At 37.9% G+C, this 72,089-nt stretch overlaps 3 protein-coding genes and 1 non-coding gene across 8 annotated transcripts; 3 read left to right on the top strand and 1 right to left on the bottom strand.

The window, feature by feature from the left end:
- The first annotated feature begins 21,344 nt into the window (after positions 1–21,344).
- nalf2 (NALCN channel auxiliary factor 2) lies at positions 21,345–24,558 on the top strand. The gene is made up of 3 exons (XM_052592664.1): positions 21,345–22,618; positions 22,755–22,926; positions 23,850–24,558. Exons 1-3 carry the CDS (start codon positions 21,893–21,895, stop codon positions 24,155–24,157), a joined length of 1,206 nt encoding a protein of 401 aa, XP_052448624.1. The 5' UTR covers positions 21,345–21,892; the 3' UTR covers positions 24,158–24,558.
- A 5,325-nt stretch (positions 24,559–29,883) lies between these two features.
- On the top strand, positions 29,884–62,645 carry eda (ectodysplasin A). Of its 4 annotated transcripts, none has more exons than XM_052592660.1 (8): positions 29,884–30,428; positions 54,147–54,210; positions 57,998–58,033; positions 58,171–58,329; positions 58,855–58,889; positions 59,081–59,132; positions 59,784–59,914; positions 60,069–62,645. In XM_052592660.1, the coding sequence occupies exons 1-8, from the start codon at positions 30,108–30,110 to the stop codon at positions 60,327–60,329; spliced, it is 1,059 nt and encodes a 352-aa protein (XP_052448620.1). In that variant the 5' UTR covers positions 29,884–30,107; the 3' UTR covers positions 60,330–62,645. The 4 variants fall into 4 exon arrangements, with proteins under 4 accessions (XP_052448620.1, XP_052448623.1, XP_052448621.1 ...); XM_052592663.1 differs by having other exon boundaries at positions 29,992–30,428; positions 59,793–59,908; XM_052592661.1 differs by having other exon boundaries at positions 29,992–30,428; positions 59,784–59,908.
- A 1,675-nt stretch (positions 62,646–64,320) lies between these two features.
- On the top strand, positions 64,321–68,366 carry wnt11f2 (wnt 11, family member 2). 2 transcript variants are annotated; one of them, XM_052592659.1, is made up of 5 exons: positions 64,321–64,642; positions 66,020–66,255; positions 66,557–66,834; positions 67,032–67,324; positions 67,591–68,366. In XM_052592659.1, exons 2-5 carry the CDS (start codon positions 66,132–66,134, stop codon positions 67,763–67,765), a joined length of 870 nt encoding a protein of 289 aa, XP_052448619.1. In that variant the 5' UTR covers positions 64,321–64,642; positions 66,020–66,131; the 3' UTR covers positions 67,766–68,366. The 2 variants fall into 2 exon arrangements, with proteins under 2 accessions (XP_052448619.1, XP_052448618.1); XM_052592658.1 differs by lacking the exon at positions 64,321–64,642 and adding an exon at positions 65,469–65,710 and having other exon boundaries at positions 67,591–68,364.
- On the bottom strand, positions 64,551–64,622 carry trnap-agg (transfer RNA proline (anticodon AGG)). The gene has a single exon. It is a non-coding gene; the product is annotated as a tRNA-Pro (tRNA).
- Positions 68,367–72,089: the final 3,723 nt, after the last annotated feature.

Genomic DNA, 72,089 nt, shown 5'->3' with positions numbered 1-72,089 from the left:
AGATGAAGAGAAATAGGAATATATGAGGGACAGAGGAATGTCCATCCTCCACAGACAGGATGTTTGTTTTTGCAGTGCTCAGCGTGCACTATTATTTGCAGCCTCCTCTCTTGTTGTCTGTGGTTGATTAACAGAAGAGATTTCACGGCAGAAGGCATTCGCCTGTGCAGGGAGAGGCTTCATTTCGCAAAACCGCAGAGAGACCACTGCAGTTCACTTCTATAAACATGCCTAAAACCAGCCGAGGATTAAGATCATTGTTTGTCCTGGACCGCAAATACACACCGCCGGCTTTGAGAAAGAGGGAGTGCGAGTTTGCTTTTAATCTGAATTTGCTTTCTATAAGTATGGGTTATGTTCTGTGGCGATTTAGTAAGAAAACACCCTCTGCATGTGTCAACAACTTAAAAATGTGTGGAAATATAATGAATATGAAAGTATAATCCATCAATCACTGCAGTTGCTTTGCACTGTATCATTTAGATGTTTAAACAAGTTCATTCTGGAGCTTTTTACAGCCCAATTAACAGGTCAGAGAGCTTTTTTATGTAATGTATTTTCTTTATGTAGTCATGATGTGACACCATTGCTCTGAGCAGCCTGGTTTAGTCACATCACATCACGCCGCTCGCTTGCGTTGCTGTTATTAGAGATCTGCTGCGGGCCTGACTGTGTTATTCCAGCCATGAAACCTCAGCCTTCACTGTTGAAGTCGAAGCACAACACTGTCATCTTCCTCTCTCGACTTGTCACAGCCATCAGCGGCAACGGCAGCCTAAATACTTTGATGAATAAATTGGATGTTTTGCCCAGAACGGGGGGGGGCGTTTGTGCATCCCAAGCAAGCGGCTGCTTCCTGAAGTCTCCTCTAATTCTGTCTTTGACTTTTCTGCGGGTCAACTGGAGCTGCAGATTCTTCGCTCTATGTGTGTGTGAATGTGAGAGAAAAAGAGAAGTTTAACAAAGCAAGACAGACAAAGAAAGAAACACAAAAAGGGACTCTGTCTCACACATTCATTCACAGAAGGGCCGAGTGAGGCAGACAGAAAGAGAGAGAGAGAGACTGAGACACGCAAAGGAATGCGTGTCAGACAGAGAAGACTGAAAAGAGTGAAAGAGAAAGAGAAATGGACAGAGAGATTTCCTGAGCTTACACTTCAAGTTCAGTCTATTTATATTACAGTGTGTTTATTTTACATAGCCTGTAAAGTTGGAAATGAAAATTCACCCATTTTCCTTTTTTCTTTTTTACTCTGATATATGTTACGATACAGAAGAAAATATCTGTTGCTACTTCTGGTTTATTGTGGCGTTAATGTTTTTGATATTTCAAAATAAAGTACTTATTCAAATATAAATATTACAATTCTAATAATATTTGTGAATTTCTTTTTCTTGGAACCAGTTATATAAACCAAAATGTTACTACAAAAAAAAAACTACATTAAACATTTTCCTATTTGAGGATTGCTTTTTTTTCCCTTTTTTTTTCTTTCTAATACCTTCATCTGTAGGAGTTATTTTCTATGTTGGACCAGTTCATCATCATCTCTTCTTTGTTATTTCAGTGGGGCACCATGGGATTTGAAGTTCCTCAGATTTCACAGTGTAGAGGCTGATCCTTTCTGAAAATTTCTGGGGAGCAGACGGTGGTGATACAGACATACTCATACACTCTTGCACAAACCACTGTTGTGGGTCTTTTATCAACATGTTTCACATAACAATGTCTTTTTATACTCCCACTTTTCTCTTTTTCTTTTTCTCTCCAGTCTCATGAGTTGTTGCGAAAGAATATGGTCAGAACTGCAACCCCAGATTACAAAAACAGCCTGATTTCCCATCGAAATAACACACACACTTGATCGCTTTTGGATATGTAAAGCAGAGCTTAAATCTGGGTGCTGTCCAAATCATGATTCAGTATTAAATATCTTAAATATTTAGCAGTGGTTGATTTAAGTATCTAGGGTAACGTACATCTCTGTGCTGTGACAGCCAAGGCACAACTACAGAAGACGAATAGTAAGATGATTGCTGTGTGTGAGAATGAGCATTGCATGCCTACATCTGTACAAATATAAGGTGTTAAAAGTTTTCTTAGCAGGAAGGCAACCGCTTACGATGAATCCATCAGCACATTCATCGGGGTCAAAGGAAAAGACACGTGGTCAAGGATACAGCGGAGTGTATGTTCTGAGACAACGCTCTGCGTCGCGTCTCTAGAATAACACATACACACACCCATTTATTCACACCACATTTTTTTCATGGTATTTCATGAAAATGTTGCATTTGTTTCTGCATCAACCCCAAGAAACATTAATGAAAATAAGTCGTGTCTGTGCCGTGTATCTTTCTGTAGTTTGTGCTAAAAAAGTAATTTACACAGCCAGCGCAGCTCTCTAACTCTCCTTCTATCATTTTGTGAAAATTGCCAGATCTGTGATATATGTGACTGTTCAGGACTTAGTAAGATGCAATAAAATCAGACACATGGTGTCATTGCATTGCCAAGTGTAAATTCAAGCACCATCCAGTTCAAAATAAAACACACACAAAGTTCATTGAAAGTGTCATTGAATGGCACTTTTTCACATGAGCACATCTTGCTGTTCACCCAGTCTAAATACACCACTTGCCTTTGTCTAAGATTGTGTGTTTGATAGATGATAGACAGTGTATTTATTTCTTAGGATCACAAAGAAAAGAGATGGTTAGTTAGCATAAGCAGTTAGCCTGTGCTGCTAGATGCTGCAACTACTTTTTGCTGGGAGTAAAGGCATCCTTTAAAGGCAAACATATAAATTGCAGATGTGTCATGATAGATACACATATTTTACAGTACTGTTTTGAATTTGTAGTTTTTATTCAATAAATGCAGCCTTGGTGAGTATATATATATACTAAAAGTATGGAATCTACTGTCTTTCAGAGTTTGGGATACTCACTAGTTTTTGGACGGTGCTCTCTCTTGTGGTGCCATCATCCAATCAACTCAATAATGGTTAGTCAAATGGCATTTACAGCTCATGTGATTGACCTAAAAATAATGATGGCAACTTGCCAATTGCTTACTTCGATGGAGTCCTGTGGCAGCCAGCAACTGCTATTGAGATGAATGGGAATTAACAGATTTCTCCAGATATTACAGTCCTCCTTGTATATTGAGAGGCATGATGTGGTGGTAATTTTCCTGATGCTTGTCTTGTGTAAAGTTTTGTCATCTTTCTCCATCACACACCTACACACACAAACACTCACAATGAATCTGTGATTACACATGCTTTACCTCAACTCCTCTTTGCACTGACACTAATGTAACTTGGCAAAGAGGACAATTTTTCTGTCATTGGGGAAGGTGTATGGGGCAATGGACCACACATTCAGATACACGCTCATACACACAGGCTGTAATATAGTTGTGAGTAAGTGTTTATATAGCTGAGCGGATACTGGCCCTACAAACTTCAGGTCAGAACAGTGGTCCTCAAGAAAAGCGCACACACTATTGTCATTCATTCATTCAAATACACGCACACATACAACATGTTGCGGTCTGGGGTCTGACTTAATAATAGCAGGTGTCGCTTCTGTTTGTGCGAGTTTGCACATTTTGAAATTATTTTTCTAGACAAACAATGGTACTACACTATACTGACACACGTCAGACCTAGGAACACTTTTTAGTGCATCTAAGGTTTATGGCCAATTCAAAACTAAAAGACTAATGAAATGGATATGGCTGGTACTGAGAGAGTTTGGGGAAAAACTGTGACAGTCCATCACTCAACTCCATCTGTGAAACACAGTGTTGGGTCTCATGGCTTGGACATCAGGGGTTTCTACTGGCCCTGCTTACTTGTCAAGTCAATTCACCTTTATTTATATGACGCTTTTAACAATACAGATTGTGTCAAAGCAACTTTACAGCATTAAATAGGAAAAATAGCGTGTCATTAATGCAAAATGACAATAGTAGACACTAAATTTTCAGTTAAAGGCAAATCATCATTGAATTCAGTGATGTCATCATCCAGCTCAGTTTAGTTTAAATAGTATCTGTGGAGTATAGTTGACGATATATCGCTGTAAATGTAGTGTCCCCAACTAAGCAAGCCAGAGGCAACAGCAGCAAGTAAGCAGAACTCCATCATTGATAGAATGGAGAAAAAACCTTGGGAGAAACCAGGCTCAGTCTGGGGGCCAGTTCTCGTCTGGCCAGACTAAACAGCAGTTCAACTCCAGGCTGCAGCAATGTCACATTGTGCAGAGTACTCAACTGGTTCCTGTGGTCTTTGTCCAGGTGGCCATCTAGGATACAAGGTCTTCAATGGGGATCTGTCTCTGGGGGTCATCTACTTGTCCTGATCTCCACTGTCTTTCAGGGCTGTAGAGGTGCTGATCCACCATCCGGGCTGCAGTGACCATCTGATCTGGATACACCGGATCTGGTGGCTACTGTAACCTCAGAATAAAAAAGAAACAATAATACTAATAGCGTAGATGACATTATTATAACAAAGTGCCAAGTACATTGGGTGTTATGGGAAGTGTTCCCGGTTGTCCTAATTAATGCAGCCTAAAAATCCATTAACAAATTTGAATATTAGAAATGTGTTAGTGTTGGACGGGTTTTTAGTCTAGATTTAAACTGCAAGAGTGTTTCTGCCTCCCAAACAATGTTAGGTAGGTTATTCCAGAGTTTAGGCGCTCAAAGGATCTGCTGCTCACAGTTGATTTTGATATTCTAGGTATTAGCAAATTGCTAGAGTTTGGAGAACACAGTGGACGTGCAGGACTACAATGCAACAAGAGCTTGTTCAAATACTGAGGTGCTTAGCCATTCAGGGCTTTATAATAGGCAAGATTTTAAAATCTGTACAATGTTTGGTACGGAGCCAGAGCAGTGTCGACAGAACCGGGCTAATATGGTCATACTTCCGGTTCTAGTAAGAACTCTAGCTGCTGCATTTTAGGGCTAGCTGGAGTTTGTTTATTAAGCATGCAGAACAACCACCCAATAAAGAATTAGAATAATCTAACCTTGAGGTCATGAACGCATGAATTAAACTTTCTGCATTTGACATTGAGAACATAGGTCGTAATTTAGATATATTTTTTGAGATGGAAAAATGCAGATTTACAAATGCTAGAAACATGGCTTTCAAGGGAAAGAGTGCTATCAAATAGTACACCTTGGTTCTTAACTGATTACGAAGAACTGACAGAGCAGCCATCAAGTGTTAGACAGTGTTCTAGGTTATTACATGCAGTGGTATAGGTCTGATAATTAACACCTCTATTTTTCTGAATTTAGCAGTAAGAAATTACTTGTCATCCAATTTTTTATATATACTATGCATTCTGTTAGTTTTTCAAATTGGTATGTTTCACCGGGCCACAAAGAAATATAGAGCATAAGAGTGAAAGCTAACATTGTGTTTCCTGATGATATTTCCCAAGGGTAACATGTAAAGCATGATAAGTAACGGCCCTAGAACTGATCCTTGAGGTACTCCATACTGCACTTGTGATCGATATGATACCTCTTCAAGATAAGTACAATTTGAACCATGCCAATACACTTCCACTAATGCCCACAACATATTCTAGTCTATTCAAAAGAATTTTGTGATCTATAGTGTTGAACGCAGCACTAAGATCCAGTAGCACTTATTGAGAGATACAACCACGATAAGATGACTGGAAATCCTCACAGATAAAATTTTTCTCTAAGAAGGAATATAATTGTGAGGATACTACCTTTCCTAGTATCTTGGACAGAAAAGGGAGATTGAAGATCGGTCTTTAATTAATTAGTTATTTGGGGTTAAGTTTTTTAATGAGAGGCTTATTAACAGCCAATTTCAAGGTTTTGGAGACATTTTCTAGTGGCAATGATGAATTAATAATAGACAAAAGAGGATTTATGACTTTTGGAAGCACGTCTTTAAGGAGCTTAGATGGAATAAGATCTAGCATAGGCTATTCACCTTATTCCGCCCCGCCCACTTTTAATACTTCGCATTTCCGCATTTTGTCATCCGACTTCCGCTAAACCTATACGGCACGTCCGGTTACTAGTTTAGTAGTTGTAAGATTGTTTATAGCTAGCTATAACTGTGGCGAAATGACAAAGAACGTTATGTTATAAATTGGGAGCACGATGAAAACGTCTTACGACGATCAAATGGTCTCAAATTGTCCCATCCAACGTCGCTGTTAACGTGGGTAATGTTAGACCATATGAAGAAGTGGCCAGAGTTAACCTATATATTTAACTGCCCTGTCAGGAGGAGTTGATGGAGCAGCAAGGAAAAATGATTTAAAAAAATGTACCGACGCTTACCAGTATTTACAGACAGTGAGACAGTGGGTCGTGTACTGTTACACAGCGAGGGTTTTTTCGTCTTTTTTAAAATTGAACGTGCAACCAGCCAGTCAAGCAGTCTAAACCTCTCAGCATGGTGCTGGTTAGTTTTGTGTGTGTGTGTGATGTTAATATAAACGAAGTTATAAATGTTTAAAAGTATAATAACGTGTTTGATGACCATCATCAGACTAAGTATTTTGTCTAATAACTTAATTGTACAGTGGAGTAAGGTAAGTGAACGTTTATATAATTATAAATTGTATATAATTATACATACTAATTGTATAATTATTAGGCAGATTTTATTTTACAGATAAAACAAACCAAAAAAGATTATATATCACTTATAAAAGATTAAATGAAAAATTAATAGTTAAGATTGGTTTGGTTTGGAATTGGTAAATTTTACCAAAAAATATGATCAGAAAATCAGCTTGCCTCTTAATTCTGCACAGTGTATATGCAAAAGGTGAGGTAAAGGTAAGATTTGGTAGGTGTACATTAAGTCTAATCAATGAATAATGTAGGTAAACGTCAAGTGTAATAATAATGAATGATTCTGAAATAAGACAACTGTGAAATCTTTGAAATGTATTTTAGGTTTGCCATGTTCTGTACAGGGCTGAGGACGTGTAAGCTGCTCATCTGGGTTCATCACAGCAAGTTACATGTGCCACACAATCAGCAATTCTGAGCCAAGACTGTAGCTAGACTACAAACCTTTTATTTTAAGTGTATGCTTCCTCGTGTCAGATGAGTTTTAGACAGGTGACCTGCTGCTTTCAACAAGATAGTTGCAGCTTTGTAAATAAACAGGAATGAGAATAATTAGGTTAAGGATAGGATATTAGGTAATTGGGATGGGATGTAGAGGGTGTGGGTGAAGACTAACTATATGAAATAAGTTGTTTTAAACAAGAGACAGACTGTGATTTGTTTTTTGGAACATGGATAATTTAATATAAGTTGTATAAAATCATTTGTGATGTATTGATCAGTGTTTGTTGTTTTCAAGAAGCAAGAGACCCCTTTCTACTGACCATTCTATAAAATTTCAACATTTAATTTCCATATGTAATAAACCTAGATGGAATTAACTTGCAAACTTGACATGACTTATTCCTTCAAAAAAGAGATTAAAGAAAAAATGAAAATGATTTTTTTAAATGGAAAAAAAAAAAGATCAATTTAAGATAAATAAATAAAAACTATTTACAGCAGGTAATGTCAGGTGACACTGTAAAGGTTCATAATAACTATTACAGCAGGTAACTTCTGGTGACTTTGTAAAGGTTCATAAAAAAATAACTATCACAGCAGGTAACTTCTGGTGACTTTCAGCAAGATCAGGGGCATGTGGATCTGATCACCCTCACAGTTGTCCACTGCATCACTGGCGGTCATCGATACATCTGTGGAAATAATTAAACATTTTTACATTAGTACTTACAATATATCATGAGAATTAATATATTATGTGACCCGAACTGAGAACTGTGTGTGTGTGTGTGTGTGTGAGAGAGAGAGAGAAAGAGCTGCATTAGACACAAAACAGTATACACACTGTTAACTGTAGTGTTCAAACGTAGGTCAGTATCTGAATGAGAAATGTAGCTAGCTGGCCTGCTATCACCTGCAATCTCTGTAGCAGTAATAATGTGAGCTATTGTAATGTACTATAATATCTTGTACTACCGTAAATATTAAATAAATAGGTTGACAATGGTAATCATGGAAAATTCGTTGTACCTTGTTAACTGCCTGTTACTGATCATAAATGTATTCATAGAATGGACTTCATAAATCTAACGTTAGGCGAGCAAACACATAGCTAGTTAAGGTTAGCTTACCCGAATCTGACAACCTTTTCATCCCCGGCGTGACCTCTTTAAGGGGACATCGTAGTCGAGCCATTTCTCGGGGTAAGGGTGTTCGTCAGTCGCCTTCCCGTCCATGAAATGGTACGAACACACATAAGAGCACTTGGGTGGGCGCTTCAAATTTAGCGCCTTCATCCATTTCCTCAGGTGCTTCTCTTCTTTAGGTGGTGGGTGTAAATTGTAAAGTGCACCACAACACTCCGACCGCGTCACAATGTGTTCGCTACATCGTTGGTGCAATTGTTTTTTTTAATACAATTGTTATGCAGCCCCTAACTGAGCATATATCATACTTCTGTTCGTTCTGCGTTCTGTTATCTAGCCAGCCACTAGCTTAGGTACGTTACATCCGGTCCCTCAGCCGGAAGTAAGATGACAAAACGAGCGCAATGGCGGCACCGTTGTTGCCATGGAAAATAAGGTGAATATGTTGTTTGTTTAGATGATTTAACAAGTTTATAGAATTCTTCCTTTCCTATAGTGGAGAATGAGTGGAATTTTTCCTCAGGGGATCTATAGTGCAATATTCGTTAATTAGCCACTGTATTGAAGAAGTATCTGGGTTTATGTTTGTTTTCTTCTAAAAGAGACAAAAAGTAATCAGATTTATAATTTGTAATGCTTTTTTGTAGGATAGGGTACTTTCCCGCCAAGCAATACGAAATACCTCTAGTTTTGTTTTTCTTCAGTTGCACTCCATTTTCTGGGCTGCTCTCTGAGGTATTGGATATGCTGAGGAATTTAGATAAATCAGGAAGATTACTTACAAAACAATCTTTTGTGGTAGAAGTGATGGTCCTACCATAATTGTAACAAGGAGTACAATTTACAGTATTAGCTATATAAAGTTTGCTCAAGACTAGAAAATTATATGATATATCATCACTAGGCTGCATAATTTCAGCACCATCAACATCAACTCCATGTGATGTTATTTAACCTAGTGTAGGGTTGGGCCGAAAGACGATGCCATCATCCATCGCAGATGGCTGACAGACATCACAATGTTAAGCTGACATTATGATTCCTTCCCCCACCCTCTCTCCCGCAATCCGCCACATCCCAGTTCAGTGTTCATTTTACTTTCACTTTCACTTTTGAGAATAACGGTCAGGTGCTCAGGATCTGCAAATTATTTGTCATCATCCTATCAGACATTCCTCCTTTCTCTGTGTATGTGGTAAATTAACTTTCATGTACTGTAATGCAACAGGTTACATAGCAAGCGGCTAAACTTTTAGTGGGTCCATAGAACCATTATTTGTATCATGCTCCAAGCAAGCTTCAGGTGTGCCCTGGTGGCCTGTATACAGTAGCCAGTATAAACATCACAGGAGATTTATCATTAACACTTGTTTCTCTGGATAATGTTATATGAACCGCCATTACTTCAGATGAGTTACTTGAAGCCCACTCTCTGAGAAGTACTGAAAATATTGTTATAAATTGAAGCAACACCTCACCCTTTACTTTTTGGACATGGCTCATATTTATAATAGTAATCTTGGGGGGTAGACTCTTTTAAAATAATGTAATCATCTGGTTTTAGCCAGGTTACTGTCAAACAGAGCACATCTTGTTTATGTTCAGTAATCATATCATTTACAAAAAGTGCTTTCATTAAAAGGGACCTGATATTCAGCAAGCCAAGCTTTATCATTTGTTTATCTGTATTACATCTGTTTTTTATTTGTTTAACATCAATTCAATTGTTACTCTTAAATTGGTTTGGAAGGTTTTTGTATTTTCTAGTTCAGGGAATAGACAGTCTCTATAGTGTGATATCTAGGTGAAAGGGTCTCTATGTGCTGAGAATTAACTCACTGAAAAAAAAGATTTGTTGGATTTACTCAATTGAATTATGGACATTGGTTCCACACATTCAGTTTGAGTACAGAGTATCCTATGCATTTATGCGGTTTCATTATAATACGGTTGTGTTAATCATATGCAATTTCAAAAAGTAATGTGTACATGATCTTTTTAAGTTATACTTACATAATTCAGTTATGTTAGTTTAACATTAATATTTTATTTCAGATATATGCTTATATCATGTTAATCCTGTGCAATTAAATCAAGTTATCTTAACATAATTTTGATAACTTCACTAAAATTAAATTTTAATACATTTCAATGGTTTGTTGTAGCATGTTTAATTTCATGTAACACAAAAAACCTTTTGTAAATCATTTATTTAATAATTTGAACAATGTGTAATTTAAATGGCATGTCTCAATAACATTTTGCTTTCAAAAACGTAGCATAAATAACTTCTCTGATTAAATTTAATAAAAATACATTTTTTAGTTTTAATTACACTAGTATAAAAACAAAGACAATTCATTTTGTATGCACAACATGTAACATGAATATCAACAATATATGTAAACCTTCATAAGTTTTACAAGATATACAACTTTATAAAAGTAACATTACACTGCATGTAACACTGTTTAAAAACGACATTGTAACACTAATTTATTTCATTTCTCCCAGAAACCTTAAAACTGTACCAAAGAACAGCAGTACCTGGAACTGTTATTTCAAGAAAAACACTTTCGTTTCAAAGATAATTATATAAAGACATTACAAAATAATGTGAAAATACAGTATCTGACCCTTATCTAAACTATTAACAGTGTTTTTTTATTTATGCTAGTTTACCCAGATTCAGCTCTCTAATCATTCAAACTTCTGGGCCAGTCCAAAGAAAGGTCAAATTCAGAAAAAAAAGATAAAAAGAAACAAGTGCAGGCAAAGCGGAACGGTCTAAACAACAAGATCACGTTTTACTCTCTGCAGCTCTGAATGCTGCTGAAATTTTCTGAGGTTGCTCATTTGTAGTCTCAGTAGTCACTCAAAAATCGGTCCATCTCACTGGTGGAGTTTAGATTTCAAATTTTGGGCCTTGATAGAGAGTTCACCTGCATCCAACTCCATGATGAGTTTCTGCAAAATTTCAAATGTAAAACGCAACTTTGTGGGGTACTGCAGGTTAAGAGTATAGATTAGACCAAACAACATTGAAGTTGCAAATGCCACGCTGTCGAGGTCCTGAAGCACTGCCACACCCTCTAGCACAATTGCTACATTATGGGCTTCATTGTCTGCAGTGTGCTTCATCACGAAGATGCCCATGGTAGTCTTCTCAAACGCACTCTGTAGAAGATCTTCTTCCATGTCCTAAAGACAGAAAAAAAGATGAATATGTATTTAACACATGAACAAGAAATATGAGGGGTAGCATAATGGAATATTACTTAAAGAAAGGACTATCACATTTCCCCCCATTTTATTTTTTACTTAAGAACTACTAAAATTGTGTTAGTTTTTTAGAACCCTAAACATCTGTGTTGACATCACACATTCCAAATTAGCACATAAAATGTCTGTTAAATTTGACACCATCTGTAAAATATACATCAGGGGGGGGCAATCCTGCTCCTGGAGATCTACTGGAGATTTCTAGTAATCCTAAAGACCTCGATTAGCTGAATTAGGTGTTTCATTCAGTTTGAGCTAAACTGTGCAGAGCTGCGGCCCACCAGGAATTGAGTTCGACACCCCAAAAAGTCATAACATTGTAAGAATAGGAGATAAGAAAAATATAATGAAACTTGTTAGAAATTAGAAATGTAATTTGTTTCCCACATCTGATACTAGCCATGTGCTGGTTTAAAGTAATGTGGCATATCATGGTATTGAATATGCACAGTAGTGTTATAGGGAATAGGTTTGCTGCAATAGACAGTGTTTTTAGTTATACTGGTGTTAAGCCACAACACTGGTTACGTCATTTTGTTTACCGCAGCACCGCCCCCACCGCGTTTTTGATTTTTTAATAGTAACAAAAATAATTTAGCCTAGTTCAGTTAGAGGACAGACATGCTTAAAAACTAAACGCATTTGATCAACATCAGTGCGTCTGAGCGCTCATGAATCTTTCTGCAGTGTTGTGATGCTCTCGACGCCGGCGGTGTGAACACACAGTAAGTATTGTTATTTTATTAGGCATATAAATTGTATTTTTATTTGTTTTGTTAATAAAAGTTCTGAGTTTGATGTATTTGTTGCTTGTAAAAGTTAAAGTAAAATGCCAAGAAATAAGAGTAAAAATTTGCTTGACGCCAAATTGCAGCAATTCAATTGCTGCTAATTTGAAAGTAAAATGTGCATGGCACTTTTACAAACCATTTGCAAGCGAAAGAAATGAGGGAAACTCCAATGAACTAACACCCCCCCCCCCCCCCCCTTAACACCAACGGTAATATCGGTTTTACCAGTGTTGTCCTTGAATAAGTAAATATGTGTGCTCTGTACGAACATTTAGAAGTTAAACAATTATAGCTACGTGTCTAGTGGATGAAATTATTTTTAATTTATGTTGCAATGTGCATATTTGATGAAACCATGGTTTTTAGATGTAGTAATGTGTTTCTTGTTGAACATAGTACAGATTCCATCAGTTAAGCTATAACTACTCACCACATACTCCTGAATGAGATCTTTAGGGTCCTCATTAAGATAGATACACAGTCCTCTGATGGCAAGTTCACGAGCTGCATCAATGTCATCCTTAAAAAAATAAGCCATAGCAGAGAAAGAAAGGTTAGGTTAAGACATTACTCGAAATCAATTATGTTGCAGTCTATGGGTGCGACTCAGAAAGCCTTCTGAAAAGACTTTGTGAAAGGGGCTTATATGAATGTTTTTGATGTGATCACCATATGCAAGTGCAACTTTGCTCACTTACTTCAACTACAGTTGACATCATCTCTTTCAGCTTTCTGCCTTGTTGCCCTGGTCGCCTTTCAAAAACCTTCAGAAAGCCTTCATAGTGAAGGTCAAGCTGTGACAGAAATTTTGACTGTAGAGGAACTGTTGTGATTCGCTTGAACTCTGCATTCACCTGAAAGCAGAATGTTAACAAAAAGAAATAAGAGTAGCAATAAGATATGACTCTCTGTTAGACATATTCAACCAATTTTGGAAATCTATCACAAACCTCAGTGACATCAAAGAGAGCTGGCCATCTCATCATGAAGTCCCCGATCATAGGGGCACAACGAAGCACTTCTTGTCTCCTGAGTGCAAATGTTCTCTGCATTTTAGTTTTAATAGTCTCTCGGTTGTTGTTTTTTTTCACATCTGAAAGAAGCTCAACTCTTGCAATCTCCAGAGTATGGTCGTTCTCTCCAGGGGAATAGGAGGGGCAGTAGTGCACTTCACCTCTCTTGGGCTTCTTTACATTGTAGGCAGGGCTTTTTTTCCCATCTGGCTTATGCTTTAAAGAATTTACAGTAACTTCAGGACATCCAAGTTTTCGGAGATGTGTGCGATAGTTAGATAATTTGTACTTGAGGCTCACTTTCCAACCCCCATACCCAGTGTCTGAGCCCCTTTCTGTTAAACATGGATGCTTCTTGATGAGTGCCTCTCCCACTTGTTCAAACTCTCTGTCCGTCACATAGACCTTGTATTAAACAATTTTTTGGACCAACCCCTCAAGTATATCTGACTTCAGCTTGATATCAGGAATAAGCAGTGTTCCATTTTCTCTGAAGACACTGTTTGCCTGTTCAAGCTTAAATTCTGCATCATATGAAAATGGTGGAATGCAGAATGTTTCAGGCCAAGAAGATCGTCTGGTAGAGGAGAGAGAAGAAATGGATGCAGAGACTTCGGAATGTCCTGGGGCAAAGGTTGAACTGTTCATTGTGCCAGCTGAAGTAGCATTCAGTGGTGAGAGGGAGTCAGTAATGTTTATTATTTTTATTGTGGCTTTGTCCTTAATTTCATTCATTGAAGTCAAATTCATAAACTGGTTATCAAAAAGAGTGTCCATAAACTGCAGACGAAAGGGGTCCTGTAGCTTACATTGACTCCTCACAGCATCTTCTAGTTCATTCACAGACTCAGGCAAGCCAGATGGAAAAACCACTCTCTGTAGTTGCTATTTCTTTCAGGACAGATTTGTCAACTTCAAGATTGTGCTTCTGAAAAGCATCTACTAAAACATCTGTAGTAAGGGGAATTGACAAAGTGCTATTTAGGATGTAAAGCTCTTGTAAAAATTCATCAATGGCTGCACTGGGTACATGGGACAGATGTTCAAGCTTTAACAATGCTGCTGCAAAATTGTGTTTGATTTCATTTGGAAGGTTATTTGAAGAATGGACATCAGATTCAATTTCATAATATGCCTCTACCTCAACATCATCTGCTAAATCTGACTCTTGTGAAGCTACTGTTGTAGTTGTTACTATCCCAGGTTTAAAATCATTTAGTAAAAAAGAATGATGCTTTCTGTTCTTATGAGATTTAAAGGTACCACAGATATTTGTTTTAAAGTTACAACCTGAAAACATACAAGTTATCAATTCATTTTTCTTAAGATGTGCATTAATATGAGCCCAGTAATCTTTCTCCAAGTTAAGTCCTCCACAATTACATATATGGCAACTAAATATTATATTTTGAAACTGTTTCTGCCTAGTGTCAGACACATGACATCTATTTAAATGAATTCTAAGTGCATTCCAAGTTCTAAATGTGCAGGGGCAGTTAGAATAAACACATGGAAAACGACTATTATGTCCAAAATGCCTGTGTTTTAACCTATAATGCTGCAGAAGTTTTAACCTACTTGGTACAACAACTGAACAGGCTTTGCAATTCCACATATACAGCAAATGTCACTGTAAAGAGAGAAACAGCAGAAATTAGTCATAAATAACAACAACAACAACAATTAATGATTTTAAGAATCAATTTACTGTACTATTCCAAATTAAAGACAATGCTATTTATAAGATTACCCCCTTTTAAGATGTACCGTTTTGGAAAAAGGCTTTTAAATTTTTTCCAAAATGTATGGTAAGTACTAGAAAATTAACCAACATTCACTTTAAAAAACACTTTATAGCATACCATAAAATAACCTTTATTGCAGCAGTCATTTATATTAATTATGATATCCATCTTAAAATGACAATCATGTTAGTTAGACTACCAAAATGTAATTAACTTATATGTGAAATCCTAATATTGTAATCTTAAAACCTGTCTGAAAGAGATTTTTGTGAGTTATGGGGCGAGGGCGGGGCTATCGAGTATTCGTTTACTTGATAAAATAGGTAATTGCACTAAAAACGTACTGTATGTTTAACTTAATGATTATTCGTTGGTAAATCAAAGGCATGCACTGACGGAGCATTGAGCGCTTTGCCCATTGCCGTGATATAGTAACGGCTATGAACCCCTCCCCCACACAAATCCTAAAGCCAGTGGAGAGGACCTCATTCTCAGAGATGCAAGTTAGGGAGATTGTAGAAATACCGGTCCTAATAACACATAGCAGTGAACTTGGAAGCAGTGGGTTTTCTCTGGATACAAAGCACAATAACGTTTTCATTTTTAACTGATTTCAATGCTTTAAGGTCCACGTAAAGTGCAAAAACATTTTTTAATCTAGATAATTATTTATTTTAGTCATAAGGAAATATTAAACCTCGATCTTGTGAAGCATTAATTTATGCTTCAGTTAGGTTCCTTCTTTTTTTGTTAATACGTACGCATTATTTCCTATAAACCCTCAGCACAAAAAGTTAAATATTTATGATCACCGATTTAGAAAATCTGAATCAAGTTAGCCAATGTATTGAAAGGCATTATTATTCACCTGATGAAAACTTGGTTTCCATTTTAAATTATTTATTCGCATAGTAGACGTTTGATCAACTACCGTTACCAGTAATATGTATGGTTTACTTAACATTAACTTTAACTTTACCCAACCCCCCCAAAAAAAAAAAAAAAATCTGCGATGACACTCGACCAAATATACCATTGACACGATTTAAAAGCGTGTGGGGTTATCTTAAAACATTATTATTGCATTTAAACTGACAATGACTGCATTTTATAATATATCACATGATTTTCTACTGAAATTCTTACCTTTTAACGAGCTTAAACAAGTCAGTCAGTCCCCTCGTGTCTTTCCAAACCAACGGTCCTGGTGTGGGCTGGATTTCAAAGCGCATGCGCACGCGCACGTTGCTCCCGCGCAAACGACGTATTTCACAAAACGGAATTAGATTAATTATAGCATACACAATGGAATTAAGTTGAGAAGAAAATACAAAGTAATTGTGTGACACGGTCCTATTTCAATTAAGTAAATCAAACAGCAGAAAAAAATCATTTTACGTGAACACCATTTGTTTGAAATCTGAAACAATTTGAACATTTTCTTGCAAAGTGATTATATCATGTTTTGATGATTGTGTTGAATTTCATTTAGAATTTAAACAATAAAATTATGTTTCCATCTTAAACATAAATGTATTAAGTAGACTGTAAGTGTATTGCTTTAGTAAATTCAGTAAAACTGCTTTTCCTTTTTTTCAGTGCTGATTTCTGCGACGTGAGGCAGCTCGGTTTAGCCAGTATGTCTGCTTTCTGACCTGGGCCCAAGTTAGTCAAGTGCAAACTCTAAGACTATGTGTCATATTTCTAGACAAAAGAGCGTCACCACCCCAGGAGGGACTAAGATCATCTCTTTTTTCAACAGGTCAGGTCTGCCCCAAAAACTTGTCCAATTATCTTTATGGATAACATTTATGGCAGTAGATGGATACGTTTTTTTATTAATAAAACATATTGGCCACTCAGATACAGCCAAATACCTTTTTTAAAGACCTGTTTTCTTTTTTAATATATTTAGCAATTTGTCATTTATTCCTGTGATGGCAAAGCTGAATTATCAGCATCATTACACCAGTCACCGTGATCCTTCAGAAATCATTCTAATATGCTGATTTGCTGCTCAGACATTTCCTATTATCAGTTTTGCTGCCTAATGTTTTTGTGTAAACCCTGATGCATTTTTGACTTATGGAAATAATGGCACTTGTTTGAAATATAAATCTTTTGCAACATTATAAATGCCTTTATTGTCATTTTTGAACAGTTTAATGCATCCTTGCTGAATAAATGGGTAACACTTTACAATGAGGTCCCATTTGTTAACATGAACTAACAATGAACAATATGTAATTACAGCATACATCATGTTAATAAAAGTGATCATGTTCATGTTAATTGCATTACACTCTTAAAAATAAAGGTGCTTCAAAAGGTTCTTGACAGCAACAGAAAAAACATTTTTGTTTCCACAAATAACCGTTCAGTCAAAGGTCCTTTAAAGAACCATTTCTTTCTTACCATTCCTTTATAATCTGAAGAACCTTCTTTCGTCACAAATAACCTTTTGTGAAACAGAAGGGTTTTTCAGATGCTAAAGGCTCTTTATGGAACCATTTAGACAAAAGGTTCCTCTATGGCTTCGTGAAGCACCTTTATTTTTAAAAGTGTATCTTATGTTTACTTTTGATCTTAAAAAATGTATGGGTAAATGTTAAGATTAACATTAGCTAAGATTAATAAATACCAATTTCATGTTCATTGTTAGTTCATATTAATGTACTAATAAATTAAACCTTATTGTAATATTACAAAGAAAAGTATACATTTCTTTTAGAATTTTTTTTTTTTTTGACAAAATAATGATTTAAACTTATTATATGACCCCATTCCAATGACCCCAAATCCCCAGACTCATACAGTTTCTTGAATTACAGGTACAGGTATTTAAATTGTCATGACCGGAAACAGACCACACAGTAAGCTGAAAATATGAGCAGCTCTGACATCAAGAAAGCCATTTCTAATTCAGACATCAAGTTTAACAATAGATATTCAAGCAGATGTTTTATCCAAAGATAAACATCACTGCAGTTTAACTAATATTGTTTAACAAGGAGACAAACAAATTGATCTCTGTCTATACGAGGTAAAATCTGAAGAGAAGATTACTAAAGATTACAAGAAAAAAGAGTAAGGCCCAAAAAGTCATGACTCATCTACAAATGTCCTTTTAATATGAGAAACTGAAACAGTAAAATAGAATGCATTTTAAAAAGTAGTTCCTCTGTGTGCTGTAGCTAACTGTTAACAGAGCATACTGAGATCAATTCTGAGTGAAGGGAACCCGAATACTGTTATAAGAAACTGTTTAACTGAAGGGCTTTGACTTATGTGTGTTTTTTGGTGCAGATTTGTGGTTTCTATTGCTCCTTATGAAGCAGTGGGTTGTATTTCTGAGAATTCCGAAGCACAAAATAAATCAGCACATTTCATTACGCGCACACACACACACGTTGCACACAGAGGTTATGTAATGCAGATTCTGCTGCCCTCTTCTGTCACTCTGACAAACTGCAGTCTTGCAACAACTCTCTTTAATGCACAAACCTACATGGATAATGCACCACTTACAGGATCAATTTCACTGCTTTATTCACTGTATACTTTCACTTTCTAAGAATGACACTCATAAAATCAGATTGAGCTGTCTTTTTGATAAGTGGTGTTCTCAGCAAACCTCAGCACATTCCCAACTTGACCTTTATCTGTCAGAGGTCAGATGTCAAGGATCATGATGAGAAACTCAGTAATGTGGATGAGGAAGGCACTTCTACACACTTCAACCCCTAATCAAAGGCTCAACAGCAGTGTAAAACCACTTAAGATCCTCCTCCAAAATCAGGGTATTTTTCATTTGTGATTGGTTCAGCAGAACTCTCTCTCATCTCCTAAGACTGTGTATGTGATCATGTGAAAATAAGTGTTTCTACATCCATTTGTAAGTAAATGCCAGCATGTGTGTTCTTAGTTGGTGTGCATTTCATTTGATCTTTAGCTCATCTTTGAAGTTTGACTTATGCCCTCTCAACTGTGACCCCATGTTGGATAAAGCTGCGGAAGGGTCGGGTAATTCATTCACAAAATGAACATACAACAGTTCTCTCAGTCGTCTCAACAGCACAGCACAAAACTAAAGAGTATGCATATGAAGAGAGAGAGAGAGAAACAGATGAAAAGATACAGTGTCCAGAAAACTTATGTGAACCTATTGAAACGGGTTTAAGAGCCAAACTTTTTACACAGGATCATCAGAGTAAATTGTACTTATCTATCTATCTATCTATCTATCTATCTATCTATCTATCTATCTATCTATCTATCTATCTATCTATCTATCTATCTATCCATCCATCCATCCATCCATCCATCCATCCATATATATATATATATATATATATATATATATATATATATATATATATATATATATATATATATATGATATTTACATAAGAACAAATGACACATTATCATCCTGCAATAGTTGTATAATAGCAATAGATGTTATCAGTTGTCCTCAGTGTGAAAAGATGAATTTCAAAGTTATGCAGTCACGGTTGTAAAGAGTTCAAATATGCAGAATATGCATACAAATATTATGATTGTTTTTTTTTTTGTTAGCTTGACATATTTACATCAAGTTTCTCTATACTTCTCTATAATTCTCTAGACTCAGATGGCATTTTATGACCAATTAATGGAGAATTTAATTAAAAAATAAATAAATAAAGACCTACCAAATCAACATCTCATCTGATCTCAGTTCACTGTTGTGTGGGCTTATCTGCCTGTCTGTATATAATACGGATCATCAGAAAGATGTGTACTGAATTTTAAAATCACACAATTATGAACAGACCCACATGAAATATGGGCACACTTAATTCCACAGAAGTTTCAGCAGATTTCAATGGAATTCAGTGCAACCAGATCCCATGTGGGCTTGATTGTGACATTTACAAGGAAGCAGCATTTCACTGTTGAGTCTTGATGTACCATTACAAACATGCTTGAACAAAGTTCAGCTTAAAATTCAGCCGACTGAACCACACTGAAGAAGAAGGGCATCATAGTTGCATACTATTGTATAGATGTGCAGAAAAAAGTCTTGTACTTGCTTGTCTGTGGAACAGACGCATTTTGAGAGCCACAGCAATAAAACATGTGATCTAAAATTACTATAAAAAGTTGATCCATGCAGATTCTCCCTGTAATTAAGTGTTCTGTATTTCACTCTGAATAAAGTCTAGAATTTAGCATCTGTTACTAACTAACATGACCTCAAACATAAACACTGATTTCCGAATAAGTCGTAAGAGGAGCCCCAGTCGTCTCTTTCTTACAAAAGCTCTCAAAACTCGTGCTGTTTGAGTACAATACTAACCCTTTTATAATCCCTGCAGGGCTTGCAAATGCTCTAGAGTTTATTTAAAACCAGCGAAAGATCTGGAAGGAGCTCGGCCCGGAAGCAAACCTAGTCCCTCAAGGCTTATTATAGCACAATATCAAAAGTCCAGATGATAAATCCCACCCTCTCCTCTCAACACTCAACAGAGCACCTCAGTTCACATTGTTTTCTCAGCTACTGCTGCCAAGTTTCGCACTGCAGTTTAATTGGGTTTATAGCGCCATCTAGTGTGAAAAGAAGAGTCTTGTCTTATATGTCAGTATTCATGCCTATCTATCTATCTATCTGTCTATCTATCGATCTATCTATCTCAATCCTCTACAGTAAATTATGATAGAAAATTACTGAAATAAAAATAATAGGTAAAGAACTTTGGGAGAGACCTTTTCCCTGGTTTATTTGAATCCATTTTTCATATTTTACATAATATGAAAAAAAAATTCATTAAGTTAACTTAAGAGCTCCAAATTTAGTTCACAAATACAGTTTCTTTTTGAATGGAGCAGTCAATAACCACTTTAAACACAGGTGTTTGGGAAAGTGCTGTAGTTGTTTTTATTGACATGTAATGTTTCAGAAATACGTTCAAAAGAGTATTTTACCCCATATGGCCTTTTTATTTCCATTTTATCCTTACCGTAGTGTGAGGGGCTATATAGCAGAAATGAAATTATTTCATTTTAATACATATATATATATATATATATATATATATATATATATATATATATATATATATATATATATATATACATATATATATGTGTGTTTTGTCAGTTATTTTGATATTTCAAGGAGACCACCGCTAAAACGACGTGGTAAAACGCATCAAAATTACCGGTAGACAATAAAATGCTTTCTCACGCACATTCCCCCAGTGCTGTGAAGATGCTCTTCGCGCGTAACCGGGATCTGTGCGTCTGCCCTGTTCGAGGAAGGCGCGCGGGGTGATTCCTCGACGGGTGGGGTGGGCAACAATGCGCGATGTTGAATGGTGAGCGCATAGTGAATGAAGTTTCAATGGAGGAGGCACGGATGCGCGCTACAGCGCACGCGTCACACCCCCGCCTTCAATTAAAACATCTCAGGGTTCGTCTGAGTGCGAGCGAAGATGGCGACAGAGTGAAGGAGACCACGGAAAGATGACAAGCCCCCTACAGACAGACAAACACGCACGAGCTCTACACCCTGCCGCCTCAGAGATGCCCGTGAATGAGTAAGACTCGGCTGTTCACGATGTGTTATCAAGGAGATGCGGGGTAGGTGATGGAGTCTCGCGGCAGGTGCTTCATCATGCACTGTCTCGGTTATTCAGACGCAGGTGTTTGCAGTGCAGCTTAATTCTGAGCAGCAGGTGAAAGGGATGCTTCGAGCAATCATGTAAACGTCGCGGTGGAGAATATTGCGGAGGAGACCCGCCCGTGTGAGCTCGCGCTTTGTCTCCCCCTCTAAAATATGATCACGGGCGCCTGGCGGTGTGGAAGGAAACTTGACGCCGAGTTAGAAATCTGCCGCGTGCCCGAACCCATCGACAAACCGTGCGCGGAGCCGGAGAAGGTGCAGAGATGGCGCATGAGCCTGGCGTCGCTGCTCTTTTTCACGGCGCTGTTGTCTGATCACCTCTGGCTCTGCGCGGGAGGCAAGCTCCGCTCGAGAGACCGGACTCACCGGAGGACATGGAGCAATGCGAGTCACGACGCCCAGACGGGCCTTCGCGATGAGGACTGCGGGGTCCTCTTGAGCAACCTGACAGAAAACAGACCAGAGTGCGTGGAGGCTGACGCGCGGCGCCGCGCACCTCTGGAGTCCGCGTGCTCTACGCTTTACCGGCAAAAGAGCGGTTTGGTGAGCTCCTCCTACTCTGTACCGGTGCCCACGGTGTCGCCACACGCGTTTTTGGAGTACTTCCGAAACTTCAGCTTGTCCTTTTGCGACGCGCTCACAATAGCGGACCTACTGGAGAGCATGACCAGTCCTGACGGGATCAACTGCAGTCTGACGCGTGTCATTCGTGACCTGTTCAGCGGCGGACCGGAGGACGGGGACCTGTGCAGCGCTTGTGTCCACGCGTACATCCGACTCGACCAACACGCTCAGGAAAAATACGAGGAGTTTCAGGTCCTCACGCGCAAATACATGGCGGATGACTACTCAGTGCGCGCGCAAACACACCTGTGTCAGGTGAGAGGCTCTTTTAGTTACTACCAAAAACACTTAGGTATGGGATATGAGGATGATGGATGTAGACGCACCATCCACAATCTTTAGTATTCAGCATAAATCTGAATAAGAGTGTAATGGTATTTGTGTGTTTCAGGCAGTGTATAAAGCCTGGCTTTGTGCAGAATATTTTCCGGTTCCCCAGCGACAGTGTGTGAGGTGGCTCCCATGCAGGCACTACTGTGGTGAGGTCACAGCCAGCTGCCCCTTCATCCTACCTGACAATGACCATCTGCTGTATGCCGGTCTGCCAAGCTTTCTCTGTGCAGGTAAATCACAGAATACATACACTATGTGTGCAACTCTTTCTAATCATCAGGTTTGGCCTTTATACTATTCCAGAATTGGGTGCTTCCAGTCTTTGTTGCAGCAGTCTGGCCTGCACTAATCCCACTGAACACCTTTGGGATGAATTGAAACAGAGTGTTCATCCCAATTCAGGTCAGGACTTTGTGCAGGCCAGTCAAGCCCATCCACTCAGGACATTGTTCAGACTGTTGCACTAAAGTTGAAAGTAAAATTCTTAATTATATTCCACCGCAGAGAAATGGCTGGAATTAAACATACGTTTAGCTAAATAGAGTCTTATTATTGTGATTATTATAAGAAATGTAACTGCTAAATTCCATAATATGTGTATTTTGCCTAAAGACCAGTCAGTAACTATGCTAATTTAGGTCACAAAAGCCTTCATTATCATTTGTTAGGCCATGCAGTGTTGTTATTGTTAACTAAAACTATTAAAAATCAATTTTGTAAATTAAAAAAAAAACGTAATAAAAATATTACATGTAAAATATAAAAAAGCTTTAATTCGAATTTGAAGTGTAGGCTTAGCAACTAAATTAAATAGTTTAAGTACTAAAACTGAAATAACGCTAAATAGAAAACAAGATCCGATAAAAAAAATTAATAAATAAATAAAAACTTTAAATCAGTTCAACTCTAGATTAAAATGAAAACTGAAAATAGAAAAATAAAAGCTAATTTAAAATACATATAAATACTATAATAGTGTATATAAATAATACTAAAACAGAGCTGGACATGACTTGCTGTTTAGTGAGTAAGTCGGATTAATTAAGAAACTGCACAAACTGATTTGTAAGTGTTCATTCAGAAATGATGAATCGATGCACTGTGTATAATGTTCTGCCCTGTTCTAAGCCAGTGTTTCTCTCTTTCCCATCAGGGTTTCAAGAGGAGTATTTGAGCAGTCAGGGTCCAGACTGCTGTGATGTCAGATGGAGTGGGTGTGACTCCACTGTAGGCGCAGCATGTGCTCTGACACGCCTCCCAGGCTCCTTGTCTTTGCATAGGAGGTTATCTTCAGGAGCGGTGTCATGTACAAATCGTCTTCATGGCAGTAAATTGAAACTGTGTGTGCTTGTTCTCTTCTTACTGCACACTGTTATCTCCATAACAACATTGCAGCATTGCAACACTGGCTCCTTGGAGGCATTAGTACCTCTAGAAGACATTCCCATGAGGGAGGAATGACAGACTGGAACATCTCCCTCTTTATTGGAAGACGCACATGCTGTGAAAGAGTTTTTGTCTGCTGTGCATGAGACAACCCTTACCAAATGCCTGGAAAACACAGGAAGTCTCACAACCGCTGGAGCGCCTGTGTCTGTCTTTTTGAGGGTTGGAATATCTGGCTTGATATGAGCGTGCATGTCTCTGTGCGTTTGTGTGAGTGAGTGAATGAATGAATGTTTTTAACTGTTTTTCAGTGTTTCGTTTGGTTTATAAGGACTAACTGCACATGTTAAAACACGGTTCATGAATGACAATCTTGTTTTGTTTTAGTCAACGTTCTTGGAAACAAAAATGAATGTATGAAGAATTGATGAATGACATTGTTACATTTCTCCTATAATTAAACGAACACTATTGAAGACATTGGTTATATTTAAAATTCTGTATTTAAAACACTATGTTCTGGCCCATGTGTCTAGATTGGTTACAGGAGAAAAGATGGCTGCATTTGATTTTTGGGGTGCTTTCTGTTGGCATTTTCTCTGAAGTTCTTTTGAAGTCCCTTTAGTATTATTTTATTTTTTATGCTCCCTTCACAACTGTTTCTCTTTTTTCATTCTAAAGGCTTCTGCACACTGCTGTAGCCAAAACCTATTAACGCCTTTCACATTTACTCGTGGATTTTTATGTCGGTCTTGATGTTTGGGGGCTGTTAAGGGGGCTTGTGGTAGTTACCATTTAGCAGATGCTTTTCTTCCAAAACAACTCGCAGTGCACTAATTGAAAAAATACTGTGGGAAAAACTTCGGAAACATAACAAATTTACTCCATGTGGTCTGTCACAGTTCTACAAACTCCCCAATAACAAGATGAAAACAAGCTTAAAATTAATACTTCATTCAGACGGAGGTTTCAGGCACACATCATTTACATAATGGTCAGTCGTATCCACTTTCATTTTAAGTGGATGGATATTTCATTCTCTCTAGTTGTCAAACGGAGAAAAATATGCTGTGTTTAAGTGTTGCTTGCACCGACAGACTGATGGTGCACATTATCTGATGCATTCCAGGTGTACCGATGAAACATGCTACCTATCAGAGTAAGGTAAGGGTAGGTATGGACAGGTAGGTTTAGGGTAGGGGTAAGTATGAATGCATGAATAAGATGCTGGTAGCACAATCTGATAGGTAGCATTATTCGCTATCGATTTGTGCTACTTATCTTTTGATGGGAGACAGCACAAGCTGAGAGGGTAGCACAAATTGTCAGAACACCGGAACGAATCAAGTGAACGATTTAATGCGTGAGCCAACAAATAATTAATTCAAATGATTCATTCAAAAACACTGATTCATTTATTTTAAAAAACAAGGAAATAAACAGGCAAACTCTTTGTCATTTTTTCAAAAACACTGCTTTATTTAGCAACAAAAAACAAGGCTTTGTGCAAAATTGTTTACCGTGTTGTATGAATTTTCACATATTGTTTTTCACTTACTAGTAGATGGTTATGCATAATCGGAAACACCCCCAATGGTCTTTATCGGTAATTTAAATTAAATTATTAAACCAGTTCCTTTAGAGCGACTGTAAGGAATGAATCATTGAATCATTCATCAAACCGATTTGTACAGATTCAGAAATGCCCCTATTGTATTTATAATATAAGGACAGCTGTGATTACCTGAACAACATCACACTGTGTGGCAATGCTTAAATACATCGAAGAGAATACAAACAGAACAGAAACCTGCAAGTTTGTCACAGACGATGTAAGCAGATGTTTCCTTGAGTTGTGATTGACAGGATTTAACACATTTCTACAGAACGTCAGTAAAATTTTGTTTTCGAAGCCTGTCTGTGCCTGTCATCAGACCAAAGACCAGATCGATGAGCTTACTGTGAAATAAATCTAATAAAACTAAAAAGGCAACCAACATATAAAAATGCTTATATGAGAGTTTATTGTTGGATGGCAGAATTTACTCAACAGCAGGTGCTTGTTTATCCATTAGATCAGTGTTTCCAATCTTTTTTTCTGTCACGGCATAGTTTTGCTTAAAAAAAAATTATAATCCCATGGCACACCACTAAACATAATATTTAAAGAAAAAAATATATATTATGAATGTAGTTTTTTATAATTAAATAATGCTGTCAGAGTTGTGGCTCTATATATGATCAGATACTTTCACTTAACATGTCATGACGTTATCATGTTCTAGTAGGTTTGTCCATCATTAGACCGGCTGCATCTGAGGCAGTGAGTGCATCGCATTACGTTTTCATCAACTTCAAGGTTATGAAGTTTATTGTAGCTATATGGGAGTTCAGATTTACTTGTTTAATACACTTAGCCAGAATCTCATGATATACCAGATGAACCGCTATGCACAGGATATATAAAAACATATGCTACAAAACTAGGCCTATATGGCTACAACTACACAGCAAAATACTAACATTTCTGCGCTCTTCAAACACAGAAAAAACATTAGCCTTTACATTAGCCTTTATAGACAGTGTTTCTTGCATAAAGAAAACCCCTGTACTTATTCAAACATCAGTTCTTTATTTACCCTTGTCTTGCAAACAAGCAGAGATCCATATTCAAACTATGGATATCTTCTGAATGCTTTTGATTGGTAAAATATTTGTTAAACCCACAAACAGGCATAAGGATGACCAATGGCACTGATATAGTTATAACGAAATATAATAGAGATGGGAATTTAGATCATTTGTTAATTTTCCACGGCACACCTGACAACCTCCACGTATTAAATGAAGACGTTCATTATTTACCCTTCATCTATGTTGGTGCATATGTTGACCTAGGAACACATCTAATTCCGCAGTATCAGGACGTGCATATCCTTGATAGGCCTGTGTGATACGATTTTTGCCAGTAGGAGGCAGTGTTTTCTCAGTGTGAGGGTGTTGGCTTTGAATGTAGGTATCTTGTATCTTGCAGATTTATGTGCATCAGGGTGTCAAAAACAATTCCTGGAGGGCTGGAGCCCTGCAGAGTTTGGTTCCAACTTTGCTTCAGCACACCTACCATTTAGCTTTCAAATAAGCCTGAAAAACTTGATAATTGGATCAGGTGTGTATAATTATGGTTAAATCTAAACTATGCAGGGCTCCGGCCCTCCAGGAATTGAGTTTGAGACCCCTGATTTATATCCTTCACCCAATTCACTGCCTTCTGACAAGTTTTTTTTCTTCATACTGTAAATACCACTTCCTGTTCGAAGTAAAAGGAATAGCTATTAACAAAAAGACTGAAGAATAATTTCACAAGGATGACTAATAAACCATTTAAAATTTGATTATTAATTAATCTTCTAAGCCATAAATTTTTGTTTAACAGCTCACTAAAATAATAATTTTAGCATTAACCTTAGGATGTTTTCATGGCTATTGTTATTGTTTGATGAATTTTGTATAAGCTGTTGAACTTACAAATAATAATTGTTCTACCAGAAAGACTCGGGAGATAAAATGATGTATGAAGCATACATTTATTGACAACTCAGCCAGCATAATTATAAATTTCTTTGGCGGAAAGCCATGTCCATGGTTCGTAATCTGACCTGCATTTCCTGCCTGAAGACGAAGGCAGGGGTGCAGCCGACCCCCCTGGAAGGTAAGGACAGGACCATCCTGGTGGTGGTGGAGAGGGTGGAGGTTGCTATCACGTTGGCATCTGCGAACTCAAACATGTGTAAGTACGATCTTTTATACCGATGTATAAAGACGTGATTGGATAATGATGAAGGTAATAAGTGACGAAGTAATTGAGTCTTCCTGGCAGAACTTAGGCTAAAGCTTTCATTTCCACAAAAACCTAGAACATTCAGTTTCCAAATCTCTCTCTCGCTCACTCTCTCTCTCTCTCAGTGTGTGTGTGTGTGTGTGTGTGTGTGTGATTATTGTTTTCTTAAACTCTTAGCACTCTGAATCCAGCCCCTCTGGGCTCCGTATGGGCTGGACCCTCTGTTAAGTTAATTTGTATAATTTAATTTCAACTGCCCAAGGGCCTCAGACCCATACATGTATATTCACTTCAGCGTTGCTTTTTTAGTTTGATGCATTTGTGTGTTTGTGTGTGCCTGCGAGTGTTTTTGGCAAATGTTTTTGTTACGTGCCCGTGTGCGCTTGTTTGTTCATGCATGTGCACAAATGCATTTGATTGCGTGTTTTTAGAACTCATTCCAGACATTCTGGGTGGGTCGAGCTATTGTAATGATGCTTTTATTACATTATTTAGTAATGTTTGCATTTAGAGATCCATCATGAAATGTCAGAGGTCACTGTCTGAGTGGGAGACAGCTAGACCGTGTTGTGCATGTTTGTGTGGTGCTGAATTTATTCAGCAGCAGTGAGCTGTGAATATTTAAGTGATTTAAGATTAAAGAGTCTGGATCCGAATAAAAGCGGTACAGATTTAATATAAAACCATATTAAAGAAGCTCAGCTTTATGAGGTCACAGAGGATCTGCAGTACACAGAGCACAGCTGTGAGTGGAGCGAGAACAGAGGAAGAGAAAGAGAGAAAGCCACAAAGAGAGGAGTCAAATAGCATCCATCAAACTTCTTGGGCTAGATTTTTTTCACTGAATTACATACTGAGCTCTATTATAGACTTTACCAACTAGTATGCAGTAATGCTGAATCAGGTTATGATACTGCACCAAGTTTCTATATGGAACAAAATAAATAGCTAAAGCTAGAAGGAAATTCCAGTATTGTTTCCAATTCTGTCCCCCGCCAGATTATTACCTCCCTAGTATTAGTGGTTTAGGAGTAAGTGTAGGGGAGGGGTTGGGGTGAGGCAATCAGGTAGTCAGGTAGTGACTTCAAAGAGGGGGGTAATTATTTTGGCAGAGGGTTGAATTTGGGCACAACACCGGCACTGCTGATGTCTTTGTAAACCATCCATCCTTCCACTTTCATCCTACCTTTTCAGATCTAACAGTTTCACTGTTTTTCACAATTGGATGAGAGTGACGGGTCTAGCTGCTAAAACTAACAGAGAAAAAAAGATGACTACCCAAATATTACCAGTTTGTGGTTTAAACCTTACCTCACACAACATGCAGCAGAAGAGTTTTGCCATAGTAATAAATAACTTTATTTTAGAGTTAAATTAATATGGTGTGTGCGCTTTGGTGCTTGACAGTATGATAAATGTGTGTAAGCTGGAGTGCATGTATGTGTATAATTTTGTTGTTTGAAAAACAGTGTGTGTGCTCATGTGTGTTTTTGTGCATTTGATGTTAATATTTGATTGACAGTCCTGTCCTGCTTTTAACGCTCAGTCTTGCTCTGATTCTCAACATATGCCACAATTACACTACCAGTCCTCTGTTCTAACACTTTAAAGATGTGGAACTTCACACACTTGCACGCTCACACATGCACACACTGAGTAAGCCTAATGTACAATCATGTGACTAGGGAAAGTTCGACAAGAACGTTTTTTATTTTTTTATTTAGGTCCAGGGTTTTCTGTTGTGGGTGTCTTGTGGATATCCAGACAGGAGTTTCGTGATATGTTCATGTATTACGTAACGTCTAACTTTCTATATAATGATTTAGTAAGCATTATAAATGAATGTATGATGACAGTGAAAGTATGTAGCCTACTGGGAGTCCCGACTTCCAAGGTGTTACGAAATGGGAAATCTTGTGTAATCGGCAGTGAACGTGTATCGCGTCTTGATGAATGTCATAGTGCCGTGCTTTTCCGCTGTAGGATTTTCAATGAGATGACGTCATGCCGGCAACCAATCAGCTGCTAGGGGTCGGTCTCTGTAGCTGGCCGTAGTAAGTTATCAGCCTGAATCCTCGTAGTCTGTGGTCAGGAAGCCAGATGAGCGCACAGAGAAGTGTTTGCTCTCCGCGACCAGTCCAATCCAAAAGCAGCTGAGAGGACGAAGAAGTGCGGTATGCAGAAGCAATGCTGACTGACCTGCACGCAGCCATGGTACCGAAGCGCGAGCCGGCGAAGTTGGAGGAGCCCGAGCGCACGCAGGCGACGGCGTGTGAGTGCCAAAGGCAGTGCAACAACTGCAAAATCTTTTTGAGTTTGTTCATCCTCTCGCTCTCTCTCCACCTCGTCACGCTCTTCTGCTACCTGGACCTGCGCTCGGAGCTCAAACGAGAAATAACCCAGAAAAACAAAGACGAGGTGTCATCAGCGGGGCCAGTCCCGCACGATGAAGCCGCAGCGCCAGTGCTCCGGTTACCGGACACCGACCACCCAACAACAGACGTCCAGGTAAACGGAGTTAGCTGTTGTTTTTATATATAAGAGCAGAAACCTCCTTCCTGCTTACTTGGCTTTAGCTTCTGTTATTGAGATGAGCATTTGTTGTCTTGCCTCCCATAATGTGTGTGTGTGTGTGTGTGTGTGTGTGTGTTTGTTTTGTTAGAGACCTATTGTTAGAGTCCACATCCTTTTGATCGGTGGTTCTCAATCATGGCCCTGAAGTACCCCATACTGCTCATTTTGGGGGTCTCCTTTATTTGATACACCCAGATCAGTGCTTGGAGTCTCCACTAATGAGCTGACGGTATAAATCACGTGTGCTCTGCCAGGATAGATCACCATATAATAACTGTGTGAGAGAGAATGATCATTGAGTGAGTAATGCAAAATGATCCTAAAATAAAAATAATTCCACTAAAATAAAACTTTAAAGCAACAATTATTATATAATTATAATATAATAATAACCATCATTATTATTCTTATTATTATATGCACATTCATTCAGGTACAAAAGGCTGATTAGATGTGTTATTGATATATTATTTACTGCCATTTATAGCTTTTATTTGCTTTTCCACATATAACAAGAACATATTCCAACTTTGAATTGTCTTTTGCAAAGGTTTGAATCTGCAACCATCATGTTCCCTATGAGGATCCTTAACCCTTTAACCTCTAGGCATGACAGAAACCTACCTAGTTTGTAACCTCAGTCATTGATTTAGTGTAGCATTGTCTCTCACCCCACTCACATTGTGTGTTAAAAGCGCTTCTCGTAACTGTGAATCGTTCACCTGCAGGGTACATTTGTTCTGTTTAAACAACATCTGTCCTTTTTACAAGCTCTCTTCATCAGAAGCACTTTTACTGTCAGGCGGCACAGGTCGCTGTTTATTTAGCCTTTGCTGCGGTTTGGCCCGGACTCGTGTTTGATTCCTTTGGCAAAAGGCCAGGCTCGTCGCAGCATTTCCTGATGTTCACCCTGCGGGCAGTGCATTAGCGCTGGATCCAGAATGCTTGGCTTATGGATGTGTTTTATTAGACATATCTAGAGGTTAAATCTGGAGGTAGAATTACACACACCAACAATTTCCTGCAGTGAATGAATGAAATTGCTAATTTATGGCTTTGGTCTTTCTGAAGTGAATATGACGGGTGGGAAGACATCTCATCCCTGGTGCACACAAAAAGTACAGTAAAAGTTAGTGGAATAGGCTGAGTAATTGTTCTTTTTGCTTATTGCCAAGTAGTAGATGTTGTTGTTATTATACTGATCCATCACAGTCATCTTTCTTAATTATAAGAGCATACATGTTTGTATTCACAGTTTTCACACGCTTGACTAGGGGTCACCAAACTCCTGGAGATCTGGTGTCCTGCAGAGTTTAACTCCTACCCTAATCAAACACACCTGAACCAGCTAACCAAGGTCTTACTAGGTATACTTGAAACGTGTTGAGGCAAGTTTGAGCTGAACTTTGCAGGACACTAGTCCTCCAGGACCAAGTTTGGTGACACTTGCCCTTGACCTTGTAAACAATTTTTGGGCATCAATGATTGTTGCTATGCATGATGTAATAGAATCACCCATAGATCCCTGAGATAACAAACGCCTTAGATCAAGTGTGTGTGTGTGTGTGTGGAGGTGTTGCTGTGTGCATGTGCATGCATATATTTGTGTTTGTGAGTATTGCACTGATTCATGCTAAAAGAAGGTGTATGACCATGACAACTCTGATTGATGGAGGGAGGCGTGAGTGTTGTTAGTCTGTCAGTGTGTGAAAGTGTGTGTGCAACATGACCACTCTGCTGTCAGATAAAAATGGCTATATATAATATAGTTTTTCTAAGAAAATATAAAAAACCAAAGTTATTGTGTATTTTGTTTTGGTATGTTGAATGGTTGAGGTATTATTTATTTTTTTAAGTATCATGGTACCACCAGTTATGATGTAAGTCTAGGGATGCACAACATAATGCTACCATATTGGCTTGGCTGATATTACCAATATTAACAGTTATATATACGGGATATAAACGAGATATGCATGCATAAATATCTTGTGTAATTGGTAATATCAGCCAAGCCAATATGCTACCATTATTTACATTTATAAAGTTGTTGCCTAAATTTGTTTGTAGAATTTTAAATGATTGTTTTTAGTGTTTGTTATTTAAACTCTTTAGACAAATAGTATAAAATGTACTTTTGAACATTTATTGATAATATTCCCTATTTAACTCCATACATGAAATACTCATCAGCTGTGATCAGCTGTGAAACTGCTATTGATGTCTCACTAAAGCACATCTAGTTTGTGTTTCAGTGAAGGTCATACCTGTTACAGAGGATCAGACCTGCTTTTCTTTTACAGGGTAGTTCAGACCTTTCCTTTGTTTGAGTTTGTGTGTGTGTGTGTGTGTGTGAGGGAGAGAGTATGGGAAAATGAAGGGAATTCTTTCCCCATCAACCTCTCTCTTTCTCTCTCAGGCATTATGGCATGTGGCCAGATCGCAGTGTGAGCCCTCTAATGCACACACACTTTTCCTTATTAAGCTTTGTAAGTATGGGATTCCTCCTCGACAGGATATTACATTAATGGATGGAGCTAGCCACACTCTAATTACTCTCCATTCAACTATTTACCGCTGTAACTAATACACACACAAGTTTCTCACATGCACTCTGTGTATTAGCCCGAGTCCTTTGTCCTTTGAGTTAGCAGTGAGAAGTTAGCAGTAAGGAATGTGCTTGTTGATCAGCATCTTAGATCTGATACAGTGTTAGCCATATATCCCAGAGCACTGCTCTGTCTGACTGATTACAAAAGTGTGTGTGTGTGTGTATGTGCGTCCTAATGAGGGATCTAAGAGCGGGTTCACCTCAGCCAAACAGGTGTTAGAGAGCTGTGCTCTGAAGAAACAGAATGTTTGCATGACTTTAATGGCTTAACTTTAACCAGCTGGATCTATTTAAGGAGTCTCAGACTACAGCCAACACACAGATGTGTCTTAGTTTGGGAACCATAGTTTTAAAATTACACTTTAGAGCGGCATGATGATTGGGTGGATGGATGGATAGATAGATAACTGGATCTACATGTCTACAATAGGCCACACAAATTAAATTTCTTTTTTGGAAGATAAGGCAGACACATTTTTTTTTTTTTAACTAGATGGATAACAAAAAGCAGTGTGACATTTTCTGTGGAGTGAGAGTAGCTTAGTAGTAGTTTTTCCAGCAACCAGTAATTGTTTTAACAAGTTGCAAAGCAGCGATGTGCCCATGTCATCCTACATAGCCTTCTTCTGTGATATTGTACTGTGCACACCTAGCTTTTTTCTCTTTCTCTCATATCATAAATCGGTTTTGAGGGTACATTTGAGAGGATGGAGGGGGCATTTTTTGAACATTTTCAAAAATATATAATTATATAAATGTTGTGTATTTTAGTTCCATTTTAAGGGAACTTCGAACTGCGTCCTCTAGGGGTCGCTATGGGGAAACACCTCGTTGTGACGCGTGTCTGAAGCATACATTGAAAAAAAACCAATGAGTTGGCCGGCGACAGCCTCTGATATCACTACTGACGTGACTATAAGTAGGCACCGGGAGAACATGTCATTCTCTTCTTCGTCTTCACTGACTGTTCTGTTTGAAGTGTGCATCTAAAAGAACTGGTAAGAGCCATCTTTCAGTGTCTATCATGGCGACTACTAGCAAGTTTTTAGACAATGTGTGCATCCGTGTCTGCATTATCTGACACCCGATGACACACACAATCTTTGCGTCATTTGTTTGGGTGAAGAGCACACACACAATGTCTTTGAGGAAGCAATCTGCATGCATTGTGAGCATTTTTTCAATGAAAAAGCTCCGCTCTCATTCGCCTCTATTTCTGATGATAGGTATTTCAGGTGCCCATTTATAGTCACGCCGGTTGTGACGTCAGAGGCTGTCGCCGGCCAACTCATTGGTGTTTTTTCAATGTATGCTTCAGACAAGGGTCATGACAAGGTGTTCCCCCATAGCAACCCCTAGAGGACGCAGTGTCTTGTTCTTGTTCTTGTTCGCAGTGTCTACATTCGTTACCTGAGATGTTTTTACAATGGGACAATTGTTGCACAATAGTATATTGAGATGGTCCCGCTGCATGCCAAACCTCTCACGGCAGGCACATCGTCAGCTTGAGTTTGGTTTATGAGATCGGCCTTTACAATTCTCAAAGCGATTATCGGCCGATAGTGATTGGTAGTTGATCAGTCAGAAAACCCCTAGTATTTATTGTATATAAATCTGTGGTAAAGTTATAAATATGTACTGTTTATTTATGTAAAAATGTCTGTTTTATATATATATATATATATATATATTCACTGTGACTTTAATACCCAGGGCGATCCTAACTGACCAATGACCTCTGACCCTTCACACAAGCCCTGCCACCTCAAAAACAAACAGAAACAGCTCAATGGCCCCTCTTATTTAGATTGACTTTTTAAAATGTTTCATTGTGATTAATGTGAGCTTATATTGGTTGTGACTGGAGTCTGAACACACTGCCCCATTTTTAGCTTGGCTGTCCCCAAGTAACCCAGTGTGTATGTCTGCTGCCAGTGTCTGTGTGTGTCTGTGTGTGCAGTGCATGTCAGTCTGTCTGTAAGAGCCTGTGTGCGTATGTTTGACATTGTACATATAATAACACACATTATTCTGGTCCTGCTTGGCATTTATGTGGAATGATCTGTCTTTCTGTTGTGGTGTGTGTATGTGTGTCTGTATCTGTTAATATTGTATTTTGTCTCTGTTGTGGTGATTTAAACTTTTCGCAGCAGTTTGTGTTTCCTGGTGGTTTATGTCCTTGTTGACATCTGCGTGAGTATGTGTGTGTCTTTACACAGGAATGTAATTCCCTCTGTTCCTAAATGAGTTTGGTTCACCCTGGGGTTCACCGACTGAGAGCGTTCCAGACAAACATCATTGTCTGTGACCAGGCTGTGATCTGTCATTAAGCGCAGGGATCGAAAGGTCATGCATGAGTGTGTGTATATTTTGACAAGGCCTTCTGTTATCACTCCACTGAAGTGACTCCTCTGAATAAAAGTAGTTTAGTTGTTGTATGTTGAATTAATTTGAGCACAGCTGTGTGGGTGTATTTGATCATTTGTTGTCTTTGAAGAAAGCTCTGTCCAGTTGAAGAGGTAGGGAAAAAAGAAGGGAAGATGACTAAAAGCTTGACTAAACAGGACAATCTATCTCAGTGTATGTGATATGTGAACCTCCCTGTGGTTTGAGATGAGAGCAGAGGCTTATGTTGATTTTGGAGTCAGTACCAGCATATTCTTGATGGTCCTTTGAGATTCATATGAAATGTTGTTCTCATTAATGTAATCCATATGTGATAACATGCTCATCATCTAAACTCACTCTAATCTATATGTGTGGACGTACATATCTGTATGGGGTGTGTTTGAAAAGAGACTGATCCAGATGAGGCTGAAGTAAGAGTGATGAAGGTGACATTCACAATCACAGATATATTCTTTTATTTCTATGCTCTTGGGACCTTAATTAAAATTTTCTTGCTCAAAGTTTTGTTTTCTTCTGTAAAGTTTCTGAGTCTCAGACTATGATGTCAGATTTTTAAAATCAAACAACTTTCACGATTCACTTAATATTCCAGATTAAAATTCCTATATACCATATTGTGCCCTTTTTATTAAGTAAAATGTTTTCTAGTGTTAAAATCTTGCATATCTCATTAATAATCAGTGAAAAGTAATGTTGAATGATTCAGTGATGCAAGTTCTAGTTCCAATTCTGACTTCTTTGAAGTGAAATTATATATTATGGTTCACTTTTGTAGCCGTTGACTGATATAAAGGTATTATATTGGCTATCATTCAGCATTTTTTCTGTACGGCCATTGAATAATTTCATTATTGAAAAGTGCCATAATGGGATCACAGAATCAAGTATAAATCGTTTGTTTGTGAAGTATTATTTTAACAAGTTCAAAATATTTTCTTTATTTATTTATCATTTATTTAATTATTGATTTTCAAGTTATTTGTATCCAAATAATTTAGTAACCATTATGTAGACTGAAAATAAATATACATTTCATTTCAGCAGTTGAATTAAATGCTGTGCTCTCACCCAGTTCTCTAAAACATTGGCTTCAGCCATCAAAAGAAAATATGTGATTCAGCTTACTTACAACTTTAGTTGAAAGTAAGGTCTCAGTAAATTTTCCATTCATATATTTGGACTATCTTCTGAGATGGTAATTTTGGCATAGCTGTAAATGTATCGGTTGACCTCTTGCTGTAAAGAACATGTTCATGAATCTGTTCTTTTGAACAATATGCTGTTTTACATATGGTGACATTTGAGTGAGGCTGACAGTAATGATATGAATCTGAATACAGATGGTGTGCCCTTTGAGATTATATCATTGATTTATGATGGCTTAGATGAATGTTCATGTTTTTCTGGTTAGACCGATGCCAAGCGTCATATATCGACCACAACTCTGGTAATTAAGATGAATTTGGGTATATATGGATGTTTCTCTGGTGTATAAATAAGTGGGGCCTAAGAAATGATTATGTTATTGAAAGAGAGGCTTAGAATAGAAGTGTTGTCATCCATCCAAGGAATCATGATGTCGTGATTTATCAATGGTTCAAAAATAGTGATTTTTATAAACACATTCATACATGCACACAAAACATTGTGTCTGCCTCTTTTCATCTCGTTCGTTCTTTCTTTCTTCCTCTCTCTCTTTCTCACCTTCTTTCTTTCTCTCCTTCCCTTCTATCCAAAAGCTGTATATGTTCATTTGAGTGCTCGTCAAGCTGTTGAGCATATGTCTCCCTCTCTTTCTCTTTCTTACTAGCCTCTCTATCTCTTGCTCTCTCTCTGTTTCATGTGGTTTGTGGTTTGTCCCAAATTGGAATTGTTTAAAAGCCACAACACAGAGCCCTTTTACACAAGGCAAAGCAAAGGAGGGGGGAACAAAGCCAGTGAGAGAGAAAATAAATCAAGCGAGCAGGTGGAGAAGAGTATGTGCCAAATTGCAGACAGGTGCGGCCCAGCCTCGACACCAAGCACTCGACTGAATCACCATACACTCGCTGTGCTCGCACATAAAATACTAACCACTTGATCAGCCCTTCTCTTTCTGACCACCTGACAAGCCCGCAATGGCATCATCTACCCATTCAGGTCAGGGGTCAGGACAGCAACTGTATAAATGGAGGACGAACGAGGAAGTACCTGTTTTTGGTTGATTTTGAGTTTTTTCTCTCTCTGCAATTGTTTGGTGAAGTGATGCATTTTAGCAATTTTCTTCAAGGTTTATGTCTTATGTAATATGACATAATAATATATGTAACTTTATCCTGAGGTTTCCCATGTCCCACTATGTCTCAAGAGGAAATAATTATTTTTAGGTGCTTTCTATTAAAGTTTGGCATTAACAACACAAAATCTATTGAAAAGGTGGAGCAGCGGCTCTAGCATTGAACAAGTTGCTGAACACATTCCAGGCACATGTGTGCGTACGTGCATGATTGTATGCACACATTTCTCTTGAAAGGCACTAGATCACATGTTAATTTAATGTTTGTTCTAAAAAGCCAGACTGATGATTGTGTGAATGTATGAGTGATCATTATGGGCAATGCTTATATATACACACACACATATGTATATGTGTGTATATATATATATATGTGTGTGTGTGTGTGTGTGTATGTGTGTGTGTGTGTGTGTGTGTATGTAGCACAGCTTTTTAAATATGTGAAAGTGCACTCTTAACATCATTCAGTCAGTCAAGAAGATAAGCATCATAATATGATAATCAAGTATTATTTAATAATAGAAGTTTAGTGATTAGAATTTAAACTTGGTAACCATGTATGAATGCAAATTTGTGATTTTAAATGAACTTAGGATTTATGATGGTGTTTTTTGGGTCATTCAGGGGGAAAAAACAAATAATTCTTAATTCATGAATATTAATCAGGTTGTGTGCCTTTGCTGGAACTGAATTGACCATATGCATTGAGCGCTATTTAGAACTTCCGGATAAATATAAGCCATCTTCTGGTGAGCTATACAGAGATAGAGACCATAGACTGTATAGGTAGAGACTCTCACATGAACCTCTCCTGTCTCATTCTTATCAGAAACTGAGAAACAAAACAATTGCAACACCGTAAATAATGATAACAGATTAAGCATACAGTTTCATGTTATTAAAGAACATATAATGTATATATGCAGAGTCTGTAATCCCAGGAAAGTACTCCGACACATAACTGTACATTTCAGTGCTGACAAATAAACACTATCGTAACTGGTTAGGCAGTTAGGCTAAACTCTTAAATGACATCGTAATGGTATTCTCGATAATCAACCTCTTACCTTCATGAACACATTTTTAAAATCTTTAAAAAAAAAAATTTAAGCATTTATTATTTCTCAATGTTATGCAGTAAAATTTAGATTTATTAAAGGTCACTGCACATTCTAATTTATGAACCAAAAACGTGTCTCGGCAAAAAATAAATTCTTTTAATTTAGGTTCTTTTAATTGTGCTGATTTTGGCTCACATTTAACAAAAACCCACCAATTCATCTTAACAAATTAGAATATGATGACTTGTCAATCAGCTAACTGACTCAAAACACCTGCAAAGGTTTCCTGAGCCTTCAGAATAGTTTCTCAGTTTGGTTCACTCGGCTACACAATCATGGGGAAGACCGCTGATCTGACAGTTGTCCAGAAGACAATCATTGACACCCTTCCCTAAGGAGAGTAAGCCACAAGAATTAATTGCCAAAGAAGCTGTCTGTTCACAGAGTGCTGTATCCAAGCACATTAACAGAAAGTTGAGTGGAAAGGAAAAGTGTGGAAGAAAAAGATGCACAACCAACCGAGAGAACCGCATCCTTATGACGATTGTCAAGCAAAATCGATTCAAGACTTTGAGTGAACTTCACAAGGAATGGACTGAGGCTGGCGTCAAGGCATCAAGAGCCACCACACACCGATGTGTCAAGGAATTTGCTAAACCACAGACAACATCAGAGGCGTCTTACCTGGGCTAAAGAGAAGAAGAACTGGACTGTTGCCCAGTGGTCCAAAGTCCTCTTTTCAGATGAGAGCAAGTTCCTAGAGTCTGGAGGAAGGGTGGAGAAGCTCATAGCCCAAGTTGCTTGAAGTCCAGTGTTAAGTTTCCACAGTCTGTGATGATTTGGGGTGCAATGTCATCTGCTGGTGTTGGTCCATTGTGTTTTTTGAAAACCAAAGTCACTGCACCCGTTTATCAAGATATTTTGGAGCACTTCATGCTTCTTTCTGCTGATCAGCTTTTTGAAGATGCTGATTTAATTTTCCAGCAGGATTTGTCACCTGCCCACACTGCCAAAAGCACCAAAAGTTGGTTAAATGACCATGGTGTTGGTGTGCTTGTCTGGCCAGCAAACTCACCAGACCTGAACCCCAGAGAGAATCTATGAGGTATTGTCAAGAGGAAAATGAGAAACAAGAGACCAAACAATGCAGATGAGCTGAAGGCCATTGTCAAAGAAACCTGGGCTTCCACACCACCTCAGCAGTGCCAATCACCTCCACGCCACGCCGAATTGAGGCAGTAATTAAAGCAAGGGGAGCCCCTACCATCTATTGAGTACATGTACAATAAATGAACGTACATACTTATGAAGTATTCTAATTTGTTGAGATAGTGATTCCCCATGATTGTAGGTTTTTGTTTAAATGTGAGCCAAAATCATCACAATTAAAAGAACCAAATATTTAAACTTCTTCAGTCTGTGTGCATTTAATTTATTTAATACACAAGTTTCACAATTTGAGTTGAATTACTGAAATAAATGACCTTTTCCACAACATTCTAATTTATTGAGATGCACCTATACATGGACATTTGGTCATCTTAGACCAGTTAAATTTTTCTCCAAATTTTTTATGGATTATGTAGAGAAACTGAGCAAAGGGTGATCCCTTTACAGAACAGTACAGTTGACTGGAAATGACTGAGCTGGCTTATCTAAAACAAGGAAGTGATAGTGCATATGGTCAATTGCTGAAATCAAAACAGGGACGATAATAGGTGAACACCAGCCAATGAGATTGTCATTTGCATTTTATTTTTGCTCACTACCGGAGAAACCGTAATTTCTTAAAAGCTGAAGATTTCCAATGGAACTCCGTTATTTTGACAGGAAAATACGGCAAAGAAAATCGTTTAGAAAGACCTGTATATAGAACGTTAGGGTGTAAATGGCTGTGGATGGATTGTAATAAAATAACATTGTATAGAAATTTGAACTGTTCTATACTCACTGGAGCATAATCAAATATATTTGCTCTGTACAGTACTGTTACCATGTCTGTTAGTACTATTGTATTACGGCCATTACTTATGATTTCATGTATCACTCAAGGATTGAGGAAAAAACTAAAATAGGAGTAAGAAAGAGGGACATTCATTCTTCTGTGTGCTTGATGAGCCAAGCCTTTTGTTTGAAGCTGTCATGGTTTGAATACAACACAGCACAATACACACGCTGAGACGTGTAATCCTTGAGAAATATGTGGAGGCCTCTGTGATCTCTTGCTTGCATGTTTCCCGTCTTAAGTTCGGGATAAATATTTGTGATGTTGTGATGTATGCGTACAAGTCTGTGTGTCTTGTCCAAGCCGCAAGAATTTGTTTCCAATGACCAGGCCCACATGGCATCTGCAGATTTCCACAAAAGCTTGACACATTCCCCACCCATTGCGTGTTGGTTAATTAAATATTTTGGATAATATGATTACGCTTTCAGCTACTAGTATGAGTGTGGCACATTTTTGTTTAAATCCATCCTGCAGATTTCCACAGTTTTAACCCCCCAAAAAATTAAAACGTAAAAGTAGCCTTCAGTTTCAGTCTGGTGATGCTAATGACACTGTCTCATGTCGTTTGTTTGGGGTGAATACAAGAGGTGTTAAGTTAAGAACAAATCTGTTGTAGTAGTTAGTGTACACTGGTGAGTGTGTGTGTGTACATGTGTGACATGTCTGTATTAGCATGTGTGCATGTTTGTACACTGTGGTGTGTGTAATTTTGGGTATGTTTTTGATTTAGCTTGTAAAGAAACAGACTGTGACTGTTTAGATGAGCCTCAGAGGTGAAGACTAACAGATGACAGAACGACTTCTTTGAGTTGTCCTTGATTTTATCTCCTCTCTTTCTCTCTCCTTCTGCAGCTGTTCATTTTTTGCTGTATATTGTTCATCAGCTGGTATTAATCCTTCCAAACACTCAGGTCCCTTCAGACAAACGGGAACGCCTCACTTTACAAACCACTTATGGCACCAGACACACGACCCTTGGAGTGTGTGTTTGTGAGAGAGAGATAGAGAGAAAATTAAGCCCAGGGTCTGGTTTTGGTTAAGAGGGCAAATACTTGTATGCAAGCAGACACTTACACTGGCTCTGGAGCAATTGTTGCTTAGCTACAGAGATGACAGACAGAAATAGCTTGACTACGTATGGATGAGACAGTTTAATAGGGCAAATGGGGTTGTGACTACACACACACACACACACACACACTTTTTTGTGTGTTTGTTTGAGTGTTAATCACTCGCCTTCTAGACATCAAAGTAATTTGCCAAAGCTGAAGAGAAGGACCAATTTGAGCCATTTCATGCCCTTTGTTCAGACAAGCTGTGATGGACATCAGGACAAATTAACGCAATCTGAATATGTTCATGAAGCTGCCTGTTCACATTTCTAGATTCATATTTTTATTCTGTCTTCATTCTGGGAATGATCTGATGTTTTACAGTGTTCACACATAAACCTCACTGGGCTGCTCCTTTGAGAATCCAAAAACTCAGTCTAATGTCATGGCCTGATCTGATTGCAACCCCTGGAGCACATTCTGCTCTCATTTGGCAGTATTCATTCAGGGTGTAACAGTTTTTAGATGTTGCTCAAGTTTAGTGGAGGTCTTGGATTCTATTATGAGTTCTGTATATAACAGCAGGAGCGGGGATGACTGCTTCTTCAGTGCGTTTGTCAAAAAGATTTGGGTTCTCATAATGAACTCTATTTTATATGTACACGTTAACAAGATATACTATACCTATTCGATTTATCAAGATTCACAATGCACCCTCAGATAGGACCACAGCATTTTCTGAAGACTATACTTTCAACCAGCTCATGTTTATAATGTTCTTCAAATTATGTAAACAGAAATTTAACGTAATGTCTAAAAAAGTGAAAAGAAACTGAGTTTCTCATGCTCCAGAAAGATAAAAAAAGTACCCTAAATGTAGTCTGCATGATTCATACGCAAAGTCCTCTGAAGCTATGTGAGTTTTTGAAAAAATTGTCACAAACCAGGCATAGTGATAACAGAGTTTATTGCAGGAATTGGAAATGGATAGGAAAGCTGGTGAGAATCACGGTAAGTATTATGTGGCTTCTCAACCTTTTGGCTAAGATCAAGTGTAGTATCTTTTTTGGGGGGAGGGTTGGGAGTCATGTGGCCTAGTGGTTAGAGAGTTTGACTCCTAACCCTAGGGTTGTGGGTTTAAATTTCGGGCAGGCAATACCATGACTGAGGTGCCCTTAAGTAAGGCACCAAACCCCCAACTGCTGCCTGGGTGCTGCAGCATAAAAGGCTGTCCACTGCTCTGAGTGTGTGTTCATGGTTTGTGTGTATTCACTGCTGTGTGTGTGCACTTTGAATGGGTTAAATGCAGAGCACGAATTCTGAGTATGGGTCACCATACTTGGCTGAATGTCACTTTCACTTCACTCACTTATGGTCCAAGGACTTTGACTGGCGGTGGAGAATGGCATGGATATCCGGAACTAGAGACGGGGACCAGTAGACTGGGAGGACAACAAGTGAGAAACACTGGAGGATTGTCTGGGGTACTGGAGATTAAAGCAAACCACAGGTTAGAGTAAATCTAAGTCGGGGTAGTGAACGGTAGACCAGAAACCGAAGTACTGAAGAGAAGGTGGCTTTTTACTGGGTAGGATTATTGAGTGCAGGTGCAGGTGATCAGTACTCCAGCGATTGGGATTGGGTGCAGTTTGGACCCCGGTGAAGATGATGATTCCCTGACACGTGTATTTAGCAAAATGCTCCTCTCTATAGATTTCCCTTTGTTTCTTTCATGGTATTTTGGTGTTCTGCAAATTATATGAGGGAGAGAGTGAAAGTATGTCTGACACTGGAACCAATAGGTTATTGACACACATCTATAGTTTGTTTTGCATTAATATGGAATGCATTAAAGACATTTGTTCACTGACGTCGCCACGCATTTCCTGTATTGATTTGAAACCGTTGGTTGGTTGGATTGTGAACAAAAGCTTTACATTTTGTACAAGTCAACTCATATCTAGCAAATAGGTAATGGTTATTAATTAGATTTTGTTGCAGTTTTGCTGCTTGCTTGGTTCAATGCAAAAGCTGTAAATACAACCTAGTAGCGATGTTCACGTTGTTTATACATATGTATTAGTACGTAAAGTTTACAAGCACAACACTTAAAAAGCTCTGATTGATTGCTAAAACATACAAATTGGACTTATTATGTTTAAAACATAGAATTGCTATGAATTTACTGCTAAAAAATTTAAAATATTTAGAAATCTTCAATATCATTAATTTAGGCCTATTTGTATCAATGCATATTTATATTTTAATGATAAGCAATATATATTTTTAGACCCCTTAACCTTCCCCCAAACCTAAACCTACCCATTTTATAGTGAATATAAAAAGATGTATTTGACCGAAATATGCAGGGAAATTACCATTTTAGTAACAATATAGCATTAAAACGATTTTTTTATAGTCACAAATCTGTCTCCTACCTCTAAACATAACCATGACTATTTCTTATAAATATGTACAGTATAAAAAAAACTCAGAGACAGATAAGTGCAATCAAAAAAAAAAATTATCGCAAAAATGTCAAAAGCAGTACAAAAATTTGTGACAATGCAGGTGAAAGCCAATGAGCATTAGATTTTCCTGCTGTAAATCCCGTTTTGAAGTTTCTTTAAGTGGCAACTTTTGAACTCGTAATGAGCTTAGCCAATTTAGAAACTTTTAGAAACAATTTAGCCAATACTAACACATTGTGCATTCTGCTCACAGTATTTTAGCAAACGTTTTACGTAAAATAAGATTTCTCATAAGATTGTGTTGGTCAATATATTTTTTTATATATTTCTTTAATCGCTACTCAAAGCTGCCCTCCAAGGACGACTTCCCAAAATGTGTAAAAAAAAAAAAAAAAAAACTAAGGAGCTTTGGTGCTTTCAGACATTGCTCTTTTTGTTTGAGTGGTCTGATGTGTCAACTTCTTACTCAACCAATGGAGTGAGTTTGGTGCAGGCAACCACGTTAAATGGTGACGGGGCTATTTTCCCAGCACGTTTTGGTGGCGCTAATTGTTCAGAATTATAAATTCTGAATAAAGGTTGTTAAATGACGAAAAATAATTAGTTCTCAATCAACTTTATTTTACTTTCTAACAATATTTACAGAACCACAGATTTCTGCTGAGTGGTATATTTTATGAGAAAAAGGCTTCTTCAAATTGGATATTGGTCAGTTTACTTTAATTGAGGGCATAATGGCTGTTCCTCTCATTCGTTTGTTAGTGTGTTATGAACTCTGATATTTGGTTGGCCTCAAATATGCAGCCCTGTAATAAATCTTTAGTGTGGTGTGTTTTGCTGCTGTACTGTGCGAGAATGCACTTTGAGAGTGTGTAATGTAAGTAAATGTATATTTATATCCAACAATAGAAGTGGAAACCAAAGCATCTGTCTTCTTGTGTTTGTGTGCGTGTGAATTTGAGTAAGATGGGTGTTTGTCACAAATGGCAGCTTTTTCATTTTGCTGACTACATCTTCAAAACAGCTCTTTATATTATAAGTAGGTTAAACAGGTTGAAATTTAGTGGGTAAACAGTGCACGTGCGCATTTAGAGAAATATAAATAAATAAAAAATCAATTTAAAACAGCCACAACCACAGAACAGTTTTGCATCTCTGCGCAATGACGAGGTTTCGTTTCGTCAACCGTTTAAATTATTTGGTTCAATCACAATTACTCGCTTGTTGAGGATGACTTGCTGTACCCACTGGCGGCTTTAATTTCACATTTAAAAAATCTTTATTTTATTTTTTTTATAATTTCAAACATCCATATTCAATGTTTTATGTTTAAAATATCAAAACATTACGCATCTGTAACTGCAGGTTAAAGCACTCCATGTCTGTCTTAGCTGAATTAAATATTGTGTAAACAAAAATGCCATTTCAGATGCAACTTTTGCAAAGATTCATTTTGTTGATCTGGTTTCATTTGTTTGGTAACAGCCTAAATTTCTTAATATTCTAATTTACTGATTAAATGTAACAATTTGACTCAAAAGATGTACTTTCAGAAGAAAAAATGGCTTTATTAAAAGTAAAAGTGCCCATAAAAGGTAAAAATGTATTTAAACATGTGAAAAGATTAATTTCTGCTCACTGATGTGAACTGACCACACAGAATGAAGAATATCAAAACTGCAGCAGTCCATGGTAGTCAGATATCAGCACAGTTACACACCTAGAAAAATATCATCTAACTATCGTTATCAAAAATATCCCCAAAAGTATCGCTATTTTTATTTTTTGCAATATATCGCACACCCCTAGTCAGAAAGGAAACAGACTGATCTTCTACCCAGACTAGAGATAGTGAAATTTTAATCCACAGTGATTTACTTAGAAGCAAATTTAAATCAAGCATTGTTTTGGTCATACGTAGGTGTTGTTAAATGTTTAGGATAGTAAAGCTTTTTTAGTTCATCTGTGAATGTTCACTGAACTGTGTGTACATCAAGTTGAATATGTCAAATAGTCTAACAAAACCCTCTCTACATTGAAATTGAAATCCAGTCCAATCCAATCCAATGGATGGCTTTTGAATCCAAATTGAATTGCAAATTTGTAGCCCTAAAATGTATTTCACCGTAAAATCAGCAGAATTTTCATTTTGAGGAAAAATTGAGCTTATTTTGTAGTCCATTTAATGTACTGTAAATTATTTTCATAACAATTAAGCACATTTCCCCTCCACAGAGGAGTGCCACTCTCAGTCAGCATTCTGATGGGATCTGAAAGTACGTCGCCAACCTTTGATTTGTGTCGAGCTGTCATTGCCATGTCCATGACACACATATATAGTGATCAGCTTGCATTGGGGAGTAATGTTTTTTCTATTTTATTTTATTATTTGCATGTTGGAATGATGAAATAATGCTTTTTATTCTCTCATGGGATGTAACATGAAATGGAGCAATAATAGATGAAAAGACAGAGGGAAATGAATCCAACACTAACAGCAGTATCAAAGCAGGAACACATGCTTTGATCAGCTTCAACAATGAAATCTGCAGACCGTAGAGGTCATCAGAAGGTTATCTTGTGTTTCCTTTTTTGATCTTTTATCCAAATTTCTCCAAAGGTTATCTCATAGTTTGGATATAAAACCGATGAATAAAATCTCTTATTTTATCTTCATAATGGAGGAAGATAAGGTGATGTGAGGATATGTAGATATAACAGGAGAGAATAATGAAGAGAAGAATGGTCAGAGGCCAGTCGGAATTTATCACAGTTTCATCTTGTGTGTGTGTGTGTGTGTTTGTGTGTGTGTGTTGGTCCCAGATGGGCTCCAGTTGTACGAGTAAAAACCACACATCCAGCTGTCCATGCTGTGTGTGTCACACTGCCATCCAACTGGAGAAATTCACCGCTTATGAGGTGATAACATTTTGAGACCACTGTCACATAAGGTCTGTAACTCTTCTTTATGTGTGTGTGTTTTACAGAACACAGCCATTTTAACCACCATGGCGGCATTAGCGTATTGAGTTATACAACATTTTACAACGAGCGTATGGGCTTCACTTTAAATTGTCCTGTACCAAACTCCAGTCTGCAATCCTATCAGGTCAAACACTTCTCTGACCTGCCATTCAGTATTGTGTGCTTGTGTGTGTGTGTGTGTGTGTGTGTGTGTGTGTTTGAGAAAATATAACTCTTGCCAGAGAACGTTTGATTTCTGATGTGCTCTTTAGCCAAAGCAAGCAGAGCTGTAATCAGATTGCCACGGTAAAAAGATCCCTCCACTGAGGGAGTGACATCATGAACTGTTCCCAACCTGACACAAACCGTCTGAAAACCTTGACATACTTTGCTTAAACACTACCAAAGCCTTCTCTTTGAAACCCTTTTAGAAAGTTATCGGAGTTGTTTAAAGCCATGTGCTCTGTGTAAATGAACCGTAACATCATCTAAATGCAAAGTGTAACAATCACAAAAAAGTGTGTATGTCACTATTGATTTCATATGGTTCAAAACACTTTTTTCTAGTAAAATTTGAAATTGAATGAGTCCCTATTGCAGACAAAGGTTTGTAAATAATGAGCTGTGAACTTTTTTATTTCATTTCTCTATCACTTTTTAAGGATCAATGCATCTGTTGCATTATTGACATAATGGCTAAAAAAAACTTTTATTTATATATACGTTTTTAAGGAGAGAAAACCGCTTTTATCAACCACTTTTATCAATATTTCTTACGGCTCTAGCTGTGTCCTTTTTGTTATTAAACTCTTGGCTTAAATAACTGCAAATGATTGTCTAATGATGGTGATGACGTGAGATTTATGATTGACCGCTCGTAGAGTTGGTCCCACTGGAGCGGTGTAGGATTAACTGCCTCTCACAACATAGTAATGGTGATAGAGCTGGCTTTGATCTCAGAAACTCTCCGTTTCCTGGAATACTTCTTCCAATCTTTCAGCTAGAGGCCCAGATCCTTAACCACTAAACTACCACTGCAGTCTGTCAGATTCTCCTCTCTGTCTCTTATCCCCACCTCAACGAAATGTCTTCATATGCAAAGTTTTTCAATTACATTCCGAATGAGCATCACACTTTCATACACATTTGTCACACACACTTGAGTGAGTGTATATGTGTATGTGTCTCTAGAGGATTGGATCCCAGTATGAGTGTAATTGTATGATCAAGCTTCACTGATCCAGGAGGACTGTGGTCGTTCTCAGCGATGAGAACATCTGTTCAAAGCGATCGTTGTGTTGCTCTGTGATTGGGTCATAATGTCAAACTATCAAACAATTACATTTATCCTGACATTATTTCCCTCCTTCTTCTAGAACGTTCAGGGTTTATCATGCCATTTTGTCACAGTGTTTCATTTGTAAATGGACAATCAACAATATGCAGATGGTTTACTGAGACGTTTATTGTGCGTCTGGCATCTTGTGAGATGCCGTACTGCTAAAAACATAACAATTGAGTGCTTTCATAATAGATCTCTTTCGTGCACATCTGAGTCTGTTTGACATCAGAGTTCAGTTTGTTTGGTTAGAGTAAAAATAGTTTTCTAAACTTAAATGCACATCAGTGAACCACATATTTTCTTTATGTAATAACCTGTAATAGTCAGACATATTTTGGTGTTATTTGAAAGTGAAAATCAAATGAACACAGAGTGCAAACACAAAAAAACTCCTGCTTCTCAAACTTGTCTCCTGATACAAAAACTCTAACAATTTCCCAATGGTCTCCTTTAAAGTTTTAGAAGAGACCTCATCATCATCACGCTCTGTGTTTTTCTCCTTAGCTAGAGACTCTGGGTCTCTCACATTTGTAGCCTCAAAAGTTTTGAAGAGATCTTGATTATTAATACATATTATAAGGTAGAAATGTTTGAGCTCATATTGAGACATTTGACATTTTCACACTTTGTAAAGTTGTTGAGAGACAAAAAGGACAAAGGAGACTAATATGAGAGCTCCCGAGTCTTTAGTGCAGGAGACAAATCTGAGTACAGTGTTTGATGATGATGAGGTCAGTCAAACACAATATATGCATCGCCATATTGGAAGTTGTTTTGTGTAGATAGTGTTTTATTGCATAAGAATTTAACAGAGGAAAGCATTACATATATTTATATGCATGCAAAAATGGGCTGTACAAGACAAACATTTTAGAGCCATTGTTAATAGAGAAGATGCGCCAAAAAACGCTGAAAATGAAGTGGATTTGCGCATCTTCTCAGTTAACAACGGCTCTGTGTAGTAACAGCTGCTCTATGTGAAATCACGCACCTGATGGAATTAACGGCTGATTAGAAAACCGGCTTTACTGACGAGATGCGCATAACGATCGGCCGATCGTGATCGGAGCACCTCTAATATATATATCATAAAATCATAACGCACAGTTTGCAAGTCTTGGGAAATGTGCTGTATATAGACAATGCTGCCTGGACATTGAAGATAAATATAAACTAGCAACCCTATATATTTGGAAATGTTTAATAATGTTTAAGCTATATAGTTTTAGTCTCTTTTATATTGGTATAAGTTTAACATTACTCCTAAAATAAAATTGAAGACATCTTTAAGATAAAGCTGATAGCTCATTGAGACATATAAGAGAATCAGTCTTTAGTATCCTGAGTGTAGAGTTATCTGTCAGAGCCATAGCCTTGAGGGCAGCACATCGATGTGAAGGCACAACTGAACCTCACACTACCTGGCTTTGAATCCCAGCTAAAGATACTTTCCTGCTTCTGGTACCTTCTCACCTGTCCAGCAGTTTTTTTTTATTATTATTGTTTTAAATTTCTCAAGTCTCATTTGTGTCTTAAGGAATTTTAGGAGAAACTTCCGGATTGCTGGTGATACTAAAATGAGAACTATACAAGAATCTCATCTAAGACTCCTGAGCTTATGAAGAGCAACCACTGAGCAATACATTGTTCCTACGATCATCCATCACAAGCAGTATAATCTGCCTCATGATCAAAATATTTTGAGAACCTTTTCATTCGAACAAGTTCATTTAACATTTAATAATTTCATCACTCAAAAAGACTCATAGACTTCATACACTTTCATGGGGGTTTGTTACTGTAGTGTTCATGAGTTTCGAATTTTGTAATAATTTTATGCATGTAATAATTTTGCACAATAAATTATTAGCAATTTAAAGATTACATCAGTTAATCTCTACAAAGCAGTTTTGGATTGTGCTGATTTCATGTATGTTAAAGAAAGGTTAACTCAAATAGTTTTATAGTGTACCAAATTAGAAGAGTCCCTGTATAATTAACAACATTAGATGAGAAAGGATTTCCTTCTTATGTAAGCAAAATGGACACTATAGTCAAAATATTCCTAAATGAATTGAAATCAAATTGAGAGCTTGAGAATCAGAATCTAATTAAGCATTTGACACTGCTACACTGCTGAGTGGTGGTGATGATGATGATGATGATGATGATGATGATGCAAACACAATGTATTTCGAACCTAGTTAAAAACCCACAGTGAAAAGGGTGGAAGTGAACTCCGGTTTGGACCCAGACACCAAATGCACATGAAAAAAAAACAACACATTAACATTGTGAGAAGTTTTCAAATTAAATGATGTTTTTTTTCTTGTGTCAGAACAGGTCAACAACAGGTTAAAACTGTTTGTGGAGAGGGAAAGTTTAGAAAAAGAATTGCCCCTAATGTTTCAGAAAAACAAGAATAATGTAAATGAAGTGTAGTGTAATGTGAAACACGCTTTCTTGTGTTGTGCCGTGTTTGTGTTGCTATTATGTGTGTGTGTGGTCAGACTGATTAAAAAGGTCGTTTTTTCTCTGGCTGTCAGCGGAAAGAATGGAAAATGTCAAAATAAGTACGAGTGGAATAGATGCTACCGTTAGCTCAGACCACACACATGCACAACTTCTTCAACACGCAATGTCATACAATTCAAACAGCAATAAATTAGGCCTCTTACAGCGTGTACCCTCACTATAAATATTGTTTCAGAGCAAAGCATGTGTATGTGTGAGTCTACACACATGTATGTATGAGGGTGTGAGTGGATCTGTCCACGGTGACAGCTGACCAACTAATCACATGCACGTATTCATTATGCAGCAGCGTTTATCAGTTCGCAATCTCTTGTTTTACAAGCATGAAGAAATGTACACACACGCAGACACACATTTGAGGGAAGCAATTTCAGTTTGATGGAGCATTTGACCAATCAGCTTGTGGGTGGTCTAAAGAAAGACGATTCTCTCTCCCTCTCTCACTATAACATGTGTCCTCTAGTGAGTTTGGTAACACTTTACAGTAAGGTTTAGTAACGTATTCGTGCATTTGTTACATTATTGTTCAAAAGTGTAAGGTTCGGTGTCACATGGTCCTTCAGATTCATTATTATATAATGAATAGAAAGATCAAAAGAACAACATTTATTTAAAAAGGATATCTTTTGTAACATTGAAAATGTCTTTTTGTAACACTTGAACTTGAATGTTATCCTTGCTGAATAAAAGTATTATTTTTATATATTTAGAAAAATGTCTAACTGAACTAGCAGTCATATATATGTATATATGTATATATTTATGTATTGTTAATTTGTAGTTTGTGTAAACTAATGCATTAACTAATGTGAACAAACTGCACTTTTTTCTAGTGTTACGATATAAATAATCCCACTGTACATCTCCTGTGAGACTACAGTGTGTGTGTGTGTGTGTGTGTGTGTGTGTAAAAGAGACCAATGAGATATATCTCGCACTAGACTCGAGTTACACGGTCTAGACTGCACAGAGATGTTTCTCACACACACACGTCTTGCTAAATGAGGACATACTGAATAGACAGACCACTAATGTTTATATTTAAAGATAATTATAATTACTGCAGTCTAACCCAAACCATACATCTTAAAGAAAACATTTGCATGTTTAATATAAGAAACAAATTCTTTGCTTTATTTATAAATCCCTTTTACTTTTGATGGCAACTCAGATGTCCCCAAAGGCAGGTTTTGGAGATTTGGTCTATTTGGTCCCTAAAGTACATGTCATTAAACCTGAATGCTCTCTTTCTTTTGTTGCTTATCATAATTGTAAATAAACAGATTATTGTAAGCTTGGAGAAATGTTTTCAATGCTCTCTGTCTCTCTTACACACACACACACACACACACACACAGACTTTGATCAGGAACACCATGTCCAAAGGCTGGAACATCCTCTGGCAGGAAGACAGGTCTACAGTGTCTGATTTCAAACACAAATTGATTTAAAAAACAATATGTGACACAGCAAGGTGTTTACAGATCTAAAAGTGTCATCTTACTGGTTAAAACACACACAAACTCGCATTCACACTTACGTGTCAATGTTTTACGTGGATGAATGTAATACACTTGACACCCAGTGCACTCTGGGGCTGAACTTTGTGATTTAGTGGCTTCTCTAATCACATAAATAACAAGAGTTTTACCCAGACACAGCTGCATGACCCCACTAACCCTGCTTTATGAGTGTGTGCGTGTGTGTGTGTGTGTGTGTGTGTGTGTGTGTGTGTGTGTGTGTGTGTGTGTGTGTGTGTGTGTGTGTGTGTGTGAATTCAGAATCCTTTCTCTTAAACAATTCTGCAATCAAGCTATGAAGATGACAATGGCAGTCTAGGTCTTGTAATGTGATTCTACTGTGAAGAACAGCGGGGTCATGTTCTCCGTCTCTGACACAGACACAGATAATGTGACCCAGAGTTCCTCTTCTCTCAACCTTTTCATTCACGGTGTATAAACATGCATGGGAACTCCAGACTGTCCTGAAGTATCCTGACCTGATAGTTATCCCTGAATTTAATATGTACGATGAGCTGCGTGTGTGTGTGTGTGTGTGTATCCACAGTCTGTCTGAACTATCTCTTATTGCAATCTCAGAGAGTCACAGATACAATAGGAGTGTTTTATATGCAAAGAACTGAAATAAAGACAAATAAGCAAAGGAATGAAAGGAAGAAATGGAAAGGGGAAAAATGGAGGGGAAACTGTATGGAAAGCAAAAAAGATGAAAAACGGAAGGAATGAAGAAGGAAACAACAAATTAAGGAAGGGAGAAAATGAAAGGAAGAAAGAAAAATGGAAGGAAGAAATTAAAATAAAAAATGAATGAATAAAGAAAGAAAAGAAAAGAAAATGAAAAAGCAAGAAGGAAAGTATGAAGAAAAATATGAAAGGAAGGAAAACATGCAGAAGCAAAGGAAGAGAAAGTCCGTACTCTTTCAACCTCATCAGTTTAGTAAGAATCTCCGTGCTTCCTCTGTTTGTGTGTTTAAGGTTTGCAGCGCTATTACTCTGTTCATATGCGAGATAATGATAAGAAAGGTATTTCCTTTCTAAATAATTTATTAAGTTTATGGGATTTTGTGTGTGTTTGTGTGCTGGATCATCTCACTGGAATGCCTTACTGCTGTAAATCCACAGGGTTTCTCAACACACACATTATGTTCATTATGTTCAGAGTGTTGTCTTTCAGCAGAGGTGTGTGTGTGTGTGTGTGTGTGTGTGTGTGTGTGTGTGTGTGTGCATGTGTAGTTTTAGTTTACATGGCGACATTTATTTTATGAAGAAGTGGATTCATTTCATTGATCATGCCTTGGCTCAAACTCAAGCTGGAGTTGAAATGTAAAATGCTTTGAAACAGCACCATGAATTAATTGTATTCTTCTGCACTGTACATCAAAACTTATTCCTTCATCTTCACAGAGCAGATGGAGGGATGAACACACAAGAGGATTGGAGAGAGTCATTCATCGTACCAAACGTTCAGGTAAAAAAATCTCTTTTGTGTGTGTTGATATTCATGCAATTTAGAGCTTAAATTAAGACAGTGTGTGTGTGTGCGTGTGTGTGTGTGTCCGTGCATGCATGTGTGGGTTTGTGTGTGTGCGTGTGTATGTGTGTATACAGTACGTGAGTATAAAGTCTGTGAGGTTGCCAGCGATTTCTCTTTCATGTGGTTTAGAGTTCAGAATGAGATGCATTTCCTTCATTTGATCATGCTACCTCTCACTCTCTCTCTCTCTCTGTCCCCCCCCTCATTCATTCCTTCCATCTTACTCATTATTGGGCTATGCTGTGCATACCAGTAGTTTATACACAAAATCCTTCTCTTTTATCCATTCTAGTAGCTTCTAACAAACTGATATTGCTCCTCTCTCACTCTTTTTCATTGGCGAACTCCAGCTTTGATTACCTACTCGTCTTTCCACGGCCGTGATTGGCTCCAGTTGGCAGCAGTTTGATTGGCAGGTGGTTTTGGCTTTGATTATGGCGGTGCAGTCACTGGCTCTGATCGGGAGTTCTACTGTTTCAGCTTTTGCACCTGTGTGCATCATGTGCCAAAATAAATACAGATACAACACAGATAATCTGCACGCATAGTATACACAGATGCCATCTCAAACAATGCTGAAGCAGATGTCTGGAGAGCAAGGTTACTGATGCTGATACATGTGCAGTTGACAAATGAGATGCACTTATTATAATGTGTCTGTCGATCAGTAAGGAATTATATGATATCTCAAAGTCTTTATAACTGCAAATTGGAGGAATGACATAAAAGGTTGTACTTTAAATATTAAGAAATTAGCTTTCTTTGGTCCAATTTAGTCATATTCAACTTCATCAAATTTCAACCGTACAAAGAAGAAGATTAAAATATTTTATTGTATAAGTAGTACTAGTGAATTATTAGTGTTATTTCTACTATTATATGCTACCAACTGAAAAGTGATGGATTTTGGTTTGTTTTCACTGAAATCTCTCCTTTTCCTGAGATTAAACAAAAACATGAGGTCTACAGAAAATAGAGATGTCCCGAGAGCAGTTTGCCATGTTTTGCCCCAATAACTTGTCATTTCAGAGAGTTGTGCAATATTATCTTGTGGTAATGTGACCACATGTGAACGGTCAAATGCACTTCTTTTTTTAAAAACGCCCATCTTGGCAAATGATCAATTTAAACACAAAAGCAAATGAGTGTGGTTCAACTGGTATTGAGAACAACAAACTTTCCCATCGCTGTCTTTTTAAGTCATTTAAGTACATTTACATTAGTAAAATGATTTATTCATTAGTGAATGAGACCCAGTGTTTTTCCGATTATTGTTGTGTCTGTGTGTGCAAGTCTTGTGCATTAAATTATACATTAAATTCTTACACACACTAGTAAAGTGACACTCAGGTGTGCTACAGATGGAAACAATGTCTGTAATATGCTGAGGTGTAAATCTGTGTAAATTTGACAGCAGTGTATGAATGTTAATGTTGAAATGTTGACCACAAATTTGAATTGATTAGATTGGAGTATAAAATCCAAGCATCAGCCTGTGTAACGTGAGTATTGTTATAAGTTATTCCATCTAGTGTCAAACGGTCGGTGAGCATCTGTGTCTACTTGCATGATTTAATAAGGAAGTCATTTTGAATTTATTCTTGTGATCAAAAGACATTCTGTCATCTTCCCCATTCTCAGATTCATGGGTCAAAGCACTTGCACGTGGACATACACAAACTCGCTTACTTTGTGGCCTCATAAACCTGAACTTTTGTACAGCTGGGGTTCGGTGTGTTTGTGTGTGCAGCTGCATGTTTGGTGTGAAATATGGTTCCAATATTGTCTGTCTTTGATGCTAATTTGTTCCATTCATTAAAGACTTTTACCACTCTTTCTTTTTTTCTCCCATTTAAAACAAACACAGACATATCTAATGTCCTGTAACCCACCCTCAAAATTCTTTCGACGATCATGCACATGCAGACCACTTTTTATATTTGTTTTATTTATATTTCAACATTTCTAAACCCTTATGCTTGTCGTATAATTATTTTAGTTGCTTTTTTAAAATATCTCAGTTGCATCTACATTCAGAAGTTGCAGCTACAATATAAATGTACCTTTTCCTGATGCTTCTCTGGACGTCCGCTCTCTGAGGCTCGCGGTCTTCTCCACCAGAGGGAGTTCATTCACTCGGTTCAGAAATCTGCTTTGCCACTGGTTCCACAATTTCACAAAACCTGAGATTTATAAAACTCTGATATTTTCCTTATGTTGAGCAAACCTTTCGTGAATCAGGTTAGTGGATTTGCAAAAAGCTGCTGGAACGGTTTGCAAAAATTTGTGTAAATAAGTAAATGTGTAAGGGGGTTATAAAACAAACATAAAAACCCATTTTTGGAATAGAAGTAAAGACTAAAGGTTTTACAAAACAAACCAAGGCTTTGTGAAGTGGGCTGGATGATTTGTGCACACTGAGAACAGAATTCACTGAAACTGTCTGTCGAGTTTGCATGTTTATTTTATTTTCATCTTTATTTTGAAAACCCGCAACTTAAATACACTTGAGTAATAAAATGAAATGATTGAAATATTAAACATTTGATGTGTGAAGCCCCTGACAGTTCCAATTAATGCATCTTTATGGGCTGTTGTGTCAGTACTGGGTTGTTAGTGCAGGCCGGCTACAGATTCCACTTCAACGATCACTAGAACATTTACACAAACAACCATTTTAATATGAATTTAATTCTTTAACCATTTTATCGATCTGCTCAGTAAAATCACTGTGCTAATTGCACCCTGCCAATGCGGCTGTTTAAACTGGATTGCAAGTGGTATGTGAATAAAAGAAAGAAATAAACAGTTATCTGGTGAGCTCATCCCTGATTGTTTTATAAAAAAAAAAGACATGAACATCTGTAGAGAGGTACTGAAGACAGGTCAAGTTCGTTGCATGCTTACTGTGTGTGTCATGTTTGGGTTTTGTTGTGTTTGCTTGATTTTATGTATGTGCATGTTGCAATCCCCCCCTCCTTTCGGTTGTTTTTCATATAATGAGAAAAAAGGGAAGATTAAAAGAAAAGATTAAAGGCAGCAAGTGGTTTCTTTTCACTTTTGATATTCTGTGTTTTGAGAAAAAGAAATATCGCGTGCGAAGCCCACCAGACAACAGAATGAAAGCAGCAGTCATTTACAAATGTGTTGAAGTAGTTTTGTTGCAAAAAAAGACCCCCGAATACTAGCCAATGCAAACACAAGAGTGACCTCAGACCTTAGGAACACAGATCTGTCTCCTGAGACTCAGTGTGTGTGTGTGTGTGTGTGCGCGTGTGTAGGCTAGATTTTAAACTTTAAAACAGTAGATTTTGTCAGACTTGTTTATTACGGTTGTGTTGGATTTGTTACACATTTACACACACAAAGACACTCTTATAAGATATCGTTTGTAAATACAGTACATTTGTTGCTTCAGTGTTATAGTTGGTTGTACAGTGAGAAGCGTGTGTGTGTGTGTGTGTGTGTGTATGATAACTGTAGACACCAGCCTAAGCAGTTGTCCTCTAAATGACATTTGGGGTTTGTTTTTCTGTGGTCATGTGAGTGTCATTATTGGTTTAGCTACTTTGAAACATATAAACAGTCTGATTAAATCAATTTCTTTTGTGGAAGAAACAAGCAGCAGCCCAGGAGGAACATTTTTTGCATTTGTGATTGTGCATGTAAAATGATACATTTCTGACTGATTATCTTTTCCTGTTGCTTATACCTCTTCCAGAAACTAATGGAAAGAAGAAAGGAGAGAAGAAAAAAGGTAATTTCATCATTTTCACTCTGTTATTAAAAAATGTTTTGTATTTCATCAGTTGTTTCTAGTGCTTTAATGTTTTTGTTTATAGACTTAAATTTCATTCCTCAGTGTTTTTTGTTTTTTGTTTTTTATTTCTTTAGGCAAGAAAGGACCCCCTGGTGCGCCTGGACCTCCAGGCCCACCTGGTCCTCCTGGAATACCAGGGATCCCGGGTATCCCAGGCAATAACGCAATGGGACCCTCTGGCCCACCTGGACCTCCCGGACCCACAGGGCCACCGGGACCACAGGGACCTCCAGGTTTATACACTCACTTTTCTTTACACGCAGTAACAGCAAGCTGCAAGTTTAAAGTCACCATGAAATCAAAATGGACAATTGCTGTTTATGGAATGCCATTTTTACAATTTCTGTGCCATAATAATCTTTAATCAAAATTGAATCAAAACTCCCCCTTTGCAACAACATCTCTTCTCTGACAATAAACTCTTTCCTTCCGCAAACTGTCACTCACATAAGATCACAGCAATAGCAAACGACAATGATCCAATCAATTCCCAGTGGACAAATTCAGGTCCCATCTTAACAGGGAAGAAAAAATTTGATTTCCATATTATGCCAATGTTAAAGGCAGAAATTGCAAAATCAACTGAAATTTTGCTTCATTGCTGTGCACGATTTGCAATTCATAGGAATTCATTGTTTAAATTGAAAGGCTTGATGCTGGAAAGACGTAAGCAAACATTCAAAGCTGGTGTGAATAGATCATAAGCAACTAATAACAGACCTAAAGCAACACAATTCTTTCCCCCTGTGTGTCAACAGGAAGTGCAGAAAGAGTCAAGCACAGAGAGACACAGGTAAGCACCATCTCCTGATCTCCACTGCCACACTGCTCATCTCTCCATGTTATATTCTCTCAGTTAAAAGGTTTTGATGTATTTTATGTGTAGATCACACACATTGTTAACATGCTAATGAGTCTGTGCATCAAGAGTATGTAGAAAATGAGTTTTTAGAATTTGTGAGTTTAAACCTGATGTTTCTGCAGCCAGCTGTGGTGCATCTTCAAGGTCAGGAAACTACCATCCAGGTTAAAGAAGGTAAGAGTTAAATAATGATCCCCACATACACACAACTACATACATATGCTTCACAGTGCTTATTGATATTGTGTGTTGGAATTACTTTAATTTATTAAAGGTTGTAGGAAGGGCTCAAATATAAGGATGGCCCGCAGGCTATGCTAAATGTTCTTTGTAAAATAAATATTTTTATTAAAAAAAATTGCTGCAGAAAAATTACACTACCATTTAAAAATCTGGAGTCAGTAAGAAATTAAGACTGCTTTAAAAAGAACACATTTAAGGATAAAGACATTTTTTTAAGTAAAGACTTTTAGAATGTTACAAAATAATTTGATTTCAAATAAATGCTGCTATTTTGCAACACATGAATAAATTACATTTTAAATTGAAAATAAATAAAAATCAAATTTTAAATTGTAGTTATATTTCCAGTTGTTTAATGTGTGTGTGATTTTTATATTTATTTATTTATTTGTATGTTTTTAATTATGAAATGATCAATCAAAATGTATGATTTGTTGATGTCAGGGTCAGTAAATTGTGTTGACAAGGCGAGTAGAAATTGGAGAAAACCCTCCTTACAGTTGAGCCCTGTGTGTGTGTCTTAACTATGTATCGCTACTGTCATAACAGATGATTGAGTATTTACTGGTGTCTGTTTGTGAGATTTGTCAGAAGGTGTGTTGAAAAATTGGAGAATGATCTCGATCCATCAGAGAGTGTTTAAAATGCACTCACGCTCTGGAGAGCTGGAAGTCCTTCTTGACGGAACATACTTTATATATAGTCAGGTAGAAGTGAGTACAGTCCCTGGACTAACTCTACTGCTTATACACAAATAAATACACGATACATTTCATACAAATACACTGAAACATACTTTTACATGATTAAAAAAATCAATAACCATTATCCCATATTGCTTTGTGTGTGTGTCTGTGCATGCAACAGGTATATTACCTGAACTTCACGGACATCGCGAGTTTTGAGGTGATGGTTGACAAGACTCCATTCTTGCGCTGCACGCGAAGCATCGAGACCGGCCAGCGCAAGTTCAACACCTGCTACACCGCAGGGGTGTGTTTGTTGCGAGCCCGCCAGAGGATCTCCATCCGCATGGTGTATGAGGACACGTCTATCTCCATGAGCAACCACACCACCTTCCTCGGCAGCATCCGTCTAGGGGACGCCCCGGCTGCTGGACACACCTGAGTCTATCGGCGTACAGGTTGACCCGATCAGACACACAGATCACGCTGATGAGGTCACAGACCACGCCCACTGAACTCGACTGAGCCAGTATGCCTCATTAGCCACGCCCCGAGGACACAGAGCCAACCATTTAGGATCAAACGGGCTCATCTACATATCTGCCAAGCGTCAGGCAGATGTGACAATGTAGCATCACCGACACTGACAAAAAGGTCCAATTCTTTCTGAGCACTGAAACAGCCTCCATCATTCCTCAGACGTTAGCAACACAATATTTACCACAACTTATCAAACTAAATAAATCAACTGACTGGTTTCCTAGATGCATTGTGTGTCAGCCATTCTAGCAGCTTCCTCTGTTCTGGTTTGTGTGACAGGATGAGCTCGACGCCCTTACAGCTGCTGTGTGTATGCGGTGTCACTGCATTGATTGCAGTGACTGGAACTGCAAAAGGACTGAGATACTCTATTCATTCAATGCACCACATGCTAGCTACCTGCTTGATCCATAACAGACACACACTTCAATAGATTCTACACCACATAAACAGTCAACCTGTGTACTATTTTAATCAAGCACTGATAATGACAATGTATAAAACAGAATATCTATGTTCAGTTATCTCTGATCTTTTACAAATGCTGTCAAGATCCCCATGTTTATTATGAAGTCTGAATATTCTGAATTCTGGTTTTATGGTCCTTTGCTCTTTATCTGTCATTACCTGTGGGAAAGACTGAGTGTATGCAAATGATGGCAGTAGTTCAGGCACTGAAATGAATGATATTTCGTAATGATTTGTCCTCTTCAACATCATCCTGAATATGCAATGCAATACCATATGCCTCCTGTAGGGGACAGTAGTGCTCCTCTATAGCAAATGTAGCAATGATAGGTTTGATCAGAAGAGATAGGCTGTGTTCGGAATAGAATACTGTTGTACTTATTTTTGCTACAGTACATAGTATGCATGCTGTATACTAGTTTATTGCCCTCGTATAATTCCAAACTCGTAAGACATTAGTTAATCATCAGAACATAAATTACATATCTGTTCCTTGAACAGTTACGTTGCTGTATATGCAGGGTCAGAAAGCTCTCGGACTTCATCAAAAATATCTTAGTTTGTGTTCCGAAGTTGAACGAAGGTTTTGTGGGTTTGGAACAATTTAATGACAGAATTTTTATTTATAGGTAAACTACCCCTTTAAGTTTAATTGAGCAAGAATGCAGCAAAAGTGACAGTAAAGGCATTTATAACGTTACAAAAGATTTATATTTCCAATGAATGCTTTTCTTTTGAACTTCCTATTATTCATCAAAGAATCCTTTAAAAAATGTATCATGGTTTCCACAAAACTATTACAAAAGCTACATTGATGATAATGGGTTTTTTTTCAGCCTATTAGAATGATTCTGAAGGACCATGTGACAATGAAGACGAGTCAAAATTCCACTTTGAATAAATCACATTTTTAAAAATATAATAAACTAGGAAATGCTTATTTTAAAGTGTTATATCTCAAAATATTTGTTTGTTCTTTATCTTTGATTAACTTCTCTCAACCCCAAACTTTTAAACAGTAGTGTATACGCTGAACACTGTATCCCACAATGCAAATTCCCACAGATATCCTCATAATTCGATCTGATAAACTGCACAGTATACTACAGGAAGCAATAGGCTAGTATTCCATTCCAAACATTTGAGCCTGTCTTCCACTCCAGCACACTGCTAAAAATCAGAGTGTCATGAATCAGCCTTGAGATTTCTCCAGCGCCTGACTGACAGCTCTGGACTGTGGATCTGAATGGTTTGTGGAGAAAGACTGAATTATGCGAGTATAGTTTAGTTAATAGGAATCAGATCCTCTCAGTGGGAACAAACTGTTTTATTGTGTGTTCAAAGGTCTTGGAATAAAAAGAAGCATGGGAATTATCTGGAACCTTCTGAAGAGAGTGTGTAACTGCCCTCAGGTTTCCTCGGCATGTTCCCTCTCTCCACATGGAAATGTAAAAAAACCAGAAGAGTCTGAATGTGATTGTGTTCTGATAGATTTGTTGTTTTATCTCTCTTTTTCTTCCCTTAAACATCACATCCGATTGACAGCTTGTTTTAGTTTTTGTTTCTTGTGTGTGTGTGTGTGTGTGTTTTAGATACAAGTGTTTTGTAGGCAAGTGATTTGTATACTGTATGTAGTCCTGTTTTACTGAAGATGATGTATATTTGTAAACTATACAGGGAATGTATATATGTACAATAAGATATTTTGCTCTTTTGTAAAGTTCTTTGTCCTATTAAATTGTTTTTGAAAGATTGTTTTAAAGTGTGCTTGAAATGTCAGTGTTCCCTAAGAAAGAGTGAATCCCAGTGAGAGCTGTCGTTTTGGGCCAGTTGATGTGCAGTGCCACCTCGTGTTCAAAGAAAAAGAAAATACAACTTTTTCCAAAACCTCTAAGTTAGTCATATAATTCAAAAAATGATCTTCAGTTTATGCTTGCAGACATATATAGCGATGTCTGTGACCTAATTTAATTAAATCTAAAAACTTTGACTCTGTTGATTCAAACTCTCAGTGGAGAAACCAAATCAGTTTCACTGAACATACATCAGCTTCTTTGCTGTTCCACACGGTCTAGAACAGAAACATCCTTTCTGCCTGTGTGTATTCAGTGTCAAGTGGTCTAATAACACCTTACAATTTCATTCTTTCACAAACATGAAGGTTTCATCACCTGTTTCCACATTCCTGTCTTATTGTCTACATTGTACACACACAAATGCAAAAGACAGGATCTCTTGATGCTAAGCTTTTGTCTAAAATCTCAGCACAATTAAGTCAAAGAGCACAAAACAAGAAATCAGCAGCCCCTGACTTCTTCAAACAGGTGAACTCTATACACAGTGGATTCTAGAGATTCCATCCGTAGCTCTGCCATGTTTCTTGTTCAGAATAAAAGATTTGCTGAAGTCCAGTATTTTGATGACTGGACTGGTGCATAGTAAAGAGCCACTCTCAACAAGAATATGAATATGATCTGCTATCGCTAACTCTCTTCTCTCATGCCTCATATTAATACTCTAAACCCCTATAGAGATGTGGGGCATCAGAATACTTAAAGCCTAAATAATAATATGTTTTAGGCTTCCGTACAACTACTTAAATGGCATTTTGTAAGGGAATACCTTCCTCAAACCATATGGTTGTTGGTTCCTCATCACATTTTGAAGTAGCTCTAGATAACAGTTCCACTCCAAGTGTTGGTTTAATTGAATGATTAAAAATAATCATGTGTCTTGCTCAAATTAACATTTGCCGTTTATGTGAATTTTATGCTGTAAAAATGCGATTGTGGCGTTTTGGGATTTCAACAGGTCAGCTAAAGGTCAAACTGAATTGCAAGAGCCCATGTCCAGCTCCCAGTCTCTTTGAAAAGCACAGTGCAGTGCACTAAAGCAAAGTAAAATACACTTGGTTCGTTTCACTTATTTAGAAATAATTTTAAGACCTGTCGTAACCTTATAGGACTTCGTTGGTTTATTTATTTTTGTAGTGATGTCGCTTATTTACAGCACACAATGCTCATAAAACCTAATGATTAGGCCTCTGATTATGACAGGATCTGTTGATCGGATTAGCAGCCCCTGAGGCATCTGTATTATTCCGGCTCCATTAAAAAAAAAGAACTGGTTTGTTTGATCTTAATCCCGACTAATTCATGCACTCGCATGCACATCAATCAAAATTCCAGTTTGCAGTTTCGGCCGCTGATGGCCCATCGTAAGATCAATATACAGTCTATTCATGATTCTGGTTTGTCCCGACACATTTCAGTGGATTCTATTCAAGGACGAGTTGAATCAAAGAGAAAATTTTCTCGCCTTTCCGTGGAGTGACCGAGCTGCTAGCTTGCAAAGGTGAGGGATATGTTATTTCTGATTGTCTCGGTGAGTATGGCCGCTCTGAAACCTGTGAATATTCACAACTACGTGGTGATCAGACCAGAGTGATTAGCACTGTCTCAGCTCCTCTATTCACACGCGCCACGCTGCATTCCGTCTCTGAGGCACATTCAACTGAATAAACATCGCTTGAGCTTTCGATTAAAACTGATTTGTGTTCATCGAACTGTTTTAATGCACGTCATGTTTTAATCTATATGTATTCATTCAATAGTAAACAATCAAATCAGACATTGTTTTGAAAAACTGAAAAGCAGGGCTCGTCCGGGATTTGAACCCGGGACCTCTCGCACCCTAAGCGAGAATCATACCCCTAGACCAACGAGCCTCAGTATTCAGAGAGAACAGGTAAGCACATATTGTTGTCTTTTTAAGTTTAAGTATAAGGTTGCTGTTGTTTTCGTTTTTTTAATAAACTGAATGATTCATTGTGCATTAGTGTAAAATTGTGCTTTTCTTAAAACCGAGGAGTCTATATGAAACTTGTGAATACTGCAGAGTCTGTAGTAGCTAGTAGCTTACAGTGTGATGTTGTTTAGAATATATTAGAATTATGTATCATTGACATTTGCCCGGTTTACTTTACAGTGATTGTACTGTTTTAAGATGTTTGTGCTAGTAAGGCTAGAGGAACGAGAAATCCGGCTTATCTTCAGGGAAGAGCCGAATCAAACTGATTTGGATGTAAATGAACGAGTTGTTGATCCCGTTTGGACAGAAATCTTCAAAAGACTAAAGCCAAATTGTTTTCTTTGGGAAGGCGCACACCCTGAAAAGCTGAGCTTTACAGATGATGAGTGCTATTGTTTTTTCTACACTTAACCTCGACAAATCGGTTAAAACGTTGTTTGTTCACCAGGCTAACTTTACATGCGCGAATGAAAATAACAACAAACAAACCAATTAGTCTCCCATGAGAAGTAATGTAAAAATAGTGTTTGTTCGGTCGACTGGCAAGAGTAAATAAGACACACTAAACTTGGCTAATTGCGTTTTGATCTGCTTGATAACCAACACTTTAGTGAGCTAATTGTCGTTTGCTTAACTGGCGTGACCAGACAATGGGATATGTTTCAGTATGATTTCCTTCCTATAAATTGACAGTAATAGTCTGTCTATGGTAACAGTAGGTAATCGTCTCCGCGCGCTTCTTGAAAATGAATCTTGCGACCGCCCACGCGCGGAGGGGCGGGTCGACACCCATAGCTGTACTAAAGAGAGAGAGACTCGGACCCAATTCAGCCTAAAGCTTAGGTAGTTCCGTGTGCATCTTCTAAGACACTGGGGGGAAACAAAAACAACATCAAACCAGACTTCACTAGGATTTCCAAACGACAAAATGACAGCATACGGGAATGTTCTTCTATTTTTCGTCATGTCTATGAGCGTGATATCCTGCACAGGAATATCATGGCTGTAAGTATTTTTTATTCGTTAAGCAATATAGGAAAATCTGATCAATAAAGTGATATTTCATAAAAACATGTTAAAAAAAAATAGAAAAGATTTAGAAATACTCGTTTTGAATGTCGAAATTGATTCGAGAATGAATCATTCAGGTCGGGTTCATTGAACAGTTTATTTTATACTCCAAGGAACAGCAACAGATTACCTTGTTGGAAACATGTCGAGTCTTCTTTGTAATCCAGCATTATTAAATAAAAATGAAGTTATGTTTTGGCTATTTACGGCAGTCTGGCTCAGTTAGGGTGTTTGTGTTTGCAGCGGTCTAACGGTAAACGGGAGCTCGGTCGGATGGAATCAGACACATCACTGTAAACTCCTGGACGGACTCGTGCCAGATCAGCATCATCTCTGCAAGCGAAACCTCGAGCTCATGCACAGCATCGTGCACGCGGCCAAACTCACCAAGAGCGCGTGCCAGAGCTCCTTCAGCGACATGCGCTGGAACTGCTCGTCCATCGAGAGCGCCCCTCACTTCACCCCTGATCTAGCCAAAGGTGAATACCTATATGGGCAACTTGTCCTTGTACATGTTGACATTTAGCCACATGCTCAGTAAATAAATCTTTATTAAAATAATTCTGTATTGAAATGATTCAACTGTATTTATATCACCATTGTACTCACTAACAACCACTCTACTTTTAGAATATAAGTACCAGCAAGTATCAGTATAGTAAAAAAACACTAATTTATTCCTTTTTTAAAGAATAATATGAAAGTGAAAACTCCACACCATATGCTAAGTTCAGGTTGCTATGTTTGCATAGGTGATCTAACAAAGGCATCTCTGTGCAGGGACCCGCGAGGCAGCGTTTGTGTTCTCTCTGGCCGCTGCAGTGGTCAGTCATGCCATCGCCCGTGCATGTGCTTCAGGAGAGCTCCCCAGCTGTTCCTGTGCACCAGCGCCCTCAGAGCAGGCGGCCCCAGACTTCCGCTGGGGAGGCTGCGGAGATAATGTTCGCTACGGCCTGCAGATGGGCTCAGCTTTCTCAGATGCACCCATGAGGAACCGCCGGTCAGGACCACAGGCATTTAGACTCATGCAGCTTCACAACAATGCAGTGGGACGACAGGTAAGCTCAACCACGTGCTTAATTTCCATTAAAAAAAAGCCTGGCTTAATTCATCAGTTACACTCATGTGATAATGGAATACTATTGAATTGTAACACGGAAACATGCATTTTCTTTGAAGCAGCTTTGAAACTATGGTGAAAAGTACTGTACAACTAAACTTTATTTCATTCTTTTGTTCTGTTGTGTTTGTGTAGGCACTCATGGATGCTTTAGAGATGAAGTGCAAATGTCACGGTGTTTCTGGCTCCTGCTCTGTGAAGACCTGCTGGAAGGCCCATCAAGACATCAAGAGCATCTCAGCCGACCTCAAGTCCAAATACCTGTCTGCCACCAAGGTCATTCCGCGCCAGATTGGCACCCGCCGACAGCTAGTCCCCCGTGAGATGGAGGTCAGGCCCGTCGGAGAGAATGAACTGGTTTATCTGGTCAGCTCGCCCGATTACTGTTCCCAGAACGCCAAGCAGGGGTCATTCGGCACCACAGACAGGTGAGATACACATCATCAGTCAGGGTTATTGATTACTGATGAGTTGAGAAACAATCAGTTCTCAGTCACTGTAATGAATGAGGGACTATCACTGATCTGACAGATGGGACAGAGCACAAAGGAAAGAAAAGAGGCACATGAAGAGAATTGGTTAAACATTATTACACACGCAGACACAAAAACTGAATCTCACAATGCAAACATGCTGCTATGCTACAGTTTGAGTTATTTGCCAGTAGTATGAATAATTTGCTCTGTCTCTGCAGGCTATGTAACAAGACTGCGACCGGCAGTGAGAGCTGTGGACTCATGTGTTGTGGACGAGGGTATAATGCCTATACGGAGGTGCTGGTGGAGCGCTGCCAGTGTAAATATCACTGGTGCTGTTACGTGTCCTGCAAAACCTGCCATCGCACTGTTGAGAGATATGTCTGCAAATGACGAGCCACCCTAGGGACTGTCTTCATCGACAGAGAGAAGGAGGCATGGTGCAGTGCTGGGTGAATGTGTACAATATGTGAGTGAATAATGCTTCCGTAGTGCTGCAAGGATGGCATGAAAGTGAAGAAAGAAGAGCTGGAGTTGAGGAATACTGGATGGTGAAAGAGTTAATGAATGGCTGTAAACAAAGAACCCTGTGGTGAGGCCCTCAAGGCACCCTGCAGAAGAGCAGAGGGATAAGTGGCTGCTCACAGCAAAACTCATCAACTCCAGCACAGAGAAGGAGACACGGGGGGAGGGGAGAACTGTGCTGCTAAAGAGTTACTTTACTGCGGTAATACTTTACACAATGCTGATCTTTTTAGATCTGTTTTGGTCAGATACATTTCATAGGTTACACAGCAGAGATTGAATCCAACTGTTTAGTTTGGTTGACTTCAAAAGTTTTATGTGCTCAGTATTGATTATGAAGAGCACCATTGTATTCATTGAAAGAAAGATGAAGGCCATGCCTTTGGGAAATTTTTTTGTACATTTTCTGTAAAAAAGCAAATTTGTATTTATTTTATTAAATAATTTCATTTGAAAGAGACTCGATGGACGTAATTTTTCATCATGTAAGACTTAAAGGGATATTCGGCCCAAAAATGAAAACCTCATCATTTCATGGTGTTCCAAACTATGACTTTTTTTTTTCTGCAGAACATAAAAAAAAAGATATTTTGAAGAATGTTGGTAACCAAGCAGTGTTGGTGCCCATCGACTTCCACTGAATGGACAATAAACACGGAGACATTTCTCAAAATATCTATCTTTTGGTTCCACAAAAGAAGGAAAGTCATACAGGTTTGGAATGACATGACATACCACAACTGAATTTTATCTTTTATTTTTTTGGTGAACTGTTTTTTCAATGTCTTGCTAACAGTCAGTCTAAAGCAGTTTTGAGAAGATGTGTGTCAGTCACAATATGAACAGCATTTAAAGCCATTCTGTATGTGGACATGAGCATGTTTTCTCCGTCCTCTCATCAACATTCTTCCACATCAAAGACATTTTCAGGATATCAGTGCTATAGAGAGATTAAAAACCCAGATAGTAAGCATTCAACAGAAGCTATGAGAGAAAGAGACAGAGGGCCAACCTATTCTACAGTTCCTTTTGTTCTTTGATTTGCCTGATTTTTATCTCTGCATTGTTACAGCAAGACAAAGGCACACACAAACTTCTGGGCTGAGCCTCGGAGGGGGTTTAGCTTTGCTCAACAGCTTACAGTTAACCGTTTTTCAATTTTTATATCAAAGGTGCTTGTTTATATTAAAAATACACTGGCAGAGAAGAATGTTGAGTGATGTTGCTAAAGTGAAGTCATTCCAAGACTTTAATCACAAGGATTTTATCAGCCACAGGAAGCAATAGAATGCTTTAGATATCTCAAGGATGAAGGACTGTAATGCCTTTTCTTTCTCGGTCTAAAAATATCGATCTTTTTTTCCGACATGAGATTATTCTCTCTTCTTCTCTGTTGACCGTGCACCTGGTGTGAATCTCTGTGGAATGCGGCTCTTCATTTAACCGGGTCCCGTGTATTGTTTACTGAGAGTATAACACCACACTCCCACACAATGAGTATTTACACACACAGTCTGAGAAAGAGTTTATTAGTTTTTGACTGTTTGTAAAAACAGATGCAGCACAATCCCGCGATCTCTGCCGACAGACTCATCCAAACCGCTTTTCACACACACATTCGTTATTCTGTGGGAACTTTACATCAACTTGTTTTCATTACAGTTTTTATACTAAGATGATATTTTCTATTCCCAATGCTAAATCATTTTCCTATGGTGACCTTGGGATGGTCTTCGTAATGTAGGTGGCTTTGGTTTTGCTATCAGCCTGAGCTACACACACAGACAATGTGTTTTTCTATTTTTTATAGTGACCTAGACCATAAACCTTCCACTTTCAAAAACCTTTCAGCTTTATCAGTTTTAATTCAAAGGTTTAGTCCCTTTATTAAGCCCTCCTCATGGCAGGAACATCTAGTCCATTTGCTATCTGACCTGTAGAGGTTTCCATTTGAGCTCTGGGTGAGTGTGTGGCACCTGTCAGTTCTGCCCCCCATATTGCAAATGACAAAGCAAAGGGCACAAAAGGGTGTAAATCTCACAACATAGCTGGACACACACGCGCGCACACACACATACTGAGAATAGATCTGCAAATGACTCTAAATATGTGAAGAATTGACAGCCTGACATGACAAAAATAGAACCTACAAATATTTACAGCTGCACAACATGTAGGAAAACTGGGTGGAAATGTTTATATGTATGCAGTTTTTCAGTTCTCTTCAGCTCATGGGGTCTCCTAGTGTTTATTTGAATGTGGTTTGTCTATGCCGGCGGTTATAGGGTGACAGTTGATGTATGTTTGCATGTTCCAAGGGTAGAGACCAGGGTTAAAGGTCATGACTGGGTCAGGGTTAGTCCTCTACTATGAGGGGAATTTTCCTTTCGTGGCCAAAAAAACAAAATAACCACAGAGCCCATTAAACTGATTAAAAAAATAGTGTATTTATATATAAGAGAGTAGATATGATCTCACACCTGCTCAACTGTCTTTAGCTGCAGACACACACTTGAATGTGTGGTTAAGCATCAGATTAAGAAAAGACTGGATCAGGATCAGTGAACTGAATAAACACATTTGCTTTAGCCTAGAGAGAGTTCGCATCTGTCACAGTCACAGATCTAATGTGTCATGGTTTCTCAACAGCTGATCATTCAATAAGTTCAGTGACACAACACCATGGGAAAATGAGCCGAGTTTCTGCTTTGTCCTTTGTAAGGCTCTGTCTTTGGTGTTGAAGCAGCCCTGGACTGTTACTTAATGAAGATGATTTGTCCTACACAATACGAATGATTCGGTTAAACAATCCCAGACTCATTTACTGCAGACAAAATCATTACTATCAGCCAAATGTGTATGAAGGTGCCTTCGTACACTTGCACAAACAAAATAATCCAGCGCACAGTAATGCACGAAGGGACCGAGACCACCGAGACAAGTGGTTTCTGAATGCTAATGGTGTAACAGATCTGTGTTTACACTGGGTATAAAACATTTGAAAATGAAAACAGTAGACCTGTGGGAGATCTGGGAGATTTCTTTTTTTTTTTTTTAAGGATCTTACTTTTCCTACTTTAAATTTTTAAAGATATGGTACAGAATGGCCATGTTGACAGAAAAAGACCAGGAGTTTTGCATGAAAACCAGTTTTATGTGCAAACTGAGAGGAAAGCCTTCTCTGAATATTATCACTGTGTAAAGTTAGCCTTCTGGTAAATTAGAAATAATAACAAAGCCAAATATATATACGCATGGTGTGGGAACTCATACCATGACAAGATTGTCCAGGTTTAGGGCAAGAGACAGAAATTCAAGGTCAGAAAGTAGTTTGCACTTTATTTACACGTTAATTTTGAAAGATAGTATCAATTTATTTTTGTTTATTAATAATTCCCAAATTATTATTTCTTGTTTTAAGCATAATTCTTAAAAAAAGAAAGAAAGAAAGAAAAAACATTGGCCATTGAGCATAGGCTGTCCTGGGGCCTGTACCATGAAGCTGGATTGGAGAGGTTTGGTTTTGTCAACTCAAAACTAATCCTGTAACTCTGAATTTGTTCAGCTACCATCATGGTACAGGCCCCTGGTATTTAAATTATTTGTAAATATACACATGCTTTAAATTTGTATATGCTATAATAAGAGCAGTACAGTAAACTGTTACACTCAAGAACATGCTTAGAGAGGCAACAGCTTAGAACAGTGAACATTTTTTTTAATTATTATTTAAAAGTTAATTGTTTTCAAAATGACAAAATAATTTTCCGTTAAAATAAATCTTTTATTTATTTATTTTTTACGTTTTTTTTTAAGTATTACATATTACTAATTTCCTTCGTTACTTAAAATAAAGGAAATTTACTTAAAAAATTATCCATTTGCAGTGAATTTTTAGGAGTATTTTTTTAATTAAGGTAGTAATGTTTGTACATTTAGTCAAGACCTTGGGAGCATTTTTTCTGCAATAGTGTGTATAAAAAATATTTAGATTTTCAGTTTATTTACACAAATATATATTTGTTACTCCAAGACTTGTGGCATTTAGAAATTATTTACCTTAAAAAATAATGCTTTAAAACGCTCTAAATTACTTGGATAATATATTGATTACGTTTCATTATATTTAAATTTATATTCTATATTACTTATATGTCGTGCTTGGGCACTTATTGTATCCGTTAGTGTGATT

The sequence above is a fragment of the Carassius gibelio genome, chromosome A5, assembly GCF_023724105.1.
Source record: "Carassius gibelio isolate Cgi1373 ecotype wild population from Czech Republic chromosome A5, carGib1.2-hapl.c, whole genome shotgun sequence".
Taxonomy (NCBI): Eukaryota; Metazoa; Chordata; class Actinopteri; order Cypriniformes; family Cyprinidae; genus Carassius; species Carassius gibelio.
The sequence above is the reverse complement of the archived record's forward strand: the minus strand, read 5'-3'. Positions and strand labels throughout refer to the sequence as shown.

What these genes read in the sequence shown, in the direction of transcription:
- nalf2 (XM_052592664.1), top strand. Translation starts at nt 21,893, where the DNA reads ATGATCACGGGCGCCTGGCGGTGTGGAAGGAAACTTGACGCCGAGTTA. An exon ending in CGCAAACACACCTGTGTCAG is followed by an intron (nt 22,619 to 22,754) that starts GTGAGAGGCTCT and finishes TGTGTGTTTCAG; the next exon opens with GCAGTGTATAAAGCCTGGCT. An exon ending in GCCAAGCTTTCTCTGTGCAG is followed by an intron (nt 22,927 to 23,849) that starts GTAAATCACAGA and finishes CTTTCCCATCAG; the next exon opens with GGTTTCAAGAGGAGTATTTG.
- eda (XM_052592660.1), top strand. Translation starts at nt 30,108, where the DNA reads ATGCTGACTGACCTGCACGCAGCCATGGTACCGAAGCGCGAGCCGGCG. An exon ending in TCAAGCACAGAGAGACACAG is followed by an intron (nt 58,890 to 59,080) that starts GTAAGCACCATC and finishes ATGTTTCTGCAG; the next exon opens with CCAGCTGTGGTGCATCTTCA. An exon ending in TTATATATAGTCAGGTAGAA is followed by an intron (nt 59,915 to 60,068) that starts GTGAGTACAGTC and finishes TGCATGCAACAG; the next exon opens with GTATATTACCTGAACTTCAC.
- wnt11f2 (XM_052592658.1), top strand. Translation starts at nt 65,634, where the DNA reads ATGACAGCATACGGGAATGTTCTTCTATTTTTCGTCATGTCTATGAGC. An exon ending in CACCCCTGATCTAGCCAAAG is followed by an intron (nt 66,256 to 66,556) that starts GTGAATACCTAT and finishes ATCTCTGTGCAG; the next exon opens with GGACCCGCGAGGCAGCGTTT. An exon ending in ACAATGCAGTGGGACGACAG is followed by an intron (nt 66,835 to 67,031) that starts GTAAGCTCAACC and finishes GTGTTTGTGTAG; the next exon opens with GCACTCATGGATGCTTTAGA.